The sequence below is a fragment of the Paralichthys olivaceus genome, chromosome 17, assembly GCF_024713975.1.
Source record: "Paralichthys olivaceus isolate ysfri-2021 chromosome 17, ASM2471397v2, whole genome shotgun sequence".
NCBI classification, from domain to species: Eukaryota; Metazoa; Chordata; class Actinopteri; order Pleuronectiformes; family Paralichthyidae; genus Paralichthys; species Paralichthys olivaceus.
The window spans coordinates 8,449,766-8,510,713 of NC_091109.1; the positions used below are offsets into that span (position 1 = coordinate 8,449,766).

Genomic DNA, 60,948 nt, shown 5'->3' on the forward strand with positions numbered 1-60,948 from the left:
TGCATGCATTGTTCCGTACGCATTAACATCTCCCCTCACATGCACACACACTGAACACTTTATACATAAGTGTTGATTATCACACCCACACACTGAATGACTGACTTCATGCATCCCATTCAAAGTGTATGATTAACTGTATTACGGCTGATCTGCAACGCAGGCCTCCTTAGCATGAGTAATTGATTTGCGAGAATTATGGCTGTACACTGTCTTTTGCCTTTTCATTAATCATACAGGCGCTGTTTGACTAAAACAATGTAGTGAATAATGATATTGATGAAGTCTCGTCTGCACGCAGTTGTCTGGGGAAATGGAAATATAAAGCTTAACAGAGCAGATGTCTCATAATGCCAGAATTAAGTGATTAGAATAATCGCCTTTGTGCAAATAATCTCAAACAGCAACATCCGCTCTGCCACAGCTGATTGTGCATTCTTATGATGCTGGGGGAAAAAACACAGGCACATGGCTGTTTTGTCATTGCTTCAGCTAATTTCCCATAATCCACTCTGCTAAGGCTCCATGGTCCTCATCTACCTATGCTGCATCGTGATGTGATGCACATTAGTCAATTAATAGTGTGTTAAATGACAGAGGTTCCAGTCAATTGAGTTTCTCTTGGGAGCAGGGTTGCCATTGTCCTACAATTCCAGACAGAGGGAGATGGAGACAAAAAGAGAGATGCAGGGGAAACCTTTGTTCCATTTAGATATCATTGCACATATATAATGTTTGTTATGTCCGAGATCATATCAGCTTATTTTTTATAATGAAGTAGTCATGTGGTTTACAGCGCTCTCTTCTCGTTTGCTATTTACATTCCAGTGCTACTCTAACCAACATTATTGACACCTATCCATTCATTTGCATGTAATATTTAATAAGTGAACACTGTGTCTAACAATGGCTATTTGAAGCACCCTCTTGGCCTCAGTGAAAAAGGTTGCGGCCTACATATCAAATGGAAATATTTAGTGCTGAGCGTTCACACTTGAGAAAGAGGGGGAAAATGGCCCCCATTATGTGGACCCTCAGCTGAAAGCCTCACCTCCTGACAAGGGTATTAAAATGAAATAAATCAGCCATTAAGAAGCAGGCGCTGGCAATTGTAACCTTATTAATGTGGCAGGCAGAGAGAGGTAGTCCCAACATGATGTGACAATGGAGCACCACAGCGCCCCTTTAATTGCATTTTGGCCAGGTTGTTTTTTAACACTTCCTCAGACTGGGAGAGGTTGACAGCTGTATGCTGGGGATAAGTCTATGTGGACACATTGTCATACACCTTCATGCACTTGTTAACACACGTGTATGAACCAACTAAGCATTACTGTGAGTTTTGTATCTTAAAACCTTTTAAACAAATAAGAAAATGTGCAGCCATGCCTCTTTTTTCCCTACATAATTCCATTAATCGTGATGGTCACTCCTTCAGTCAGCCATCACTGCCATTGTCCATGTGTTCTTGGCAACCAGGCCCCATCAATGTTGTATAGGTTCCTTTCCCCATTACCTTGGCTGTTAGAGACACCAGGTGATGGATCATGGCCCTGTCTGGACCTCATTTGGGTGATGTATCGCTAGTGTTTCCTGTGAAGTGTGTAGGTGATTATACTCAGGCACAAAGACAAACACAAACACTCATATGGAGCGAAAGACGACAAATTGGTCCCCAGCTATTTGAGGCTCCCACTTACGGTGTCCTTGATATGAGCGAATGTTGTGAACTATATCACCATCACATACAAGTTTGGTGGGATGACACACTGTTTTAAATGTGTATGTGTGAGCAGGGTGGAGGATAATATAGGCAAATCAAATTCTTAAAAATGCAAAATTCTAGAATCAAAATTAAACTTCCTTATGCAGTACGTGAATGTCCATTGAAAATTCTTAATATCTATTAAAAAAATGTTATAACACGACTCTCAGGTTCATTGCTGTTAATTGAGTTTTTCTCCTTGCTTGCCTCGACAGAATGTGCGGTAGCAAAACAAATGAAGGCGTCCAGGAGAGGTGTTAGTGCTTATTTGAAATTTCATCAGGAGTACTCCTTCACCTGTCACTGGTTATTGATATATTCATTAGACGCCCCTATTCTCTCTCTCTGGTATCAGTTTCTCTTGACAGTAGCACTGTTGACAACATCAGTCAATGAATCACTTTACAATTATGATTGTTGATGGCCCATGACACAAACTTGGAGGGTATGTCATTATATGAACATTAAAGTGATACACAGGGATGCTGGGGTGGAGGACAAGGGTGCTGCCGCCCTCCCCCCACCCCACTGATGCCTTCATTTAGAACAAGGGCCTGTCTTGTGTGGCTTTATCCCTCGCAACGATGTTAAGACGTCTCTTTTTTCACACTGAAGCACTTGATCAGACAATATTGCTCTGGTTGCATTGATTTGCATCTGGAGTTCATTTGGTGAACAAACACTTGGAGTAATTATATTCGTCAAAGACCATTTTTGTAGCTGTAACTAAGATGAGATGATTACCAGACGGCACCAACGTCACTGAACACTGACAACACGCATAATAAAAAAGACTAAAGTGTAGTTTAAAAAATCTAAACTTGTATTTTTGTGTCATTTGAACAATGAAAATCAGAATGTACTACACATTTCTCTGCATGATCTTATGATCCTGATGATTCTGCACATCAGCAGCAAAATAAGGTGCTGAAAACAGTGCTCGACTGGGTAAACGTATAAACACTGGTTATAAAAGATTGTATAACAAACAGTCAATGGGAAAGAACATGACGGCAACAAAACAGTTTGACATTTGGACCCAAATATGACGCCTGGGAAAGAAAAAGAGAGTGTGTATGTTTGTTGGGAGAGAAAATGTGACTACAAAATAACTGGGAGAAAAAAACAAGCCACACAGAAATTCAGGTAATCAAACATTATGTTCAAGTAACTTCACTCATAAAGCCAAATCAAGGCAACTTATAAAGGCAGAGGTACACAAGTATTAAGTCGTACCTCACAAGAAAATAATATTCCTGCATTGCTTTCAGCTACTGTTCTGCTTAAAAGAGACATTTTGCTCATATGCAGGTTCAACATTTTAATTTGGATATTGCTTAGTTCACATGCTTCAATTCCTTCCAGATATTGTCCATTGCTGCAGCACCTCTTTTCAGCCATAGTCTGAAACGCATGGATTTAGCTTCTGTCTCTATGACACAGTTAAGTACAACACAACAAGAGTCCTGGGATTTATTAAAGGGCTATAATGCAAGGTTCTTGATTGATTGTTGACAATAAAACCTCCAAGTTTTTGGTGAAACGTGTGTGAATGCAAGTTTTTGTAAAATCCCAAATCCCTCAAACCTCCCTCCTGAAATTGTTTACTGTAAATATCTCTTCAATCGCTCATTATTCCAGTGGACACATTTAAAATCTTTTTCTTTTTTTTTAAATCCTCTTGTGTGCACCAAGCTAAATACAAAAGAAAAGAAAAAAGGTATCCATGTCCACTTCTGGCATCTTTATCCACTTAGAAAAATATGGAAATTAGCTGCCAAAATCTGTTTCACACTTTCAATACAAGTACGTTTTACAAATGGTGGATTATCAAATCAGTATGAAAAATTGTGTTCATAAGGGAACTCTCCATGTACACATGTAAACATAATCAGTGCTGCTGTAATATTCACAGGATAAAAAGTTATGATCAACGTGATCTCCCAACGGGGTCTGTTTATTTTCTCTAAGCTATTGCCGCTAGTAAATGTGAGCCCCTTTGAGACCTCATCTCCTTTTCACATTGCTCTCCTTCTCAGTACTGCAACTGCACAAACACACAAATAGCAAAACACATGTGGCGGGCCTTGTTGCCATAGCAGGCTAATGGGTTGCGGTAGCGGCAGATTTGATTGCCCGCCCGGCGCTGAAGTGAAGAAGAGGAGACAGGACTAAATGAAACTCCATCCATCTTAATGAAACACAATTATTTTCCACTTATTAATCATTGAAAAATCAATATGTCTCTTCTCGTCCTAGTGTCAGCTGGATTTGTCATTTGGGGCTGAGCTGTTATGTATCATCCTCTGATGCCAGGACAGTCATGAGTTCAGTCACCTGTGTCCTTTAGGAGAGGAAGGGGGGAGAGGAGTGCTGGAGAAAAGGAGAGAAAGGGACATAGCAGGAGATGGTAAGAAAAGGACAGATATAGATATTGGCAGTGGGTGGAACAAGGGAGAGGAAAATAATTTGAGAGGGAAATTAAGCAGAAGAGAAAGAGAGCAGGAAAAAAAGAATAAATGAATGAAATGGAGAGAAGAAAGAGGGATGAAGGGCTGCTCGCTCTGTCTCTTGCCCACTCTCCGAGACAAATGGGAACTCATTAGTGGCTGTTGGTGACTGTGTTTTTTCAAAGATCAATTTACTAAACACATTGTTTAATGGCTCATGATTAAAGTCTACGGCTTCGTATTGAGTGGAAGGAAGAATGTAAGGGTGAAAAATTGAGCTTTTATGGTCGAGGATAATATCTTTTATTAAAATGCAATTGATTTAAAGATATTTTTTAATTTATTACCAACCTGCTGTTTGGTGTTTACTTGCCAGGATATTGCATAACTTGTATTATCCAAACTGTGTAGTTGAAATGCATGATCGACTATTTTCTGATATACTGAAAATGCTGTTAACATCTACCCTAATCCTGTCTCCTATACATCACATTTACAGTGGGGCCCACAAAGGTTTTCACTACAGGACCAAAATGTAAATGCTCCTAACATTTATTGGTAGATACATTTTGGATGGAAACGCAGCCCAGATTACATTCAACATATGAGGAAATAAATGTTGATTTAGTAATTAATGTATCTGCTGGTGACAAAATGTTGAAAGTCCAGGAATCAGAATAATGTTCAGAAACATGTTTCCCCACAAATGTCTACTCTTGCAATACAATATTAGTTTAGAATTGCTAAAGTTTTCATTAAGGACACTAATGTTGATGGTCTAAAGTTAAGTGACTTTAGGCACAAGGCACAACAGGTGTTTTTTATCAACATTTCCGAAATCTAACAAAAGAGTCAGATTGCAAACCCTTGTCTTCCCCGTCCCGCTGGTCCCTGTCCACGATGTCCAAAATACACCATTCACGATTTACATGAGGAAAACATTTACTGCAAATACACATTGCTAGTGTCTTCCAATCTGCCACATGCACTGGTGCAACAGCTTGCTGCTGTGCACTATCCCCTGATGCATAAGACTGTGACCCATGAGTGTAATGAGGTTTTAACAGATGAACACAGCACAGTTGACAAATACTTCAGATAAGGACCATGAAATCTGGCCTAAAATGGAGATTTGACAAGGACCGAGTCATCTAGACTAAACTTTACTCACCCTTCTCCCATTCCTGATTTCCTGTATGCAATATGCCCAATACTTAAGGGTTCGGTGAAAGCTTTCTAGTGCCCCTTGGCTATGAACATGGTATGCAGACACCTGATTATGTTTCACCTAGAGCTCCTTTAATAATTGAGAAAACAAATGGGATGATCTAAAGATTGAAATCAACTGTGGCAGTGCTGTAACCACAGGCTTTCCAATGGGTGTGCGGTCGGGTATCTTGTGCTCTGACACCGTAAGCAAGTAATTATTGCCAGATTTTAGGTAAGGTAAGGGAACATTCAATCAATTATAAGGTGTTAAAATGGGTTTTCAATGAATGGAATGGAAAACATAAGAGTTGGCTTCCCGGTCTGGGAACATTTTCCCATCACTGGGAACATGTATCGTATGTTCAAGTGCAGCTAGACAAATCCTTCTTACTGCAAGGCCAAAATAAGTACCTGAAATGTACCTATACATCTTAGAGACTACCAAATTGTCCTTGCAACACCTACAGCACACTTTGCCAGAATCTGATAGAAATGAAAACTTCCCCAGAAAAACATCTTTGCATGCATGACATATGCCATAGTCACCCTGTCCTGAATCAGCCTACGGTTAAATGCCAATTTATGCACAGGAATCTACAAGACATTTAAATCTATTCTTCACATCAGAATGAATCAAAAGCCACAATGTAATGCACGACTTTCACCAGTAACTTGAATTCACTCCCTACCAGTGGCACGAATAAGCCAATTATTGCCCTGTTCGATATATAACACCTGATTTTCGTTTGGATTCTGTCATTACAGCCATTAGAAGTCATGCCTACCAATAAAGTAACAATGGGTAGTAATAAACTGTGAGTTTGCTCAGTCTGCATTTGTCTGCAATTAGTCACAAAATATCACAATATATCACAAATATTACAAAATATAACAAATGTGTTTCTTGAATGTAAACAGCATGTAAAAAACATTTTTTTATATATTTTTAACTAAAATTTCAATATACCTGTCCAGAATTTCTCTTAAATTTCTCTTAATTTCTCTCAGAAATGTCTGCATTTAAAGAAGGATGTTAACATTTAAAATATACACCTTATTTACCAAGGACAAAATTGCCCCATCGCACTGCATCTGATATCTGAAGAAAATGGCTCAACAACAACTTATACTAGAAATACTTGTAATAATCACTTGTGCATGTAAATGTCTCAAGAAGGATCTCCATCAGTCATAAGTTTCTTTCGAAAACTCTAGAAAACATTAAAAAATGTGTGCATCTCTCTTGTTTTTCTCCTCAGCAGAGGAATGAAATCCATCAATCTGCCATTCATCAATTTTATCGCCCATTCTCTCCTCCTCGGCCACCCCAAAACCCCAAAAGGAAAGCTCTTGGTGCTGTTTTGAAAAATTGTCCTGAGAAAAAATGATTCCAAACAGCTCAACCCTTTGTTTTCCCTCTCAATAAAGCAAGCGACAAGGCCAGCACTTGATGTACGAGCATTGCGGGCGCCTGGGCGTGCAGCAGAGTGCATAAGCAAAGCCATGTTTCATGGCGAGTGTTCTTTTCCCTTCTTTACCTTTACCACACCACCAGGATGAGAATATAATGTTCTACAACACATAACTGCTTCAGGTCAATACTTGATTTGCTCCAGCATGGTGTAGAGGCTCTGCTTTGGTAGAGTTCTGGGGATACATTACATACGGACCAGAAACAGCACACAGAGGAGGTGGGTTGCAGGGGGCTCCTTCTCTGTGTCAGAGGGGTGTCAATTGGACAAAGTTCCCTGGAGTACCAGATATCATTTTCCATTGTGTGTGTATGCATGAGATTGTGATAGCTCTGTTCAGACAAATGTTCACATGCTGAATATGGGAACATCATTTAAAATATCAAAACACATATTGAGCCTCTAACAAATCCTACCAGACTTTTTATGTCTGCAGGTTCCCAAAGGCTCATCAAACAAGGACCTGAATCTAACTCCATCACAAATAGATACACGTCCGTCTGTATGTCACCTATGAGCGTCTCTGTAATTTCACTATATGGACTATTATTTGGACGCTGCCAGTGTGTCACCCGGGGACAACAATCTGTGAGTGTCAGCAAGCACCCAAATAATGGATGAGGGTGAGGCCAGTCGCTGAAGATCCTTAAATATTAATGTTGTTGAACTGCAGTCCATCTCAACCCTGACACAGCAGTGAAAGAAAATCACTTGCCCTTTCAATGAGATAAAACACACTGTAGACATCCACGTCCATGTGCCTCTATATATAGATAGATGAATGACATCGTCCCTTGTGATGACACCAATGCTGACTGACACCTTGCTTCTGAGGATTTACAGTTAAGTTAAAACAAAAAGCCTTGGGTAGATAGTGGCAGGATTGGGTACATACCATGGGCTTGCAATGTTTTGAGTCTAACTCATGACTTTTGTTGCTTGTCATCCCTTTCGTCTTCCATCTTTATCACTCAAACACTATCCAGTAAAACTGTCACAATTCCTGTCCCGGCTCTGTTTATTTTGGCCATGCCATTCTCCGTCCAATCACCAGAGGCCCTCAGTTTTTCCCACTGGTCCGTCTATCGTGACATTAACCTGCCCTGCGGTAACCCCCTACCTTCCCAATGCCTCTTTATCTTTATCTAGTATTTGCCAATTCCACCTGGTCCATGCCAAATCACAGAGTGTCTCTCATTCTACCACAGACTTGTGTCTTACCAGTTTTTGTACATGTTTGCCGAACCTGTCTGCCTGTAAACCTTGGTCAATATTATTTCTGATAAATGCTTTTTGCTGCTCCTGCTTGCCAAAGTGTCGTGTGTGTGCATTTGGGCCCTGCTTCTTGTGCTCCCTCCATGTTAAAAAAACCAAAACAATTCAAACAGTCAGGGTTTGTGATGTCACAAACCTAAAAAACCAGTCCTGGTGAGATGGAGAGCATGGGCCATATTAGCATTGTCATAGATCCCAGTCACAGTCATTTAAACCATTTTAGTCAAATTATTATCAAGACAGACCTTTCAAATATGTGATTTTGAGGAGTAAAGAAGAGTTTTGGGGGCGTACCAAGCTCCTTGAGTAGGAGTTTAACATCCAACTTTATCTATTTGTGACAAAGGTTCCATAAAAATGCCTACATTATAAATATATTATGCATTATAGTATTGAGTTCATATTTGCACTGAAGAATATGCCACTTAAATAATGATTTGCAGATATAACAATTGTGCACAAATCCTGTTTTGTCCATTATCACAATGTAATGTTTTTATAAGTACGGTCCAAGAAAAATAAATTATTATGCAAGGAAGCAAAATGTCTGATATTTGTCATTTTTTATGCAAAATTAATGAGCCTCCTCTGGAACAACTTTGCCTTCTGGAGGAAAGTATTAATTTGTGGTGTTGGCCTGTAAAGCTGCTTCCTTTTTTTTTCCTTTGGCTTTTTAACAGAGTTTGTCTCAGTGGCAGGCTTGAAGCTTCCTAAACCAAGTGCGGGAGTCTGTTTTTATTGTGGTACAAATCCAGAGCCCCTGGGTCCCCCTCACTGACCAGATGAAAGACCTTGCCCAGATGTTTACAGCCTGTGAAAGTGGCAGGGAGCTAGTGTCGGATGTTGGCGCTGCCGCCGACAAACAGAAAACAGGGCAGTAAAGCCCCACGCTGTTTATGCAGAGTATAGGAAACAGGAGGGAACAAAGTGTGTCAGAGGGATTTGATGGACTTGTAAGGTTTGAAGAACATGCCTTTATATGTGTAAAGGTGCATGAGTAGAACCGTGCTGGGATGTATTTCTGCATATTATAGACAACTATTATTAATGCAATGCAACATTATAAAATCCGAACGCAAACAACTTTGATGTAAGGATACAAGAAATCTACAGAGAGCGTCTGATCAACACAATGTGACCACAGACTCAGTGAAGTGCTCGATTGGCTCAGGTCACCGCTCCTGAAGGTATAAACTTGGTCCCAGTTTGCCAGATGGCACTCACAGTGGCATTGCCATACTGAGCACACTGACCTCTGCAACACTGTTGAGAATTAGTGTGTGTGTGTGTGTTTAAACATAAATGAGACTATGTTTGCATTTCTATGTGAAATGTAACACTGCAACATTTATCTAGTCATGCCAGTCTATCTAAAGCCCAGACCATCCGATGCCCTGTGTCAGAGCACTTTTATTTAACTCTCCTAAATAATCAAAAACTCTGAAATTCTAAGTGCAAGAAAACAGACTTTGGCTGCCAAGGTCAACTAACCCCAGTGCTGATTCTACAATGAGATTAATCTTTATTTATAAATGCTATATTGCATTTTAGCATTGAGAATGTTTCCTGGATTCATTCTAAAAAGCAAAAAATTGCAGGATGGGCAAGATCAACAGAGAAGCAAGAGAACAAAAGCAAGAAGAAACAGTCAAGGAAAATGTTCACCACAGTTTACAAAGTGCTTCTGATAACGAAAAGTGAACCGCAAGTAGAAAAGATACACAAATAAATTGCTTATTAGTCACCAGGAGAGCTTACAGTAATTAAAGCCACAAATAGTTTCTGCCCTTTTTTCATTTTCACACAAAGGTTTTTTTCAATTTCTATTTTTATAAAATAAGTGTTTAAATTTCATTCAGATTGTGCAGTTAACAGTCTGTGTTATACAGTATTACTTCTGCTGCTTTCCATTCTGCATTCACTTTAAAACCACACATTTTTGAGCAACAAAGCGACAGCAGAGAAATAATATAAAAAAAAGGATTTTGGTGCAATGAGGCTAAAACCCTCCTCATCTGCAGATAGAGGGTTTTAATGATGCTTTTATTTGTCGTTTCTAAGCAAATATTCAAAACAAGACAATAAATATATGCCCTTATTAACCTCATAGCTATTGACCTGGTCTTGTGCTTCAATATTTGTGCAAGTTTAGCCTCAGGGCCCCTGAGTTTAATTGTGAATTATGTAGATGTTGCCTCATTATTGCAATTATTTCTTGTGTACACTGGGATGCTAATAAACAAATGAGTAAATATTCTAAAGTAGGGTTTCTGTGACTTGAAACAAAGTAAAATGTGCACCTTGCCTCCTTTCCAACAAACCCCAATTAGAAGGCCTTTCTAAATGAATGTGCAGCGTGCTGGCGGAGCTGCGCCGTCTCGTGACTTAATCTGGATTGAGCAGAGCACCCTTTCATTAGGTTACACGCGGCTGCAATGTGTCTTGTCACTTTGCGGAGGGAGCAACCAATAAAATCTGTTGAACGGAATTAGATTGTCATTGATGCGCCAGTGAGATCGCGAGAACAACAGATCGATGGCCGAATCGCCCGTGTGATATGTAAAGATGCAGATGACGGACAAAATAAACGAAAAGAATTCAGAACATCTGTGGATCTGTGACTCTGGTTGCTTTTCTCTCGTACACACATATGTGAAAACACATGCGCGCACACACACAGACACACACACACACACACATACACACACAAACAGGTCTTCTCTCAAACTTTAGCTTGGAGCGATCTCACAACACTGAACAGCAGAGAGTCAGAGAGAAAGGGGAGGGAGACAGAAGCCAAACCAATTCCAATACAGCACTAATGGGCCACATCATGCCAATACAATAAATAATGGCCCTTTCAGCTCACTCAATAGTGAGTAAATGAAAATTTAACCTTTCATTAAATGTGGTCGTATTATTTCCCCAACTTGCTTCCCAGCTCTATTTCCCTGTGACAGATTTTTTTTTTCAATTGTGTACAAGAACAATGTGCAAATGTTATGAGGAAGAGCTGTACACCAGTACAAGTGGTGTATTTTAATATAACGCTCAGTTTTACTGCTGTCGTAGTACATAGGATGTGTATGGATCCGTCTGTTGGCTTGGTTATTGTCTGAAATTACAGACAGTGGAAGTGTTAATCAACAATGAAGACAGGTAGTTATGGACGTCACACAAGGGATTTAAAAATGTATTTTATCACAAAAGTTACAGCTACTTCCTCTTGCAGTGCAGTTTCAATATGCAACATACCCTCTCCTAAATTCCAGTTTATTTCTACAGGATGTGCAGAGGCATTCTGGGAGACAGAGAGGAGGCAATAGGTCTCCAGGCGCACACTGTCTGGTAGGAGCTGAACAGGCTCTGGGCCTGCTCTCCACTGTGGCCAACCTGCCCTCTTAATTAATTAGTGCTAGCAGGAAGTTCTGGCCCACAGGGGAGAGGAGGGCCCTCCAGAGGACTGGACAAGGTGATAATGTCCTAAAGGGGGACACCAAGTCCTGAATGCTTGGTTAGCATGCTTGGTACAGCAAGGGAACAGCTCACAAAAGTAGTTATCAGTGATTGATTTTTCCTGTTTTGCACATATGTATCATGCATCTGCTCAGTAGGCCTTAATAAATCTGTAAACTGTGTGTAAAAGCAGGACTTAGACACTGAGGACTGTGGGTTTTTCATCCTAAAAGCATATTTATGCTTCCTTTACCTACAAGAAGAGATTCAGATTTCAAATCATCTCACTGTTCCTGCCCATAATCTAAGCATTCTTTATTATTGGCATGGACACGATCAAGTACATCCATTAGTGGGCAGCATAGAGTTGAGAGTTTTTGACAACAACAAACACGTTGACGGACGATGAGGTTTTGATAATGTACACTGCCACCCACAATTTCTGGTGGTACTGCTATGAAAAGACCACTGAGTAAGAATAGAAAGCTATGTCCGTTTCTGTGCACATATCCAATGTGGAGCAAAAGTGAGCTCAAAGTCCCACTTTTGGTTAAAACCATACGTGAATAATCATATTGGGTCTTGCACTTCTTTGACATTTGAACATTGAACATCATGCAGGTTGAGGAAGAGGTTTTCAAACCGTGAGGCATCATCTGCGAAGTATTAAACAAAAATGTATTTGGTCAAAACTGAAGTCCTCCTCAGAATCATCATTATCCAGGATGTTCTATCAACTCCTCAAGAGTTTCTTCATGATCAAAGTAATCCACTTACTAAAGCACTCAAATTTGATATTAAGAAAATGTTGTGATTATGGTTAATAAGGAAAATATTTATAGCCAGGTTATATGACGATTAGCTCCAGTCTCCCTAACTCCCAGGGCTATTTGGCTAATAAGCTCCTCATGGAAGTATTTCAACACTTAAATCAAATACCAAAGTGGTGTAACTAGTGTATTCAAGGTTCTCAAGAAACTACAAAATATGTAGTTCTGTGGTCTCAAAGAATAAGCTTGCACATACACTGATATGACGCTGACCAGTTAAATCAGCTTAATGTCCCTGTTAACTCGTACAAGAGATTAGTAACTATAATATTTATCTCTGTGAAAACAACCTGATGTGTCTTCAGTTGATTCGCATGTAAAAAGTCAAACATTCACACAATTTAAGTTATTACTGGAACTATTTACACAAATTTTCACGACCTGTGTACTCTAATAGCAGATATGTGGCATTGCGATTCATTATTGCTTTGTTTGTGTGTATGTGCGTGCGCGCTTAAATGTGTGTATGTGCAAACTTCTGTCGGTTTCTCTCTGTGTCTCCAATAATAAGCATGTGCACCTTTTCCGCCCGCGGCCTTCATACACAATTTAGCCAGAAAGCCATAGCTGATCATGATTTAGCTTGTGACACGGCTCGCCCCGAGGCAGGGGGGGACTAATACAGATATCTGACTCCCAGAGCGCGATGCGGGGAAGGAGAGAGAGAAAGTGAGAGGCCTTTTATTGACTAAATGATAAAGAGGTTGGTAATGATAAATAACAGTCATTTTATTGTGGAATTCCCAGAAAAGACACATTCTACACAATATATAAAAAGAGAAATAATAGATGAGGAAGTTGCTTGCCGGGGTCTCGACGCACTCACTCCCTACAGAGCTGCCCATTGTTAAACTCCTATATTCTTCAGCCAGGGTGGAGGTCATAAATTGGGTTAGAGGACCTGCTGCTATGAATACTACACAAGACTGATGCAGAGTGGCAGCGTCATCGCTGTCCCTGGCACTAGGAGGGCCGAGGCAAGACAGCGGCAGTCTTGCCCATGGGCATCTCTCCCTCTCTCTGTCCATATCCCTATTCTGTGAATCTCTCTCCTCTTCCTTCCTTTCCGTTTCTTCCTCTCCCTTTCTGTCTCTCAGCATGGTCCTCGCACTGTTTTCCCAGCACATCAGGGTGGCAGGGGAGCTCCGTCTCTGCCGCCTCCAACTCTCCAGGTCCCAGCTAAGACAAGACAAGACAAGAATGGCTGACCCTCTGAGGACGCATAAAATCTTGTGTGGTGCGGCGTGAATGACATTAAACACAGGACGCAAGCACATTTGGTTGCGGGTGATGGTATTGATGGCATCTCAACAAATAAGCTAAAAGCCTTTAAATTCTCCGACAGATACCACTGTGGGGTGACCATCGATTTACCTTACATTTTGTTTCACTTCGACTTTTCATATCAGAGTGAATGCATATTAATATAGAAAAAATAAGCTAGCCAGTTGTCCACTGTCTGATCCAGCTCTGCTATATAGTGGGAAGTTTGCAGCTCTGTGGGTGTGAGCGACTGGTGGCAGCTTGTGTGTGTGTGTGTCTGTGCGTGTGTCTGTGCGTGTGTGTGTGTTTGCCTTAGGATACCTCTGCAGCTCTGCAGTTCTTGAATACTGAGTGGAAAGTGGCCCAGAAATGAGCAGTCAAATCCAATTAAATTACTCAAATTAAATTGTACAATGGTTATGGAATACCTGATCAAATTACTCACATTCAGGGGATTTCGACAGCAACCAATTAGTTCAAAGTATAAAGTTCACACGCTCAAATTAACACCAAGAGAGGACAGGGCCTTTATTTGAGGGAAATGATACATCATAATTACATCACGTTTGGAAAAATTACGAATTAGAGAGCATGCATTTAATAAGAAAAAGGAAATGGTTAATAGGTCCCGATAAAACAAATCTAGCCCCTGTCGACGGCACAATGTGGCTTTGGTTGGCTAAATTAAAGAGGAGGAGTTATTATTGTTTCAAAGGAGCTTAAGGGCCAATTGTTGCTCGGAGAAAACACACGCACCGTGAGCGTGGTGCTCCCCGTCAGAAACAACCGCAAAAACCAACACAAAAAGAGATAAATAAAAAGTGCCGGAGCACACTGTAGTTAACTCTCCTCTGGTAATTGAAATATGTTGAACAGACCGGTCCGACAGTTAACACGATTTCAGTTTGAAGTAGGTCTTTCTCATTAGATTGGCCAAAATAGACACTTTGTCATTTGCTCAATAGTGATGGAATTCTTTAGAAAAACTCCTGGCTTAATTGTGCGGGGGACTTCCTGACCTTTTTACATTTTAAATTTAGCTTCTCAAGGTGCCTTTCCAAGGTGAAACGTGTGAGTAATGAGATATAAAATCAGCCCGTTAATTGACTTTAAGCAAATTTAGTTCCACGAGACCAACGTATACATTTCCCTCTTTTAAAAGTGAACCATTTTAGCTAATAAAGTTATTAATCTTGCCCATACAGTAATTATCGCTGTAATTATGCTGTAATTGCACATACATCAAGGCCACCTCATATAGCGGGGAAGGCTCGAGCCAATTCAGATGGTTTTCTTTATATCATGTAAAGAGATTAGTCTTACTCACGGAAACTGGATTGAAAGAACTGACAAGAAATCAGCATTGTTAAATGTTGTATATAAAAAAATTTAAATCCTCATTTTTAGGATTAAATATTGGAGCCATAGCTATATTTAGCCATATCAGTTTCAACACAATAGACTTCAGAGTAAGTACACTCAGACCTGACCTTTCCACTGATGCAGCCAGCTTGACCCCAACACCCCAGCCTGTGCCTCATTCTGTTTTTCTTCCTCCACTGTCTTGCCGGATACGCTTGGACGGCACATAGAGCCACAGACGTACCATAAACTGCGTAACATGATAATGCTGCTTTAATTACCCCTTGGTCAGCCCACTTACAAACCTATTGCCGCAGCAGTCAATATCCCCAAAGATCCATTCATGCCTCGGCTGATGGTTAACTTGGGAGCCTTTGCTGAGTGCTTTAGCCTAATTGATATCCTTATTTAGCAATGAGCCAGTGGGAGTCGGAGGAGAGTTAAATGGAGCAGTTTACCAGGCAGCGAGCAAGCGAAACCCCATCCCTGACACCGCCGCCATGGCTTACCGTAGCCGGGACAGTGATTTATACTGGTTAATTTACCATTCCATATTGATTAATGACACTTTTTTTGTTTTCAATAATGACTGTGCTCACCATTTGTCTTTTTCTTTCTTTTTTCAAAGATTTATGACATTTGACTTCTCCCAGGCCACAAACACTGGGGTCAGAAAAGAGGTGGAGACTTCAGCTGCTAGGGGCAGTTAGACTTACACTTACTACACACACAGAGACACACAGTTATATATGCAAACATGATCTGATCGACAAGATCTCTCAACTGTCTATGATTTATTTGCACATAATACAATATTTGAGACGTGGCTCAAAAACGCTGTTAGCAGAGCTGCAGCATTTCATGCCGTTCTCTTTCGCCGGGGCTAAACGACAAGTACAACCCAATATATTGCCCATATGAGAACAATGCATATCTAACAGGTCAAACAAAGCTATCAGGAGCAACGGGAAAATCTGATTCTTCTTTTAAACTGGGTTTGTAGGTCTCTTCCTTGTGCCTGTCTCCCCAGATATGTCTCCCTTAACAGCTCAAAGTAATTAGCAACGACCACATGCCAAAGGTAGGGTAGCTACCGTACACAGAACAGCAGACGAGCAGAAACGTTCGAGACAATGAGATGCACTGTGGGGGCTTGTGGAGAGCTAGCAGGCAAGAGGACTCCCCCGGCTCCCCCTGCAAAGGTTGATTCACTGAGACGAGCTAGTCTGGGGATAAGGGAAACCCGCTGTACGTGATGAGAGCTTAATTATCAATTTTAGAGGCAATCCATTTTCTTTCCCAAACTCAAATTTGTCTCTTTTGCATTGGAAATAAGCATATTGAAATTCTAAAATATTAATTATCTACGTATATCTGTAATGACAACCCTCTTTTGACTGATGCCTAGAGGTCCTCCAGGGCGACCCATTAGTCACATTGTTGAACACAGAGCTCAGGCACAAAATGGCCTCCGATCTCGGACGAGCGCCGTCAGCCCATTCTTTATAGTGTCAGGATGAAGAAGAGCATAAAAACGCAGAGTCAATAAAGTCATAGAAAATGGTCTCTATCGAAACACGGTGTGGCCGATGACGGATTGAGTGTCCAGGTCCGGTTGTGATGCACTTGCAGCTTGGTGGGGTAAAAATGAGAGAAACGTTGCAGGGTTTTTCTGTGGTTGCTCATGTTTCTGAGGTTTAATTGTTGTTATCGCATTGTGTTTTGCTGTTCTACTCCAAAGACGACTGGTGTAATGATTATCTTTCATTTTTGGTGCGATACTTGACTGGAATGTTATTATTTTGTTTTGACTTGATTACAGTCAACTGTGTAGAAATAACATCCAGTGAGAAGGATGAAATATGGGCAAGTCCATACAGTCCTCCATCCATTATCTATAGTGCTTATCCTTTGGGGCCTGTGGGGGGGGTTGAAGAAAATCCCAGATAACATTGGATGAGGCCCATATACAGTCTTGCCATAGTTCAAACATACCAGTAACTTCAACTTTCCTTTGTCTGCAGCACTGTCCTTTTTTGAGCTATGTAGTCAATATCGACTCAAAGATGGCGAGATGAGAAAAAGGGAATGACTGAGATTAAAAATGAAAGAGGGTGCCACTTTTTGTCCAGATAGTTGTTTTAGCCCGCAGCACCTGACTACGACTCTTCAAAAACTGGAACAGTCGGGCAGTAGTATTTGATCAAACTCGAAAAATAAGAGCACTTTACGCTTCAGACAGATCTCCATAAGTTTAAAGGTCTTCCAAATGAATGTCTGCACTGAGGTAAAAGTTGTGCTATAGCCTGAGAACATAGAGGTTTTCATACATGGGCGGAGAAATACTCTCTTACCGCAATAAAAACGGGCATTTCTGCTGAGTCCAAACATGACAGGAATTTTACTGCTTTTAATGAGCTTGAGAGAAATTTAATTTCCACCTCAGAACGCTTGAAACCGGAGCTTTAATCTGTTTCAACGCTCCAGTCTGATGCCGTAAACTGATAACTGAGGACTTGTTATGACCTTTGCTGTTCCTTCACGCAGCGCTTGGACAGTATTAACCTCTCACACTAATGCATACAAACAGGCTGCACCTCCGATTTGACATTAACACACAGAAACATTCCTGACTTGAGTGAACCACCAACTAGACATGAATGTTTTTTGCACATGCAGAAGAGAGAGGGAGAGAGGTGCAGTTTTGGACAGACCAAGTTAAGATCAGTGCTCGGGGCTAGGCAGGTTGCTATGCACTGAAATGCTAATAAGCTTCCTGGCTCTCGGTGCAGGTCGTCTAGCCTGTGCCGACTCGTCTTGACACTTCACACACATGCTGTCTTCCACCAGTTTTAATCATTTTGATAGGCCTCCCTGGGATGCCATCCATTTAATTTGAAAGGGTTGAGCCACCCAAACATTTGCACCATCTTTAAATAGGGGGTCTGCCTCGACATGCCTGCATGCATTGTGACTCAACAAGGTGAAAAAGGCAGCAGAGTGGAACGCTGTTTGGGTTTAGGAGGATAATATAAGGCCAACGCGTGTTGTAACTCTTGGGAAAGATGAGTAAGTGATGTTGTAGCGGGTAAATAAAAGAGAAAATTTCCTACAATACACAAGCAGTCAACACAGGTGTGGACTTATAGAGAGTTCGAGAGAGAAATAAAATACATTTACATATTTATTTGTTTACAAACCATCACATTTGTTGAAACCTGAGATTTAACCTATTAAAGTCTTTAAAAACTAAGATCAAATATAACAATTTGAAGCAAAAACAATTCTGACATCTGCTGCAATCCAAGATGGAAGACATACAATATGGGTGAAATATAATAAAGGCCGCATAATGTACCGGTTAAGCGTCCAAATCAGTTTGTAAAATCATTCTTGTTTTTGAGAAACTGTCCATGGATGCGTATTCCCTGACCGAGTTTCACAACCACTGTCCTACTTTATATATCTTATAATTCTCTCTGAAAAATCTCTGAGCCCGCAGCCAACACAGTACGGTCCGAAATGAACCCTTGCCATGTTGTATGATTCATAGGGAAGAAATAACATATTTTATTGGAGTCTGGGAGATTTATTTACTGGCACTGTGCTGGATGTGTAAGGGACAAGAATCACCGAGGGATTTCACCATCCAATTTGCCAGTGTACTCTTCTATAAACATCAGTCAGGAGAAATGGGACAAATTCTACAGAAAAATAATCATAAACAAACCATTACATTGCATTTTGGTAATTGTCAGGAGACGCTCTTGAGGATGACTATCCACTTAGAGTCAAAGGCAGAAAAGCCCAAAAGGCAAGTGGGGATGTCTGTGTGTTAGATGATATTACCGTGACTCTCAAGATAAAGATATCATACATTATTGGTTTAGACTGGCAAAGAAAGAGGGAGGGAGAGACCAGCGCAAACAGATAGCGTGGGCGAGAGACAGACATGTAGGCAGACAAGGGAGAATGTAGAAATATATATTGCGTCTTAGCAAAGGAAGTATAGTTCTGAGTCTCTTGATGTCCTTGTGCGCGAGACAGCTGGAGTTCGCCATGAAAACCACATTCAGCAAGCCTTGTTTCCGACTGCCCCAGCTCTCTACTTGCACCCTGACCACCATAAACCATCGTTTCATTCATTAGTTCTGTGCATTTGCAAGACGCAAGATCATTCGTGCACGCTTTCATCAAAACAAAATAGAAAGACGGTTGCAATCATGGTCACGAACCAGCATGTAACCAAAAGCTGGAAAGGAGGCATTGACATAATTATTAATTAGTCGATATTACTGAATGGAAAAAGTCTGTCTTTGGTTTCCTCCCTAGAGCTTAATCGAACACAGCCAAGATGAAGCTAAGCTAAACAATACCAGGCAGTTAATCTCCACTACCATACAGTTCAGATGCTGATAATGTCCACGGGTCTTAAATAAGCGAGCGGGCCCATGTTTTTTAGATTTACTTGTTTGCTGTTGTTTGCAGTCTTTAAGTGGTCTTTTATTAAAGCCAGTCATCTTCCATAGAGCCCTAATGCATTTACCTATTCCGATGCTAATGATAGCCTAAGAACACATTATTCAGCATTAGTTTCATTTCCCTTTGAGCCCCAAATGGCGACAAACTGTCTTGTAACCATTAGTGCTTTAACTTGCGCAAGGCACGCCACCCGCAGTCCCTCTCACAATGTGGCGCAAAGGGGAAAAAAAGGGAAATATTGAGATGCATCAGGAGCAAACGGCTAATGAGAACAAAGTTTATGTGCAACAAAAGGCATCAGATTTATCACTTAAATATTTACAGGGAGGGAGCCTCATGAGGAAAGAGATGACGGCAAAAAACAAAGGTGTGAAAGTTTGAACCTGCAGCTTTTTGCTTGTACCTGACAAGAATGGAAGCTTCCATGATTGTTTGCATGTGCGTTTCAGAATTATCTTAAATAATATGAAGTAATGCAGGCGTGTGAGCATCAGTATGCTGCCTGTCTCGGTACATGATGTTCTCTTACGTGAATGTGCTTTTGTTCCTGCATATGTTGGGAAAGTTTATGTGGTGTGACTGTGTGTGAATGTGGGCGGACGAATCTCTGCTTACCTGCTGTTTGGGTGAAGCCAGACATTCAGAGTGAAACCAGCCATATTACTGTTCTTACCCTGCCATCTGCTGGCTCACATCATTCTAGACCCTGCATCCATCCCTCTGTCATATACCCCCTCTTTCTCTCTCTCTCGCTCACACTCACACACACACACATGCACCCACAGCTCTCTTTTCCCGTTTTTGTTTTCCTCCATCCCTCCCTCTGTTTTCCTTCCTCTGCTTTTTCTAAGTTTATCTTTGTCTCTTCTCTTCTCCCCTCATTTCATTACTCTTTACTCGGGAGCATCATCATGCCCTCCATGTACACTTCACAAAGCAGAGGGAGAGCAGAGGTGGAGGGAACTGAAGGGGAGCGGCAGACGATTGTTATCAAAAAATAAGCATGGTGTTTGAAAGGGATTTTAATTGAGGCATTCGTTATATTTGAAAAGGTGAAGTCCCGAGGGCACGGAGGAAGAGGAGTGGCGACCCTATTCATACCCTCAGACATTCATAAAGAATGGCATCTTTTGACTTTCCTCTTTAAAACCGTGCAACCTTAAATGGCCTAAATATAAAGGAGGGAAGGCAGATACGGTAATTCCCTGCACCTTGGGGGGTGCCACCAGAGTGCGGGACAGTAGGATATAGCTGAGGACTCCAATTAACAATGAGAGAGGGTCCAGCCACCCAAATAAGAGGGAAAAAGTCCTCTCTACAACCCCCCAGAGGGGACGTTGAACTCTCATCTTTTTTTCTACAACCCTCCTCAATCTGCCGACTTCATTTTTTAGCTTTTTCACCAGTTTTTCTTTTACACTCACTCACTGTCTTTGTCTCTCTCCCTCATTCTGTCTCTGTTGGGTAATTATATCATTAATAATGCCAGGGCCCGATGCTTGTTTCGCTAATAACAGTTGTCCAGTTTGTATTTCTCCAGCTTAACTTCGGAGGAAGTGGACAGAGTGCACATTTGTTGTTGTTTGGTAAGGTCAGCGCTTCATGAGCCCGACTTCCACTGCAGCAGACGTCCCCTGATGTTGTCTTTTACTATATTTTGACTGTCTGACCACTGAGTTAAACTTAGACTGTTAGTTTATTGTAAAGTTGAACAACGGCTTGCGGCAACACGCAGTATGTTTTTAGTTTTTTTTTCTGTGTGTTGTCTCTCCAAATTCATCCCGCTTGCAGATGTGTGCCCTTTCTGAGCGAGATGTTGCCCACATCTGCAGTTCCGCGCTGACAACACTGATCACCCTTTAGCAGAAAACTTCTTCATCCTGTCATCTGATGTCTTATGCAGTTTCACTGTGACTAAGTGATGAAGTCTAGCTGTATTATTAGGAAAATGTTTTATCCTTATGCTTTGGGAAATACCTGCAGGCGCAGAACTGTGTAAGCATCCTTGATGATTTATGCAGTGTAACTGTAACCAAGGCGGAATCCTTGATGATGAAGTTATAAAACTATGGAAGATGTTTGTCATCAGCCTTCATTTTTCAGTGTCAGAAAATCTACAGTATCATGGAGCATCTGTGAAAACTCATTAAAAAAAAGTTAAACTTAGTGACAGATAATTATTGATAACATAAGCTTCTTTGTTCTTTTGTCCGTTCTTGATGGGTAAATTAGGATATTAATCCTGCAGTAAGGAGAACGCAATGCCAGCTACATGAAACAGCTTGAATGCTCAATAATTGTTAGGTTTCAAAACGTTTTTCTGCTAGCTAACCTCTCGCTTGTGCGAAGGAACTGGTGCAATTAATGTGTGTGTGTGTGTGTGTGTGTGTGTGTGTGTGTGTGTGTGTGTGTGTGTGTGTGTGTGTGTGTGTGTGTGCTGTTGCCAGTAATCTCCTGCAAGATTGTTTAGCCTCAGAAATGCTACCTGACATTCCACGTCAGATGCGATGGGGCATGTTCGGCATTATGACTGAGGTCTGACTGGCTAAGTGGTGCAGCGTCAAACAGAAGGTGAATGAAATAATGACAGCCAGATTATAAGATCTGCAGAGGATAAGTATTGTGCACATGCATGTATGAAAAAGCAGGGCATACACCAGTGCACACGCTACTGACAAGTTTATGTGCACATGAACAAAGACGCACACAAATACTTTTGATCTTACAAAATCCTTGATAATAACAATGCTGATAATAATCACAGTTCAGCCATAATAACTCATAAAAAACCGCGTCAGTTATTCATTAAGCTGCATTCCAAATACAATACAACAGCAGTCACATTTAATTTAGGCTTTTACAGTGAGACATAAAAATCTGGCTGGATAAATCTGACATGCAGGTACTGCAGATGGGGATATGGTTTAAAAATGCATTTACAGTGCAGGTTCTTGGTTATAAATAAATGTGATTTAATTTGCTCACGCTTAACTGTGGTTTGTGTTACCTGAAAAAACATTCTGTGCATTTCAACTGGAAACAACTGTGCTGTAACCAAAACATCACACACTTCATGCATCTACAAAAAACACTGAAGTCAACATTTAATTTGGACTTTCACAATGAAACAAAAATCAAATGCTTGCTGGCTAAATCTGACATCCATTGGTAATGAAGAGGGGAACATAGTTTAAAAATGCATTTGCCATGTAAATAAGGTGCAGGCTATTGGTTATAAATAAATGTGATTAGTTGTATTTGATCACTGTTTAGTTTGGTTTGTGTCACCTGGATGCAGAACAAAATTCTGTACTGGAAACCACTGTGTAGTCGAGAACAAGCACACAGACACACACTTCATGCATTCCTTACTGAAAGTGTGTTTATCTGTCTGTCATCATGCATAAGCATAGATTTGTATCCTGCACAAACAGATATCTGCAAAAATGCATATACAAAAAAAAAAACAGTCACTACTGTGTGCGTGCAGAGATGTGGATGCACTCATCCAAACACAACAGCCCCTCAACAGTTCATTTGTCTCACAATTATGCAAATAAAGCAAACTGAGCAAACCTCAAACCCTCCAAAGCTGCAGCAGGACGACTGTACACTGTTACACAAGCCCCTCCTCTTTATTCTTATACTTAAGAGGTTTTTTTTTTTACTAATTTAAACAACAATTTGTTCATCGTGCTATAAATCAAATGAGATGTTTGTAATATTTTATACTTGTCTAACAAGTATGCCATAGCGGCTTGCATAGTGGCACTCATTTGCAGCAAAAGCACATTTCTAATATCTGAGAGCATGTTCTGAGCAAGTGACCAAGTTGAGGTGTGATCTGTTATTTAGACAGGTTGGATGCACTTCCTCACAGCCTGAAATTTCCCCTGGGGCTCTCTTCCATTTCTCACTGTCATGGATTTGAATCTTTCTACCACTGAACTCTTACAATTACTGAACATTCATCACCTGCCTTCCTTCTTTGCTACCTAGATACTGTATGGAGAGCAGAGATATGGGGCAGACTCGTGCAGACGGGGAATACCAAGTATTCGCTGCCGTTAACACAGTAATGAATTCTCACATCCTGGGATGGCAGGGATCTCTTTTTTTCTGGTTTTACCATCTTCATTTACATGTTTTTGCACCAGACTAAAGTTTCTGAGAGATTACATTCATTAAAAACATATACGAATACATTTGATAATACTGCATGCACATTGTTCATGGGCTAATGCAATACATTTGTTCTCACTCACTGATTCATGACTTCTCTCACTGAACTGTAAATCCTCTACAATAATGCAGAATGATCTTTGGCAGCATGTATATCTCTGCAGCTCTCAGCTCATGAATAACAGGCCTTTTCTGTGAGGTGACAGGATTTGCACCCCCGCGGCATTCCCAGTCATACCCTCCAGTCCCTCGTGTTACTCGCGCTCATTTGTAGGAGTCTCTTAACACTAACCCGGTAAGTATAAATATATTATAATCTCATCGCCCGTCCATATATACAGGTGTCACACTGCCTGGCAAGTTGATTTCCAGGAGGGCAGCAGTTTTTCCTGTGGCAGCGACCGAAGTCACAGGCATTATTATTATCAGACAAAATGTATTCATGATAGCAGAGGTCCGAGCATCCCCCGGGCGTTGTTATATAACGCCAGACCTCTTTATCAAATTTAACAGTTTATTGGAAACAACTTGTACACATGATTTAAGCATGGGGGCGATAAGGAAAGGCTCAGCATAGCCTCCAAACACACCTCCACACATACACATACATTATGAAGACTAAAAACAAATGCCACGCACTCACACTGACACTCAAACACACTTTCTTCCTTCTTTTCTAATACTATCACACATCTTCCTCTGCCTCCTGTGCAGCAGCTCTCCTCTCCCCTTCATATCTAATGCAAACATCCAATGGATGAGCCGGTGGTTTTTCTGAGGAGGTCTTATTTCTGAAGAGCAGCGCAATAGGAATAAATGTGACTTGACAAATGGACTTTGTGCCCAGCAGCCAGATTTAAGTGATAATAAACCGAAGACACCATTCCATTTCATTTATGTATACACACAAGTGGATGAGCAAGCAGGTGTGGTTTAGGAAAACGTAACTTTAATTTATCATTTTATTCAATTTTGAAATTTTCTGAGAATGAATTTTTTTTAAACAAAAATTAGTTATTATTTTCCATTTGACTTTTCAATTTCCATCTAAATTTATTCTTGTATCTTACGTTGCTTTTACATTTTTCTTAATGCCTTACATTGTTGTTTCTTATGTTTAATTTATATTTATAATTTGTGTATTTTAGGTAAGAACTTTAAACTGGCTTGTTCTAGAACGCATAAAAATCTACTTCCTTTACATATACACATAAAAAACCTGAATATCATGCATTACAACTCCAAGAAAAATATATGGATGAGTCATTTGTTCAATATTTACTATATTATTAGCTGGAATTTAATATGCAGTGTTTTTTTATTATGACATTTATTGATTTGTTGATTTTTCATATCATGTTCTGAGCTCATCACCATCGTCAACTGCATCACATGGCAGCAAATTTAGTTTTTCATTATTTATTGTAATAAATGTAGAGCCGTGATTAAAATATCCTTTCATTTGAATTGTCGGTATCTGCTGTTTGACTTTCCAGCAACCAACTAAATACAACACATCAACTCCACTGTCACAATATCCTACAATAACAAATCCTCCTCCTTCTGTAAGATCTCCTGTGGGGACGGTAAATAGAAACCATCAGTTGGCCGGCTAATGATTTAAAGGGACGGTCAGAGGTCGTGCGTTGGCTATTAATGATTCCTTTTAACAGAAAGCACACACGAGATCCTTCCAATCGGAGGGAGGCAAGAAGTCACCTGGGGCCTCCAGAAGAAGATGTGTCTGGTTAAGGTTAGGCTGAGGAAGAGCAGAGGCTGAGCAAGCTGCTCTGATGTCTGTGTGCACTTGTGTGTGTGTGTGTGAGAGCAAGGAACAGGTCAGTCAACTGCCTATCAAAGTATGTGAACACGTGCAGAGACATGTTTAAAAACTCTGTTTTCACAGTTCACAGGTTTGATCTATTTATATTCAACATTTCAATGCCTCTATTCTCAATGCACAGTGTAATAAAATTCTAATACATTTTTAAACAAACAATGTAATAAAACACACAGTATTAAAACAGATGAGTATGTGCACTACACAAATGTATTTCACATTATAATACTGCAAAGGTAGGATAATATTATAAAAATTCTCGACGGGACGTGTATATGTATCATATTTTTTACATAATATATTATATGCATTGTCTGAATTATTTTTATATAATTAAAAAAGAGGTATCTGAATGGATAATTATGAATACAGTTTATGCAGCATTTCATCTATTTATGTTTATTTAAATATACCTTTAAGTTCTGTCAAACCTACACCAAGATAAAAACAAGCAGAATCAGAAGATGTGTGTGGTATTTGAGGCTTAACATTTGCTGACTTCATCTGACACTTTTTGGAAGCACTCGCCGAGTATAAAACAGGAAATAACGAAATCTGTGGAGCTCCAGATTTACCAATCACCATAGCCTCTGGATAATACAGTTAACATTCTACCCTGTTCATATTGTTGGCATAAAATGCCACATTCAGAATACTGGTTAAAAATGTTGCCGGCGTGCCACAGCTTAAAGGTTTCTCACCATGTTCTGCATTTGCAGAGCTTTAAGTATAAACATTTTTTAATCCTTTCAGCCAGTTCTGCTCTCGACAGGAGCTTTCTGTGTGATGGAGGTTATCTGCACAACAAGGAATAAGCTTTAAGCATGACTGACCCGAGACCTCTGTGAAATGAAATCTTTGTCTGTACACTCGTCTGTTTTATTAACTATTTTAAATTCTTCCACTGCTTCGTTTCTATTGTATTCTATTCCTATTGTGGCTGACTGAGGCCTCCATCAGTCCTGTGGAAGTTAATTACGGGAGCCAAGCTGTTGAGGGGTTCAGGAGAAGCTTTTTTCGCCTGAATACTGGATATACACCAAGTCTGGCAACGCCACTGAGCATTGTCTGCTGTGATAAAATATGGACGGAAGTGCTGCTAGGCAAATCGTTTATCAGCCAGGTTTAGTATGCACATGTTAAAATGAAAGACTGTGCTATCTGCATAGGTTGTGTGAGCTTAGTTTAGTGTAGCCAACACCGTTTGTTGTGTATAAATGGCATGCTGGCTGTCGCCCCTGTGGGACGTGATCAATCACACATCGCCTGCTTTGCTCTCTCAGCTATGAGCAAATCTATTCACAATATTCACACCAATGTTTCAGCACCTTAACTGCATGCTTTGTACTTTCTGTGCCTTTGTTTGGCAACTCTGTTAGAATATTAAAAATCCTGATTTTCATCTCGCTTCTACCAAATTGGGACTCATCTCCAAACTCTTTGTGGCACACTCTGCGAGACCACTTAGCATCTTAGCGCTAAAGGTGTGTTATGATAGTTAAATCTAACATATTCCTTCAAACGTCAGCGAGCCATTATATGAGCCGTGAGCTGGCATGTTTGCTCTGTCACAAAGTGGCCTCTAAAATAACTCTGCTCACTCGCTTTAGTCTCCTCGCTCCCAATTTGCCCTAATGAGCCAGTTCAAGCTGTCAGCCGCCGAGAGAAAGGAGCTCTCACTACTGTCAGTCCGTGGTGAACAGAGGAGGACGGGGGGGATGAATGGATAGATGGAAGGAGTGGAGGAACAGAGCTAGGTTTAGGGAGGTGGAGAAAGGTCAGGCAAAGATTACACTGGCAGTCACCGGAGCTCCAGGCAGAAGAAAGAAGAGAAAAGCTGAGAAGGAGGAGAAATCCTGCTGCTGACGGCTGGTGTTAACAAGATAATCTTCCAATAAACTATTCCGATATTCTGCCTTTCTTAATAACCTGAAAAACAAAAAATCTCCAACAGACATCATACACCTATAGATTCTTGTAGAAATGTCAAGTATTTACAAATGTTCAAGAGGAAGGTGGGAAGGAGTTTTAAATCTACATATCACTTTAAATTCACTTTGACATATCTTAATGACTTAATCATTGACCGAAACAATGTCATTCTCATAAAAAGCAAAAATTCCCAGTGTTTTTGTCAAATTACTGGGGGGACCATTAGTACATGGCTATTAACAAGTAATCACAAGAGGTGTAATAATGAAGAATGCCCTTCATTTTTGCAGAGGGCAAGGTAGACACCGGTGTCCAGCCCTCGTCTTCAGAGGAAAATATGGAGGGAACTTAGGTGTTTGATGATGCGTTTAATTCACACAGGAATACATTAATATGATAGTCAGTGGAGCGGCAAAGCCCTCAAGTAAGGTTCTCTCATTAGTATGTTTCTCTATTTCTTTTTTTAATTATTCAACAAAAAAATGAGGAGCCACATGACAGATGTATTGGCTGTGTCAAGAAGGAATGATTCGAATTTTGCATAAAATCGTGTAATTATGAGGCCTCATTTGTGTATGTGAACAAAATGTTTGTCTCTAATGAGAATTGGCTGTGAAGTACGAGTCAACTCATGAGGTGTTTAATGTAATATTTATTCTTTTTTTTTTTTACTCAAGGATCTGCTCCGCTCAATATACAAAAATCCTCCTGAGCATAAACATACATAAACTGGTAATGTAATCCAGTGAGGTGGACTAGACACAGTCTCCCACACCCTTTGGTTTCTCCCACTTCAAAAGCATACCATTTCAAGTGTGCAATGCCCCATGTGGGCTGGATGCTTGTGCGAGTCATTCTCGGTTCATCCTGATGGGCTATTATCTCACTTTGCCATTGTCACAAGTGGTTGGTGAGGCTTTTATCACACTAATGAGGTAAACACCTGAACTCGCACACTGGAGTCTTGTCTCCTGGGTTCCTGTTCGGACAGAACACAGGAGCCGACTGCATGACGACAGGGAATTATTCATTTCACCGCTACTTTAAATAGTAAGAGTAAGAGCAAATGAGAACATTTTCTGTTTTGCTGGTTTTGAACAAGTTTCATAAATCAAAGGGTTGTGTCATTTTCCCACCATGCACAGAAGCCACGAGTTATGATGAAACAAAGCCGGGATTGTGATTGATATTTTTTTAAGACATTTGTCTTTCAACACTGATAAATACTGAGTTAAATTTATGTATCCTTCGTTCCCTTACTTCACCTTTTGGAGGAGAAATCTTTAAAGTTATAATCTTGAAAATGTTACCCTGATGGGTTCTTTCAAGGATTCGCGTTATTGTGTCTTCTAAACTTTCCTTCATGCAGTTGGGCTCCACTGCTTTGACTTTTTTTTAACACCAACCTACTGCAAAGGGCAGGCAACTCATCGCTGGCAATTAATCACGCCTAAATGCATACCCTCACAGAGTGATCATTTAAGGAATGATGATTAATGAAACTGTCAAATACCTCTCGTTAATGTGGAACGCTGAAAAAACACTCAGTTGCTGCTGCAATCACGCTTACACACTCAATGACTGCCTATAGAGCTTGTAAGTTACATCTATGCTTATTTTTTTGTTTTCGTGTGTCTGAAGGCAGCTGTAGCGTGGTGATGGAAGCGATTTCTGAGAACCGGCGCACATCAAAATACAGGTGCAAGGTCGAGAGGATAAGTGGCGCACCTTGTGGGCATGCGGGACAACGTATGAGATGGTTGTGTGTCAGTGATGGTTGAGTCAATTAATTTTTGAACTTGGCAAGAGATCAATCGTTCCAGTAAGGTGATCCCATTTCCAACTGGCGGCATATTGAGACAATAACCTATGACAGTATTAATCACTAGCACAACAGCAGGCTAATTCCCACATGTAATTAGTCTACATTTTAATTCATTGAAAACTAGCACTTTTTGTAACTTGCTTAATTATGTACTAACACTTAATTATAGCCGCGTCCCCCCCCCGGTTTGTTTCCAGTGCCACAGATGGAAAAACATATTTATTTTGGGGAGGAAGAGATAAAATAAAAACTCCACCTGGGAAAGGAGCGGGAGGTCTCCGCTGAGTTGGGCTGCGTCTGGTAGGAATTTACTGGATTAGCTCAGTCACAAAATGTGAGATGAACCACACTGTCAGTCACCCTCGGGGCAGAGCACGAGAGGAAGAGCTGTCAATCAAAGCGGGTCTTCAATAGTTCCATTCACATCGCTTCATGGAATCAGTCTCCCGCTGTCTGCTCTTTGACATTTAACGCACTGGGGCCACAAGGATGGAGAGGGGGAAAAACATCCTCAGATCCTCCCTCTCTTTTCCTTCTCTCCGTCTTTCTGTCCTCAGTCTTTCGCAGAGGCAGATAAGAGTGTTTAAAGTAATGACGCTGTTCATTTAGTGTGAGACAGTGCCATAGTTGTGGGTAATAATTCCACACTTAACGAAAAGTTGTGGCACCTCTTCAGTGCAGTGACTGTGCGCAATAAAAACGAAATAAATGGGACTAAGTCCTTGATAAATCGGTTATAATATTCTGTTGCAAGGTAGTAGCACCTCCTTTGGCCTCCTTCTTTTCTTGAGATGCCTTAAGAAATTGACATCAAGCTGCATCAATAAAATATAATGTATGAGCTACAACTCCAACAATAATTTCACTCCATCTACCACCAGAGTCAATGAAAAGGAAAGCAACATTTGAAAAACTGCGAATCTGCTGAACAGATAACACCTTCCTCTGCGGGATGAAAAATCCCACTGCAGTTTTGTTGTCGGGGGGGTTTTATGTGTTTTCTCTCTTTCCTTGTTTGTATTCCGGGGCGGCCGCCTGGCTCCGAGTGAGGTATACAGAGTCATTGCTCTTTTGGCTCCAGCCCTGACATCTCGTGCCCTCGAGTGCGGACTCCTTAGCCACGATCTGATCAGCATCTTTATAGTTTATCAGCCTTGGGGTTCAATTTTGGCTTGGATGCTTTTACAAATGAACGCAATCACTGGTGAGCCTTCGCATCCTGATTGCATTGAGAGAAGCGGGCGGAGGAAAGTTTAGTGGATTACCGTGCCACTTGAGGATGGAGCACAAACACATTGAGGCAGCCACAGAGGGGGTCGCCGGGGCCCTCCCCCCCTCCTCCAGCCTGGGCTATTGGCACTCGCTGCTTGTACTCCGTCTTATTTTACTAAAATAATATAATTGTCTCCCATCTTATTGCTTGTAAAGCCATCTTCTGTCTGCAGGCGATGTGTGTGATCAATGTACTATCTAACAGAATCAATTCTTCCAGGAATACCTTGTGTTTGTGAAATGATCCCAGGCAGCTGCAGCAAAACGACTAGGCAAGAAGTGGGGATCGTGCTAGAAGGATTAGTTTAGTGACTTGGACCCTCCAGTTCACACTGAATAGTATGTCCCTGCATCCATTTCTCATATTGTACAGTAGGAGTGTTTGTGTACCTGTACTTCTCTCTGAGGGAGGACCAGTGAGTTAAAGATCTTGGAGGATATGGTTGGGAAAGTGAGGACATTTTGACTGGTCCTTACAAATACAAAGCGTTGTTTGAACTTTTGGTTTAGGGATCAGGTTAGAAATAGGTTTAACTTGGAGGTAGGGTTAGGGTTGGGTTTTCTGCAGGTTTCAACAAGTTAACTTAAAGAGTTTTGAAGACTTTTTTTAGACCATATAGGAGGAAATTTAAGATCTACGTCAAGGACAACAGAAATGAGGGAATATCAGACTCTTATTTACAACAAAAGTAGTGGGTACACGCAGGTTTTTTAAATGCAGGTAGACCCTCACAAAAAGGTGTTTAAATCCTCTCCCATTGCCAGTAGAGGGGTTGGCCTGTTTGTTCTTCACTGCGTCATGATTGACAACACAAATGTTTGCCAAATCAGCGTGTTCACCCGGGCGCCTCGTTTCCATGTCTGCCGATCGAAGCCGGTTAAAATCTGTATCTACTGAAGACATATTTGACGCAGGAGTGAATGGCGATTGCATCCCTTCCCTTTGCTGACAAAAACCAGATGTGAGTGGGTGTGAGTGGATTCTTTGACAAGTGTAAAAGGGAGTTTTACGCTTCTCCTTCTCCTAAGTAGCCTAGTGGAGGAACAACCTCTTAACACTATGTTAACTTGCAAACTATAGGCAGACACACAGTTAACTGTAAGAAATAAATACAAGACGAAAATAAGGAAATTACCACAACTTCATTTACTGGCAGTAACATATATATTCTGTCAATATGTGTGAACAAACCCCAAAAATAAAAACTGCACGATTCATGGTGGCATTTAAGGTGTCTATCACAAACTGCGATGACTGATGTCTCACTGCCAATCCTGATTGATTTTTCCCAATGTGCACACATCCTCTAATTCTACAAATAAACAACTATTTCAAAAGTGAATTATGGGAGGCCTCTGGGGTGGACTGAGGTGAATAATATGCAAAAATACTATGGGGGGTATATGAAAACTGAGGAGTGGGATCAAGCCAAAGGAAACCATTTAGCAGGTCCGGTTGTAAGTGGTTGTGCAAGGTTGTGACAGTGTTTTATCATCGTGTTTTTTTATGGAGAGTCACAAAACATTTACACAAAACGCCTGAGAAAAGAGCGTGACTGACATTTTAAGCATATTGTTTTAATATGGTGTAAACTACTGGCTTGGCAAGTCTTTAGCAAAAGCAGTACCGGGCTTAATAAGCATAGGGATCTTTCCAAGAGGTACCATGACATATTGAATTACTTATACACATTGTGGGAAATAAATAAATTTTATGCAAAGTCTGGTATGCCTTTGCAATTGTCATTCAGCTGTTTAGTCCGGTGGTTTAATTCGATTTAGGGGGAAACAGCGATGCCAAATTGTGTCTTTTGATAACGTCGCTGAAATGATTGAGTTATGTGTTATTGCATTTGTGACTTGAGTTCTGTCTGCTGCTGCGCAGTTTCAGCCTCTACCTGAGAACAGCTGAACCAGCAAGAGAAGTCAGGTCCAAAATCCTTTCATTTCCTTTGTGAACCACGTCATGTTCTATATTAGGTGGATAAAGGATGTATGTGCCTTCATGTCTGTGCACCTTAGATCTGGCTGGAAATTTCACCCTCCCCTCTTTTTTTTTCTCCTTCTCCTTCCTCCGCTCTGTTTACTTTCCTACAGTCTCATCTTTTATGGGCCTTGTTTTGTCTCTTTTTCTCTCTTTCTCTCCCTCTCTCGTCTCGCTCTCCCTCCTGTCCTGCCAGACTCAGCTGTGCCGGGCCTCAGTCCATTCTTTTGGGTAGCACAGGAAGTGAAACTGTAACACAGAGTTCACTGGTAATTGGCCACGGTCACGCTAACCAAACAGGAAGAAATCTGCAACTGATTAGAACTCTTCCTCCTGCAATAATAGTACCCCCCCCCCCCCCAAGCTTCGACCCAGCCCCCACAAAATTAATTATATTTGGGGGTCTATTCCCACTATTGGTTTTCCTGTTTTCAAGCTACATTATGAAGGGACAAATCCCAAAACAACAAGGCCTAGCTAGAGTTTTTTTCAATTACAGGGGGGACAGGCTAAGTCATAAAGGGCTGCGGAAGCTCGGTCTGCATCCATCTGTCCATCCGGACAGGGAGCTACTGGCAGGTCAGATCAGTCAGCGAGACACAGACTGCTGAATAATATCTTGGTGACACACACACGCATAAAACACCCAATTAAAAAGGCGTACCTGTAAGTGTTTTAAAATAGTAACTCAATATTTGCACTGTGTCTTGGTGAAAGTTCATTTTAACCGCTGTTGTAAGATTTGTGAGTGGTGAAGCAAGACTGTAATGGCAGTAACAACATTTTATGTAAATATTTTAATGGTCCAGTATGTAAGATTTAGATGAAAGAGATCTATTGGCAGAAATTTAATGTAGAATAATTCTCATGATGTTTTCACTAGTTCGTTTCATCTAAATTGTATAAATTGTAGTTTTCTTTACAGAAAAGGTCCTTTATATTTAAATACTTTATATTTACATCGAGGCAACCCTCTCTACGGAGGCCGCCATGTTTTTTTACATTAGTCCAGACTGAACAAACTAAACATCTTTTGAGTTTTTATGACAACTGAAGCTACCACAGTTTCTTTTTCATGTTTGGAAGGAGAGGGTGAGATGAGGGGTGTTCGGCTGCAACGTGCAACTTCAACACTAGATATCACTAAATTCTACACACTATAACTTTAAAAAATAAAATTATATAATAATCTAAAATGATTATTTTATATAATCTTTCCATATATAAAACATATTTCAACATTTCCAATCACTCAAAAACATTTAAATCCCCAAAATATGTACATTTTAAAATATAGGTTGGAAAAAGTGTTTCTTCAGAAATGTCCGAAAACAATGAGTGTGTGTGTGTGTACACAGCCCACCTGAAATGGTTGTGATTTGCATTGTGGAGAATTGTATTGCTTGATGTGACACGTTCATTTCACTGATGCAGTTGTTAAGCACACAAGAACAGTGGGAAGCCGCGCAGTGCAAGTGAAATGTTAGAATACTGCGGCCTTCAGCGCCTTTTCAAAATAAAATGAAATACTTTTCATCTCATCTTCACGCAGAAAGAGACAGAAAGTCAGGGCTTGCTTTAAAAATAAACGAATGCTTAACAATGTTTTTGATGTCCTATATTTAAATTTGTACGCTTACTTACATTACTCCTACTTCCTCGGTCTTGGAACTAATCCGTTTGATATGGAAATGGGGCGCTGTGTTTCATGACAGTGTTGGGAAGAGAGAGAGACAGAATTTCCAGGTTCGCTTCGACTGGAAATGTGCTGAAAACAGATTTTCAGAATCCTTTGCGTTCATGGTGTTGGTTATAGGGGATTACGCAAACCACTTAAAGTGCAAACAATGAGCTGCTTTTATTCGACAAACAAAAAGTCCTTCATGCTGGACACATTCTCCACACTCCAGAGGTTAATCACATCAAGTCAATAATGTGGGGCACCATCAGCACACACGGCATTGTAGAAATGTATGAATCTAAAATTTGACAATAGAATAATAATTCGATTAAGAACTATGTATTTTTACACTTTTTGATTAAAATAAAATTTAAAACAAATAATTAAAATGATTGTTATCAACAGAATAGTTAAATTGTTGATAATTAAATTAAACTTGTGAAATAGTGACATGTTACATTTTTAATAATTTCTGAATTGTTTTTTGCGATACTTCCAAAATACTTTTAATTGCTTTCTTTTTTGCATTTTATACTGCACACAGTGACTAAATATAACTGAACTTCTACTTAGGAAAAACTGTTTGTATTTTTGTTAAACTAACGTCTTCGGCAGTGTTTCCTAAAGCTCAGTCACATAAATCACACATGTGGTATGAAGCTACTTTAGCAGCAAAATTCAAACCAGTTTTCCGAGCTTCCTGCTTTCTAACCGGGCAAATCCTTATCTGCAGCAAACTCTCCTTTTTTTTTTTTATCTTAAACAGCATTGACAATCATCACTTACCAATTCCCTTCTTTAGCTAAACAGACATTCCAGCGTGTGTTGTCTGTCACTGGGGTTGAAAATTGGGGAATGGGCTGGAAATTGGAACCATCGAGGATGCCGTCCTGGAAAAAAGAGGAAATCAAAGTTAAATGAGATCATGCATGCCAAGAGAATGTTTAACCAAAGGGCAAAAAGGAAGCTGGAGATAACAGAGAAGAGAAAACCGCTTAATGTTGTGTTACTGCAGTCTGTTTGGAGTCATGCGTGTGTGTGTGTTTGAAGGAAAGAGGGGGTGTGTTACTTGTCAATACACATTAAACTGTCATTTTATACATCTGTAAAAGTATAGGTGTGTAACATGTCTGTATTTTTAAGTAAATACACGACAAGCTTTGTGTGTTTGACGATTTATGAGATCAAGAATACAAGCATGTGCACAGACTCAATAAAAATGTGTTTTCTAAAAGCCACGCAGGAATGTGAACACGTTATATTTACCAATTTTTACTGTGTGAATGTGCCAGTGTGAAAATAGGCGACAACAAGAACTGCAAAAGTTCATCCCATAATACAGTGTAGAAAAAAATAATGTTTGAAGTGGAGCAGCACACAATTCACTTTGAGCCCGCGATTGTGCTGAGCTCCAGTGAGGCAGATTTCCCACGACAAGATCACTTCAAACGACTGGAATCCTGCCCCATCCACAGTGTTTGTGCTGAGATGACAGACAGACACATGCTTTTGTTTTAACAAAGGACATTAGAGCAGGGAGAGCAGTGAGAAGAATGAGGGTGTTAATCTTTACTCTTTTGTCTACACTGTTTTCATGAGACACTTCAGCCAGATATCACAGGGACGAAACTAAATGCAGGGTTCAGAGGTCAGGTGATATACAGTGATATATATAATATTTTTATTTACACTGTAAACCTGTGGCTGGGTACAAACTGCATAAAGTTCATATTTGACTTCCTCAGGGGCACAATCAGGAAGTGTTAGTGCCACCTGAGCGGGGGTAAAACAGGGATTACGAGAGAAAGTTATTTTATTACAAGAACAGAGTTGTAATATTACGAGTCATATATGAGAGAAAGTTGTACTATTAAAAAAAAAAATCAAAAAGTTTAATATGTTGAAAGAAAATTTAACAAGGTTTCAAAAATCAAGTCGTAATGTTACGAGAAAAAAACTCTTAATATTATGAGAGAAAACAATACAATCAGAATAAAGTGGATGGAGGGGAAAAAAATCACAATATTACAATAATTAATTAACCAAGAAAGTCATTACTCGAATTAGGAGGAATGTCTAAAAATAATATTTGTGTATTGATTAATATATTAGTAATATATTGCTGTTATCAAACGTTAAAAACATGTGATGATAAAATTCTGCTCTTCCCAACAGAAAATGTTTATGTAACACTGGCCTTTCAGCTGACGTGTAATCTTTGCAGTGATGGAATCAGTGAGACAGACGGGCCAGAATGGAGCATGTCTGAATTATGTTTATTCAATTTAACTCAGTATTTATCCTCCCAGGTTGTGCAGCTAGCGTATGCTGAGGCGTAAGCTAAGAAGGAGTGATCCTGAGAGAGCGACGACAGGCGCAAAGTTTCCAGTTCATGATGTGAAAGCTGGGGGGGGGGGGGCAACACATGTCAAGGTCAGAAGACGTGTTCTTCCAAGGAATGAAGGTAAAGAAAGACAGAGATCTCGTTCACATGCACCTCAGAGCAACATGTGTAAAAGATCTAAATTTGTGCTGGAAACGCTTCATACGATTACAGCATCTGTGGACTGATATTGTCCATAACCTTTATTTCTCTCCTGAAAAGAAATGTTTATAAAATCAGAGAAGCTATCAAGTTCCAAAAAAAAACATGAAGTTGTCAATTTAACACAGGGTGATGTCATGTGAACAGAATACCTGTGGGTGTTGGCCATCTTTTCACTGAATCATTTGGCACGGAGCTTTATTTCTTAATTCTCACAGCCATGAAACACTTCAGAAAGAATATCAAGCCACGAGCGATATTTTCTGCAAGCAGAAACTAGTTCAAAGACATTTGTCAAACACCCGCCACACCACCCCCACCACCCCGACCCCACCCCCACGCCCCAAATCCTCAACTTACTGTCCTGGCATCCAGTCAATTTCCAATTTGCAATGACTTTTACATGATTTTTTTTTTTTTTTACTTGACTTTGTAGCAGCACTGAAGCCCCCGGGGGCTAGTGGGTCATATAATTACTATGTGCAGAGAACGATAAGCATGTTTTAAAGTGACAATTATCTTTAACTGTGGTGTATGTTTGCAATGCGAGTATGAAATCACAAAAATCTCACTTAGGAGACTTTTGCATTTTTAAAACAATAAACAAATCATACTGACTTTGTATGATTCTCAGTGACTCATTTCATTTCAGTTGTACCTGATGGTTGAGGTAATGAACCTCACAACTTTTACAATACGAATGGCTTAACTTCAGGTGCACATTATATACATATAACTTATCTATTCGGTATGTTCATAAGTCATAAGTATTGTTTACATATCATACGTTAGGTCAAGACAAATGAAAAAAATATGTAAAATATGTCAAGTATTACATGATTACATAACTAACATTTGATTATGTCTACACAATGACAGCATTAAAGTAATGAAACCAGATTAAGAAATGAAAATTGCGGCTCATTAAGGGTTTCTCAGACAAATGTCCCTCTCTGTTGGGAAATAAGAAAGTTCTACACAAAAAGCCTTCATCAGAAAAGCCTTTAATTCTTCGCAATATTGACATCACTTCGAATAAAACTAGACACAAAAGATGTGTCTAGTTTTAGCTGTGAAAGTTGCTGCAATCTGCAAAGCACTCAACTCCATTCTAAGTTAGCGGGGGTAGAAAATGTGAGCAATGGATTGAGCTTGGATTTTTTCTTTAGTTTGAACTTGTTCCAACAATTTCCACCACAGCGCTCATCAGGTCATTTGAATCAGCCACAGTATTGTGGTTGATAGTGGTAGTGATGGCTTAGCTCATGTTTTGAGATGTTTAAGAGAAATGGGGGTGACAGTTTTCCGTCTCAATTTCTTTAGTGTAAGGTTAATTGTATCAAAGCTGGATTTTTAAGTATCACAAAAGTATACAGATAAGATTAATCTTTTAATCCAATGTATTCCAAAGTAAGTGCTTCAGTCACGACGACATCTTAGAGTAATCTGATCCAAAACTGCAAAGGAGTGATCTGGGGAAAGAATGTGTTATCGGCCTGACTAAGACTTTCGCAGCTCACCTGCTTGTGTGTAAAGCTTAGTAATTTCCTCAATAGAAACTTTGCACAAACACAGATCTAATATCCCAGTGGTGTGTAGTGTGTGTGTGTATGATGTGTGTCGTGTATGGTGTGTTTGAGGAGGGATCACTTGTGGGGAAAAGGGCTGATAGCAAACATTCACCCTTAAATGTAATTTTTGATCACACAGCACAGATAAGAAATCCAGTTGCCATTGTTACCAGAGAAAATATTATGATAAACGGTCTTTAGAAAAGTTTTTTTCTTCATTATTCGTGGCACTAACAATCTAATGTCTTCTGATGGTAATGGTGCATGCATCTGGCCGCCTCACTGACAAACGCACGGTTACTTATTATGGAAAACAGTGCTATGATGAATGTGTTGGAGTAAGTCACAGTTAATCTAAAGTGGATTACATGTTGTTTTGGATATACCTTCCTGATGCGCCCGGCGCTGATGTACTATCGGGAGCAGAATTGCTTTAGTTTCAAAAATTCAGTGCAGAAAAGCGAGCAGGGGAGAGGCTTTAAAATACTGTCTGTGAGAAATGCAAAATTTATGAATGCCCCCGAACATCTCAGCTTGATTTATGTGAAATAATAATATACTATTTAATGCTTAAACATAGCTCAGAGCGATCCCTGGCTATCAAGATGTACAATAGAGTAATGGGGCTGGAAGACAAATCACCTTGTGGACTTGTGATGCTTATTTAAAGGTGCTCAGGCAGATATATTAAACTATATGTAATTGTACACTAACTCTGTGCTGTAGGCAGAGGCTGCAAACACAGGAGGAGGCTGGTCATAATGCAGATGGAGTGGTGTAATCAATTTGACTCAAGTATCAGCATCCAAGGCCGAGAGGTGGAGGAGAACTATATTGTCATCTTATTTAGGATTGGGCCTTTATTCCTACGTCCTACTTATTCTTAGGAAAGTGTTAAACTTACTTACATAAATAAGTTTAAAAAATCTATAAGGCCACTGAAGAAAAGCTGCCAAATATGCCTGAAGTAACAATAAATAGTTAATGAAGTGGAAATAATATGATACAAACTGGTCGTTGGTTCTCAGCAGCTGCAGTCGACCTCGTGCGTGTGTTTATCGTACGTTTCAGCAGCAGGTGTGTCAGCTTTGAGGACCAGGTTGAAACAGAACTAGTGGTCACGCCAAATAGTGATTTATAATTCTCTGATTGCCTCGTTTAATTAAAGTAAATGGCAGAGCTGAAGCTAAGCCAAACTATCCCGATCTGATGGATCGGGCCCCGTTTTTTCCCACCAAAGCAGATAGGGTAAATAAACAAGGTAATTACAATGGTAAATGAAGCATCTGTGAGAGAGCAATGTGGGTTGTGTGCGGCTCACCCAGGATGTACCGACGAAGTGAACAACAGGCGTTCCCTCAACTTTCTCCTATCATCTTCACTCTGCCTCTAACAGGCGGCCGTGCCAAGAAAAACACAGTCCTGTATAGACACCTACTAGGTGCACGCACTCTGAGTCACATATTCAGTGACACACCAACCGCAAATTCTCCTCCCACCACCATCCCGGTGCATTCATGTACAATTATAGCTACGGTGATCCACAGGTGTTGAATTCTTCTGGCAAGCCATAAAACATCATATGCATGATTTGTGCAGTCAGCCAGGCCTGTAATTTCATTCTCCCTTTTCTTTCATTTTCCCTTCCTGGGCCACACAATTCATTTCCCTGCTTTATGAGAGTGCAGACACCCAGAGAGACTTTTAGGAGGATTACATGCCCCGCGTGCCATGGGGGGTCTGAGGAGCCAACACGCCAACCTAAAGAGCCTTGTCGAACCTGGGTGAAAAGCTACTTGAATGAGATTTTGAATATTTCAACTGCTCGAGTTATGCTTAATTTATCCTCCTCGACACTTACAAAGACCTTCAAGTGAAACTATCGACCGCCACGAGCTGCGTCAGGTGCTTCTAAAATGTATTTTTTCTATTAAATTTTTTTTGGCCTACTTCTGCAGGCCTCCGTCGAAAGGGGAGCCACTGATTTAAGATCAGGAAACATCCCCTCACAGTCCTGCGAGTGTCTGGCAAAATAAATCAAGCGTACCTCACATGGCTCGTGTATTTAAGGCGATATTCATATACACAGTTGGGCCTGATGTCACAGCACGTGGGTTGGTCTCTTGGCAGAGAGCGGTGATGTCCTCCAGGGGAAACTAAACAAACTCTGTCTGCCTCTTTCACAGTGTTGCCTAAACGTGATCACACACACACACACACACACACACTTCCTGATTTATATTTTAACACATACACACCTTCAGTATAAACACAGAGAGGAAAACTATTAATTGAGTTAAAACATATTAAGTCATATTCCGATCCAAGATACACATAGGTGTATTTCTAGAGACAGATTGACCATAAACATGATATTAATACATATGTACATAACTCGTGGATTTAAGAGTCTATGTAAATACGTGTATAAGGACACATGAATGTGACAAGCTCAATAGGATGAAAGATCTCCCCAAGCTTAAATCAACAAGTAAATAATAAGCAAACATAAACTGCAGCATTAGTCCTGGTGAGTGATTGACATTTCATATCTGTGACAATACTCTGAAATAATTAAAAACAGAAATCTTGAAAAGGTAATAGCTTCTCAAATCCATTAAGTAGTTAAAGGTTATGAGGAAAAAAAAAACAGGATTATTGCTCACAGCAAAACTCCTAATTAAATGACACTACGTAATTTGTTTCTCAATCCCTTTCTCTTCATAAACACAGCGCAGGTTAAATGAATGGGCAATGAAACATGTGTGTCATTTACCGTCACTGAGGAGACTAGAAACAATCTTTTTTTTTTTCTTCTCCTCCCCGTATTTTCTGTCTATAAGTATTAGAGCAAAAGCACGAATGGTAGATTGGATAAGGAGACGCACAGTTCCTGTTAAATTGTTTGTTTAATTACTTTTTCTTTCCATTTCTTCAAGGCACAATTGCAAAGAGGGATGCTTCCCCCTCCTGGCTGCTCGCAAGAAAGCCACAGACTCCCTGTGTCTGCCCTCAGTGCCACATAGTCAGTCCAGTGTGTGTGAGTGCGTGTGTGTGTGTGTGTGTGTGTGTGTGTGTGTGTGTAGGCATTTCACACACACAGGGGTACAGAGGGGACAGCTCTAATTATTAAAAAGCTCAAATTCATCACAAGAGTTGCATTTGGATGCAAAATCATAATTTCTCATAATTTACATTTCCTAAACTGCTGTGAAAACAGGTCACTGGCTCCGAAATTATTATCCGTGACACATAATGCAGCAATTCACCGAATTCTAACCATTGAATTTTCATCATAATTCATAAATCTCTTTACCTATAGAAACACTGTATATTGGGAGGGGAAATAGAACATGAAGGCAACAAATGGTTACACATACTATAATTTGATGAATGTTTTCATCACAAACTGGCAACGTCAGGATGTCTGATCAACCGAAAAACTCAATGGTATTAAGTTTAAACTATAGAAGACCATAAAGGAAAACTAATTTGCTGGAGCAATCGAAATGTTGTTGTTTTCTCTTAAAAATGATCGAAAACACTTATTTTGTTAAATCAATTAAATAACTAACGATTTCAGCTCCAATAAAACCTGGGATTTAATCCTCTTTCAATTTGTAACGTAACAGAGGAAATGGACTGTCGTGCATTTTTAATGCAAAAATCTGTGTAAAAACTTTACTTTTCAAGCTGTTGGTTTGAGCTCTTGGTTAATGTTTACTAATTAGAAATGGATTCTCCTCTGAACATAAAGTCATATCCTGTCTCCTAAATCGCTGTCTGGATTATGTCCAAACATATGATTGGAATGAATGAAGCATGATACTTATTTCAGATGGTTGAGTCAGATGGCTGCTTTACAAAGCATATAACTGGTTTGGTTAAGGTGAAGGGATTTAAATGTTGATACAAACATTGTGTCTGAAGTCACTGTGAACATCCTCTGATTCAAACCAGACTGATATTGAATCACTTTAACAAAGTGCTGCAAGTCCTCAACAGAAGCATAAAAATGTAATAATGTTGCCATCACTACAATTTAATATTGTTCTGCAATAGATGATTTCACCAATTGACTTGAACTTTATGACTTTAATGAATTTTAGGAGCTTACACTCATCCTCGGCCACGATGCTCCTCCCCAGTCCAGACTGTTCTCGTTTGTGCTTCCCTACAAGCTACCAAATGCTCCAAAAGCAGGGGCATCCCTCTCAGTCTTCAAGAACCTGCATCGACGAGTACGCAAATCTACGTGTCGATCCAATACCACATCTTTAAAGTACATACATTTAAACCAAATAAAACTGCCATTTTCTTTTTTCCGGAAATCAATTCCTCTTCTTTGCTGCTCCGAAACAGCAGTTGCACTGTACCGCCACTGGCAAGTACAGTTTTTAGAGCAGCAAAGAAGAATTGATTTCCTGTAGTGTTGTCTTAGCCAGAGCTTGCTACAATGTCAGCAATTTTTCATTCTAGAAAGTCCTGGCGATATGTACCATATGCAAGACTTTGTGATGGGTGCCTTTTAGAACACTATAGGCCATACAACCATGATAATAATCATTACTTCCATACCAGGTTAGGGGCATACAACTATTAAAATGTTCTACAAGTCAGTGCTCTGTATCGGCCGATATGCAAAGTGCCGGTATCATAATTTGAATCAGGAAGGGAAAATGGTAGGGAACCATCTCTAGTGGTAAACAAATATGTCACCTGTGACAGTATATACAAATATAACTTCATTACATTTAGAGAAAACATAACCTGGTCTCAGTCACGTTTCCCACATTTACTGTTGCAGTTTAGTTGTTCAGATGCATAACGTCTAGGAGACAGCATTGTAAATGGAGAACCTAATGTGTTCGACCCGCCGTGCACCTCTTGCCCTCTGACGACAGAAAACAGATGAAGGGAATTTCTAATGTCCACAGCCAGCGTGAACCAGTCGGGCTGCTCTGCTCTCTGGTCATAGTGGAGAGGATTGAGGATTGAGGTGGGGGTGCGGGTGGAGGTGGGGTTTGGGGGGGGGGGAAAGAGAGCAAGCCTAGCAGATCAAAGAAAATAACATTGGGGAGGATATGAGTGCTTTGAGAAGTAATATAGCCGAGATAGCATCTGTTTTCCGTACCATTGCAGGAGGCTTGAGACTATCCCAGGGAAAAGACAACGCAGAGCGGAGTTCACTTTAGCCGTGTGTAAGACCAAACACAAATGGGTTATTAAGGAGTACTCAGTGTAATAACTGGCTGACATTAAAGTGTCTCTTTTTGAGATTATCCACAGCTGGGGATAGGCGCCTTATTTTCATACTGATGGTGGACAAATAATATCAAAGGATCATCGTTCTTCACATTATTTATGACGGTGTTTGTGATCGTACATGTGGATCTGTATTTTCTTTTTAGGAAAAAAGACAGAGTAAAAAAACTGAAATGCCAACTCAACAATGAAACTCAGAGTTGTACATTTAGTTTGGTCTTTTAATGATTAAAATAAGACTGTGGTTATTTATTACTCTGCCAGCAAAATTTGAAATAAAAATTTGTTTTAAACATACAATATGTAACTTCAGCCACTCGGGACCTCTCAATCAAAACAATCGCAAAAGATCTAGTTTAATGATGTCATGAAGTCGCATGGGATCATGGGAGTTGTTGTCTTCACCACCATCACCAATAAAAATCTACCTGAGGCGACTCAGCGAAATGATGTTCACAGACGATGTAACTTGTTAAAGTTTAATTCACTTCAAAGCAATAAATAATCGTAATCAATTACGAGGAAAAAGTGGAAGGAAAAAACAGAAGACTGGCTAGGAGTGTGTTTTTCCTTCATCATACATCGTTTTCCCCTGAAGATATAGAGAGACAGGTAAAGCCACAGGTAGAGCAGATGTGACACAATTAAAAGGTGACCCAAATGAAATGTCCCATCACCTTACATAAAATTGGGGATTTGTCTGGGTTTAAACATTGTTGGAAACATTTTGGACAATAAAGAAGAGAACAAATCTATAACAAAGGTCTTGTCCTTTTTAGATATTTTAATCAAGAATACTTTCATTCATTTATATCCTTAATGAAGAGGGTAAATAATTCCTTTCATCACACCTGACAGCACCTTATTGACATTTATACATTTATCATCACCCTTTTTAAAGAAAAATCATATTGTTTGCTTATATGTTTTACTTGTATATTTATGAAAAGATTTATGATATGCATTAAGTTTATAAATAATTACAGTAATTTCAAAAGAGATTTTAAAATCTGAGACACAAACTCTGCAGGACACTGAAGTCGATTGTAATTTCGAGGTTTCATATACTATGTATATCATAGGTCATGCTCCCATATGAGCCTCCTGAAGATTGAATAATGTCCTTCCTGATGCGTGCTGCAAGAGGCCATATTGGATCCAGATTTCTCTTGTTCTAAAGTCATTTTGTTCCCCCCTTCATTCCTCCCTCTCCCTCTCTTTTTTATTCCTCTCTCTCTCTCAGCCCCTCTCCCTCCGCCCGGCTTTATTTATTGCGGGTCCAGTGGTGTGGTACAAAGCCATTACCCGCGCATATGTACCTTTTTGAATAATCAATAAATAATTATTTTATTATTTAATAGGATCGTATGGGGAGAGGAAATGGGTTTTATTACATAAATCCATCACACGTGATGAATGGCTACACTTGTAAAGTTGGAAGGGGGAGAAGAGAGAGCGGCTGGACAGGCCTGCACCTGCGCTCGACTCCTGTGCATTGCTGAGCACTTTCTCCATTCAGGGTTGTAAATATGACATTTTTTGTCTCTTTGGGACTGTCAATTGGAGTGCATGGGGAATGGGGAGAGGGGACTGTAAATTCACAGAGATTAATTAACCTTTTACATTTGCGATTCAGCCCTGAATCTTTTTTCTGTATGTGGTGACCCCTGTGAGCAGAGGGGTGAGGGACCTGGCCACAGACGGCCCAGGGAGCGCATACGTCTCATTCCCAATGAGTTATTAACAGAATTTTTTGAATAGATGGAAAAATTGTAGCCTGGCCATTTAGTGTCATAAAAGCCGGGTTGGTGAGGCAGCAGGGGCCTCCCAGGGACAGGAGGCAATACCATTACAATCAAATCTGAGATGGAAGAGGGATTGAGCTGTCCATTCTGAATTTTTATATTGTCGGAGGGCCAGGGAGGAAATAATGCCATCCTGGAGTGTATTAACCTCTGGCTGGGGACAGAGGACAGGGAGAAAGAGAGAGAGGGAGAAAGAGGAAGAAGGCAGGCAGAGGGAGGAATTTAAGATTGGATGGTGGGGAGAAAGGAAAGCTCGGAGAAGGAGGAGGGGGCGAAAAGAGTTTCATGCTTTATATACCGGGGAAGCCAAAGAGGGAGAAGCAGGAATATGAGATGGCTGAGTGACATAGGCAGTACAGAGAAAGTAGGGTAAGGAATAATGTAATAAAAGGAGGAAAGAAGTGAAGGAAATGGAGGGGTGGAAAGCTCATATGGACATGAAAGCAGACCAGAAGGATGAAGAGAGAAAATAGGGAAAGTGTAAGAAGAAGAAATTCTACATGGAATGCAGGAATAGTCGATGATAGAAAGCAATTACATGAGCAAAACCCCTCCATGCCCTGCACTGTACATGCTACTTACAATATTGAAATGATACCAAAACAAGATAACGACAATGCTGTTTTTTCAATCAATGTTTCATTTCTTCATTATTGGCTATCATGTCTTACACTACCTGTGGCCTCACACCAAGAATTGCCGTAGTGGTAGAAGTAATTTGAAACTTTAATTTAAGTAAAAACGGTATGTGACGGGCATATAGAAAATTAAAAATGCACAATAGTCATAAAAACAGCTAAAACGCCTGGTGCCAGGGGCTTGTGAGAGATGAATATGTAGTTTGCCAGTGACAAAAGTGAAGTATTTGACAAGTTCACGTTAAAAAAACTACTGCTTAGAGACGATTGTAAAACGATATTAATTGTTGATTGGAGAAATTATGACTTCAGGAACTCATGTACCTACATTTTCACAATTTGAGATTGCATTCACATAAATCATTTGCAGTAGTGGAAAAAGAACTTGGAAACTTTACTTGCGTAGAAGAAATACCACAGTGTAAATATACAAATGATTAAAATAAAATAGACAAAAAGCACAGAAGTATTAGCAGCAAAAAAGCCATTGTATTTATTATCATTTTTTTTATCCGTTTCGAAAAAAAAATTCTGATTATTCTGACGGCACACGAACACACAAATGGCCCTCAGGTCTCCTTAAGAAGAGACAAAATATAATTTATTGATTCTGCTGTGGTGAAATTCAAGAGAGAATAAAAAAAAATTTGAAAAACTTTTAAAAGTAAAAATCTATTCAGATAAAATACAGTGTATATATATATATATGTGTGTATACATATATATATATATATATATATATATATATATATATATATGTATACACACACCCACACCTTTAACTGCCAACAGATGTATTATTTTTTTTAAACATACTTGAGTAAAGTGCATTGGCAAGGATGTATATTGTATTTGTGCATTAGCATAAGGACAAATTGAAATTGAAGTTATATATACACACATACTTATATTTATACACACATATATATGTGAATATACACACACACACTTACAGGGTACTTGATGAGTTGCAAATTTAAGGCAAACAGTAGGAACCCGTTTTTTAAAAAGCAAACAATTCGAAATAATAGAGAAGCAATTCAAAGATCACACAGCAACAGAACAGATACAGAAATAAGATAAAATGTTACAGATGAGAAAAGAGCAAAAACAACTTAGAATATTATCAAATGGCAAAATAGACAGTAGGATCAAATATATAATTTGCACAGGTATACGAGCATACACTGTGATATGAATATAAAAATGGTATAAGTATACATACAAATATAAGTGGGTCAGTTCCACACTAAGAGGCGCACGTGTAGAGCAGCAGCATGTGATTGATGAACTTGCGTTTGTGTGGTGATGCGCACACGTGATGGTGTCAACTCACCGTGTGAACTCAAGATGGAGGACAACACGCAGCCTGCGCCCTTTAGCTCCAACTAGCATCTCCTCCATGACTTGAACTGTCTCACACCATCTTCTCCTCATCGCACCTCACCAGCGCGTCCGCGAGCGTCCATTGACCTGCAGTGTGTGGCCCGCTGGACCAATAGCATCACGGGTCAGAGGTCACAGCGGAGCGGAAGTTGTTGGCTGTTTGTGCGACTGCAGCGGGTGCCGGGGCAGTTGCTAGCAAGCTAACCGAGGCTAACACCCCCCCACCCTCTCTCCCTGAGTGTGTGTGTGTGTCTGTGATTTTTACCGTGTGTCAAGGCGAAGACAAAACATGACGAGGTTTGGAAAACATGAAAGATGAAGCCGGAGGGTCCAGGAAACTTAATGTCGCCTCTGAAGAAGAGGATAAGCTAACGTCCATAAACCCGGAAGTGTTGTTGAAGGTAGCTAGCTCTCTATCTCAGCGTTATTGTTGTGAGAAATCAAAGGCAGCGATGAAACAAGTCGATATCAGTAATCCTAACATTCACCTGATATCGATTACTGGCATCGCCGCTTGTTTAAGGGGTTTATTCATGCTACCATGGCTATGAAAGCTGAGTTAGCTGCTCCATGTAGCTTAGCTAACGTCATGCTCCTTGTAAAAACATGCTCCTCGTGTTAAATGTTCACACCGGTAATAAAAAGCTTCAAATCGGTGGATGTTCCGTTGGATGTGATGCAGCGGCAACTAATGCTGTCGATCACTCACTCAGGTTTGCTCACGTTAGTATTGAGCACTGGAGCTAATGACACGACATGCTTGCAACACACTCCTTGAACACACAGTGCAGCAGACACTGAGCTGATAGAGAAGAGCTGCTGGAGTTTAGAATGAAAATCAATGATTTCCAGGTATCCATGGAAAACATGAGATCTGCTCTGGCACGTGTGTCATGATGCAGTTGCATGCACAGGGTTTGTGCATCTCTGAAGTTTCCAATGTCACTGCACCAAAGAAACTGTCTACCAGATATGTTCACTAGTGTCTGTGTGTTAGGCAGCAGGATTATACTTTAAAGTACTGAATTGATTTGGTCAGCCTCCATCAAATGCTCTCTGTAACAATCTGGACAAAACTTAACATGCAAACCCACACTGCTGCCAATAATAAGTTGTTCCACACACAGCCTCTATTGACCAATTCTTAAGCCATCTTCCACATAGTTTGTGGCATAACTCACTCAGCCACCACATAATGCTATCAGGACACAGGTAAATGTCAATAAGGTGCAACAGTGTCTGCTTTAACAAAAACCTGGAGCCCAGCTTTTAACCTTCAGTCAGTGTTTCATGTTAATTTTTTTGTATAGCCCATATTTCCACAAATCACAGTTTGTTTCATTGTACTTAACAAGGTGAGACATCTTCTGTCCTTGTCAACAACAAAGGAGTTAGTTCATCAAACCCAAGTAATATTTGGGTGTTTTATATGTTTGATTTTAAAAAAGATCAGACATGATTGTTTGTTTTGATTGTTTGACTTTTTCCGACACTGTCATGATGGATACATTTTGAACCCTTTGAGTAAATGCTACAACCTTATTTTGTTCCATCAGCCTATTATTCGTAGGTTTGTAGAATCACATTAGTTATGCTAATCACCATAAACCTGTCTGTCAGCATTACTACTCTACAAGAATGACAAAGCTGCTCTTTTAGCCTGTTTGCCCTGTTGCTACTTGAGATCCAAGCTGGAAAAGATGATGTCTTAGATGAGCATTGTAAAATTATCTCTATGTTCCCACAGGTCCCAGCAGCTTTGAACACAATGAGTGCCAAATATGGCCTAGTGAGCTACAACAGCTCACGGAAGCACATTTCAATTTCCATCCCGTCGTCAACAGAAGTGATGTCACCCCACATAAAGTCTGTGGAGGAGCTGAGGGTTCTGGGAATCAACCTGAGCAGCTTCAGCACTCCTACACAGTTTTTCATTTGTGTGGCTGGAGTTTTCCTCTTTTACCTCATCTATGGATACCTGCAGGTAACAAATAACAACCCAAACACAACACTAACTTAGAGATCTAATAGAGCAAGTGTCCATGCACATAAACACACAAACAAACGTGTGATAATGAATCAGTTAAAGCTTGTTAAAGTGAAGGGACATTGCTGTTGTGAAGGTTGTGTGTGTGTTTTTGCGTGGACAGATACAAAATAATGTGTTGTAAAGTTGGAATATGTACTCAAAACACACATATACCCTTTTACATATATTCAGTTATACATTTGCCAAGCAAGTAAATTGTCTTACTTGTGGAGATTAGGTCTTAGGTTTTAACACCACAATTCTTTATTCGTAAAGGCGTAAACCTTCCCAAGATGAAAGATAGAAGGATACAATGACCTGCTTTAACATTCTTTATTTGTCCCTCCCTCCAGGAGCTGATATTTTCTGTGGAAGGATTCAAACCTTTTGGTTGGTACCTCACTCTGATCCAGTTCGGCTTCTACTCCATGTTTGGATTAGTGGAGCTTCAGCTCACACAGGACAAACGCAGGAGGTACTGCTCACAAAATAACCTGTTGTTTTACTTATTCACCTTGATGACTGTCTCTCCTATGTAATGTTATTTTTCCTGTCGGTGCAGCTGCGGCTCAGGATTTAGTCTTCAGGTCTGCATTTTGAGGGGTCGTATTCAGTCTGTGGATTATTTCTGCAAGATCAATTATAAACAAAATCTAACAAAACCTGCCTACTTAATACTACCAGAAGATTTATTCTGCCTTCATTATAAATGCTAGTGCTAGCAGCCACAAACAAACAAACGATTCATTGTGCATTTCATAGTCCAAACAAATAATGTTTTCTGGTTTCTGCTATTCTAAAATGAGTCATTCTATTATGATCAAAGAGTAATATAAAACTGATCCAATCTTTGCAACTGTAACGCTAAAATTACGACCACTTAGCAACGCTGCACCTCTGTTGTCTTTGCTACAGCTAAACATGAAAACTTTCTCAACTACTTCATATTTTCCCTGATATTTCAGGATACCAGGGAAGACCTATATGATGATAGCATTTCTAACAGTGGGAACCATGGGCCTGTCCAATACTTCCCTGGGCTACTTAAACTACCCCACCCAGGTCATCTTCAAGTGCTGCAAACTCATCCCTGTCATGATTGGAGGAGTGTTCATTCAAGGTAAGAGGATTCTACGTCATACTCTGAACTTACATGCACTTCCTCATACATGTATGTACTTGTGCTAGTACTTCATGTTCCTAGTTCATGATCTTTCTTCTAACAATAATGGCTTCAAATATTGCAGCTGTCTCTTTTATCCTCTGTCTTCATCATTATGAAAGTCTTTGGTCTCATATCGGTGTGATTTTGGCTGTTTGAGTATATTAGTTTGGTTTGTTATTTGTGTTAACTCTGTGTTTGTGTTGTGTACTAGCTTAAGTCTGTAAAATCGGAGTCAATAGAGGTGATGATGTGTAAGTCCAACCTTTCTACTTGGATTATCCCATAGAACAAGATGTATTTATATTCAATCAGATTTTAAACAAACAAAAGTGTTTTTCTGTGGAACTAAAGTTTTTAGATTCAGGTGATTATACACTAATGAAAACATAATTATGAATGTCATAATCAGTTTCTGTTTATATATCACTCTAAATCATTTCCACTGGATCTTTAAGCTCATCTTTTTATGCTCAAAGAGGGGGCGACTTTATATGTATATTTTCATTAAATCGACTTTATAGTGAATAACAGAAACTTAAGGTTGCATCATTAATTAATATGCTGATGATTTTTTGTGACTGCTAATTGAATTGACCAGAGAGTTGACAGAGTTGAATTTTGGAGAAGGCTAATCTTACACCTCATTTCAGCCAATGCACATGGTTTCTTTGAAGCGATGACCACCTTTCAACTTTCGGTACCTTCTTTTTATGCATGACTGTTGTTTTCGTCTGTCAGAGGCCGGTTGGCTGTACTCTCTGTTTCTCCCTGCTCTTGGTTCTGCCTGTCCTTTCATCCTCACGCTTGCCTTCTCAAGGTTCTGTGTCCTCAACGTCAGACATGTTTTCAGCATTTTTTTTTTTTTTTGCCTTTTTCCGTTTCTTTCAAGATGGTTAGATGTGAAGTCCGTGGTCCCTCAAGGGCTCAAGTGGAAAACAGAATTTGTTCACTTAGAATGCAAAGAGGAAAGAAAGTTGGGAGAGATGGATGGATGGAGGTACGGGTGTAGGTTTGCATCTGATGTGAGGCCCTTCAAAGGCAAGTCAGGGAATCAAAGTCGACCACAGCCAACCTGATGCTGCGTCCCCGTTTCAACCTCAAGGCATCCATCAGTCAGCTTTTTTTGTTTTTTCGAAGACTCCTTCATCCTGTTGTTTTTTTTCCCTCACTTTTTTCACACAGCTTTTGAGTGGATTGTTTTGCGCACAATCACAGAAACTTTAAGTTGTGGGAAAGTGCCCATTTGAAAAACTTTTGTCGGCTACATTTTTACCTGAATCGACTTGTAGAAGTAAAATATAATAGGCTCAAGTTCGGGTCAATAAGATTTTGAGCTTGTAAAATTATGCCTACAAATAATTCCTGTTGTAAATTAACCATAGCAAACCTTCAAAATAAATCAGCATTAGAATCAAGTTTCACAAGTGTAGAAAAAATTTGTAATTTTAGATCTGATGACCAAATGATTAGAGTGAATACCACACAGACGCATACTCCATTTACTGCATGTCATTCTCCTTCTCTTCCTCATTTCCTGTCTATTTTCACTGAAACTATCAAGATAATAACAACAAGGGCAAAATAAACATATACGTAAAACAGTTGTATTCGTTAAGAATTGTGCATGTGTAGAGAATATTAGTATTTGTGAAAAAAATAGACTGTAAAATTTCCAGCCACTGGAGCTACAGGTATGAATTCTGAACCTGTTTTTACACTGAATCTGATTTTTACATAGCCCCTTTTCAGTTTACTAATACAAATCTTTTCTACACATATAGATTTTTTTACACAGGCTGTTTAACAACTAGAAAATCTTGGATTTATTCCTTAACATTACTTACTCAATTTATTTTAAACCCATAGAGATGTTAAATCTCTCTCTATGAAATGTCTTAGTTTGGTTTGGTTTGAAATGTCAAAGTTTTGGGGAGTTTCACAAGTGCTATACATTTCTGGTTAATGTTTTCACAGTTTCCTTTTGTAAAGTAAAATTTTGATTTGCGAGATTTGGGGAATTTGGGTTTTCTGATTTCACAGTTGTCATATAAAAGATATTGTCTGTGTTCCAGGTAAACGCTATAATCTGGCTGATGTGTCTGCTGCTTTGTGCATGAGTCTGGGACTCATCTGGTTTACACTAGCTGACAGCAAAGTGGCCCCAAACTTCAACGTCACAGGTAACATCTCCCAGATCCAACAGGAGATTACAGTGGATTCACAAAAATGCTGTAATACTATAACAACTGTCTCACAACTAAGTACCTAATCATCCTGCTGTATTCTCAGGGTTACATTGCAGAAATGTGGCAGGGCTGTTGCAACACATCTAAGACATAACTGTGCAGCTAAACACTGAGAATAAGAAACTGCAGGCACTTGCCTGTCAATACAAAGCAATTGTTCTCTTGTGGAGATAACATATTGATAAAAGTAATACTATACAGTTAGGTTTAATATGTGTCTTTTATACATCATTTATTTGTATTGAAAACATTCACCTCAGATAACCTATTTTATTCCTTTGTTAATTTCCACGTCCTAAAGATGTCTTTGTGTTTGTGTGCTTGTGTTTTGAACAGGTGTTCTCCTCATCTCCCTGGCACTGTGTGCAGACGCTGCCATAGGAAACGTGCAGGAGAAAGCCATGAAACTCCATAACGGCTCCAACTCTGAAATGGTACCCTGTACATAAAGTATACATTTAGTAGATGTATGCACACAAAGATTAGAGATTAGAGAAATTGGAGCTCTGCTTGACTGTCATGAAAACTGTTTTAAACCTGTGTGATGTCACTCACTGAACACATGGTATTGTGTTGACAGGTGCTGTATTCGTACTCCATCGGTTTTGTCTACATACTGACAGGCCTGCTCTGTGTGGGTGGGCTGGGCACAGCGGTGGCATTCTGCTCAGAGGTGAATATAGCCTATGATAAAATGAATATGTACCCCTGGTACTTTGTGTAGCTGCAGACAGACTGTGTTATCACAGATGTCATTTATTTGTTTGTTTCTTTCAGTTGCAAAATATACATTTTTTAAATTAATTAAAATTTTATTTTGTACAATATGATTATAATAGAACAAAATGTGTTACTTTACCTGTGTGGTTACTTTTTACATTAGGTTATATATTCTTCTGCATCAGCTGGGTTCATTGTACTTTATTTACTTTTATTTTCCTCCCTCCCAGCATCCTGTGAAGACGTATGGTTACGCATTCTTCTTCTCTCTTACGGGTTATTTTGGCATCTCTTTCGTGCTGGCCTTGATCAAGCTGTTTGGTGCCCTGGTTGCAGTGACAGGTCAGAGGAACAACGTGTCAAACGTTCTCTTTTCTTTTCTTCCCCTCTTTTTTGCCAAGGGGAAAAAAGTCATCACAAATCAGTGCCATCGTTAAAATAAGTAACTGGTGTAGACAGATTAAAGTGCTAAAATTCACAATATAGTTTTGAGAGCCCCACAACATTTACATTGAGAAAAACTGGTTTATTTTACAGAAAACGGTTCATGTGCCTACACAAAATCAACTATTTACATATTCTTGAATTAAAAATAGATGGATAAAGAAATGGATCCTTTACAGCAGGATGAGGAAAATCATTTCTCACAAAACTGCAAAATTAAACTTAGCTTCAGAACATGAAAATAAGCCGAATGTATATTTGCAGCACATTCATTGGTGATTAAAATGAATATTTGTGGATCAGACGGACTCTGCTATGTTTGGTTGATTAAATTGTATTAAATAAACTGAATTTCTATCTATTTAACGTTTTAGTAATTTGATCAGAGGGTGCACTTAACTTATCTCATAATTACCTCTGTTGAGCTTTTGTTTCATATTTGTAATGTAGTAGATGCATTATTAACTGGCATTGACGGTACCGCCAATGTTTTACTCCTTTGCAGTGACCACCGGGAGAAAGGCCATGACTATCGTGCTTTCCTTCATGTTCTTCACAAAACCTTTCACTTTTCAGTAAGTACCGACACCTTTTGACTTAAATCTGTTTTCTCCTTGTTAAAAGTGAGTCTTCAGTGTGACTGCTGACCTCTTCTTGGACAAATAAAACTTTGTTTGGCATCCCTGCCCCTGGTTTTTATGTCCTTAGTCCATTTAGAGACCTTGACTACTTCGCTGCTCTTTCTTCTTGTCCTTCACCATCTTGCTCACCATCTAAAATCCTCTGCTCTGGCAAAGGGGTCATTTTTTACTGTACCTCTCCCGCTCCATTTCTCCATCATGACTTTAAACATGCATATTCACAAGATACAAAAAACTTTTGTTTGTCTTAATGGCCACCTTCATTCTCCCTCTAGCTTGTTTTTGGCCTCCAGTGAACTCTCAGTCCCTTTCATGACTACAGTTTACATTTCAACCAACAGATTTATTTTCAGTTCATGTATTATCAACAAATTATTGCTTTGGCGAAACACTAAATTTAGTATGTTTACCTCTGCCACTGCACAACCAAAATGGAAAAGAGAAAGCACTTTTATTTTCTCCAATAGCTAATGGTAGCTTTCCCCAGGTTGCTGAAATGCCGCAAATGTAATTTACCAACGTATTTGCTTAAAACCAAAAGAATGCCATGCTTATCTCCACATCAGGAATCAGTTCAATCCTAAAATACAACAATTATTATTTCAAATGTCTATTTACCCAAATTTTGAATGCAGTTAAACCCACTTACAGTGATTGACTCCTCTCTCTTTGCCAGAAGAGGAATTTGCCTTTTTTTTCTCGCATCCAATCAGTGCACTGGACACCAAGGTGTCAGAAACCTTGCTGTCTTGCCAGTGTTGCATCTTGGGCAATACAAAAAATCCCCCGCTGTTGCACATTGTACCCAAAATGTAAAAAAAACAATTAGGACACAGACGCTCATGGCTGTTTATGTGCCAACTGCCAGAAGTTTGATGCGCATCATAACGTGCCTTAAAAGGTGCAGTGTCAGTGTCTAGACTGCCAAAATAGAGAGGAGGAAGAACAAATTACCACGTTTACTTCAGTGACGTGTTTCCATCTCTGCAGATTGGAGCCAGACTCAATAAAAACCTGTCTACTACATAGTCATTTGACCTGGAAGTGAACGCAAATGCTATACATTCCCACTGCAGAGAAAAGCCAGATGTTAGTGGGTGGGTTTTTTGACCAGTGGAAAAGGGGCTTAAAAAAAAGGTAGACTTCTTAGACCATTTGAGATTTGGATGAGTTGAGTTAATCAACTGAGGGAGTTTGACAGAATCACAGAAAGATTTAAAAACATCAGATACTGGCTAAACCAATCCCAGTTAAGATCACTATCTAAATTTTTCATGAGTATTAGACTAAAAAAAGATGCTTTAAAGGCTCCTATCCATCATTTTAAATAGGTCGAGGCCTATAAGACACAGACTATACAGAGTCTCTTTGAAATTTCTACGTTCACTGCCAAAATCTCTGTTGCTTGCTTGCTTGCAAATCGTTTCAGACACAGCTACCCTGACATGATATTTTGGTTTCACATAACAAGCAATACCACCATCTTCCTTCAGTCTATCAGCACGAGAAACATGTCGATGTTCCTTTAAGATATCTGTAAAATATTTTTTGACAGACTACAATAAACATTTTCACATAGAGACATTACATTTCAGAATTTGATTCACTGATATCTAATCATCAATAGTAGTTATTCCTTTTTCACTTGTAAGAACATTACAGAAATCTAGAATGTCCACTGGTTGAAAGAGGATCGAGTGTAAATGCATTGTCCTATTTCCAATACAAACAATTGGAATTTCTGATATGTACGATATATCGGCAAACCATGTGGATCTGTTACCCTGATTTGCATATACTTTTCAGATATGTCATCCAAATTTGCATGTATTTTTTAACATGTCAAAATGTAATTTTTAATTTCAGGATATGTCACCCTAATTTGCATCTACTTTTTGAACGCGTTTCCTAATTTGCATATTCTTTTCTCCACGTCAACATGCTATTTTAACATGTCGTGATTTTCAATGCCTGCACTATAACTTGCACTTTCTTATGTTCAATTTATCTGTAGCAAAACATCTTACAATTTCATTTTTTATTCATAATTTGGATATTTTATGTGTCACCTTAAATAGCACATTATTTAATTTGGTTATTTAATATGTCTATAATTATAGTTTGAGTAGAGGTAGTTTTGTTTTATATTTCAAATTCATAAGATATAAGGTAGATAAGATATCTTAAATTTTACCTCTCGAATAAAATAACTATCAGTAATTACTGTTGCATTTTAAATATCTGAAATGTCATTTTAGATATCTGAAAATACATTCCCACTATTTAAGAATTACAAGGCAACATTTTAATAATTAAAGAGTCAGAGTTGAATCTTTTAATTAGATGGTCCAGGACAGAAATAACTTCATACTCTTCATCAAATGAAAAACAAAATAAAGCATTCACTATGAATGCTAATGTATTCAAACACTTGTTAGTAAAGACACACAACACTAACATTAATGTGGACTGACATGCTGCCATCTTGGATTGTCACAGGCATCAGTTTTATAGTGAAAACATCCGTCTCTGTACAGCTCGTTAAACAAAAAGGCTATGATGAGAATATGGGTTAAATCAAAAGATGCAAACATTGTGTTTTCACGCTGTCATAGAAGTAGCCATGTTGTAATTGAGTCTTTGCAACAGCAGTACTGTCAGGAAGTCTTGGACATGCCGGGGAGGAAAACTTAAAAAAGGAGTTGTGACTTTCCACATTAAAGTGAAATCCAGCACAAACCTAAATCAACATCAACTCTCTTCACAAGGTGCTGGGCGACCACAAACCACCACAGCAGCTGCATTTCTTCTTGCTACAGATCATAAGTCAATATTATTGGACCGATGGAACACAATTTTATATTCCCTCATGTTCCTTTTTGATTTTTGCAGTGGAGAGCAGGAACACATCTGTTTTAAAATGTCTTGTAGGTGTTTAACTGGGTTAAAATCATTTTTATAGCCATCAAACCAGACAATGACCCTTTCGAGGCCCATACAGAAGCTTCTGCATTTAACTTACTTGGCTCTTTGTATTTGTATATTTTCCTGTAGATGAGTGAAACTGTTTCAAGAATCTGTGTTCCTTCACTAATGTAGCCATGCATGTGCACATGCACAAGAACAGGAACCAACTTTTAAAAACATTGGCACATAGCACAACTCTTGGTCAACAAAAGGGAACCTTTAAAAACCATCCATGAGCATCCTGTTGAAACCTACTTCATACTGCATGTACAATTATTACATTACCATTGTCCCATCCCTCTGAAATATCTAATCTATCCATCATTCCCTCCTCAGGTACATCTGGGGTGGCCTTCTAGTGCTCTTCGGCATCTTTCTGAATGTTTACAGTAAAAACAAAGACAAAATGAAGCTGCCCTCCATCAAGGACCTCAGGAGCTGGCTGCTCGCTGGAAAGAAAGTCAGATTTCTCTCACAAAATGTATAGGAGGCACCCACAGGCATCATGGAAGTCATGCACAGGCAGACGATACATCTGTTCAGATGTAGAGTTGCCCTCCCCTGTATCAGGGGATTTGTTGAACCCTGTGCCTGAGCCTCATCACCACCAACACTGAGCCACGGATGGGTACACAGGGTTTGACAACCAATCAGCCTCACAAAAGGTTGACTTGATTAAATTAAGATGGGTGATGGAGTTTCTGTATCCTGACTGTGTGTAAGTACACCACTGGTGTAGAACTGACTGAGACTACTATCTGCAGCAAACTGAAGGAACTGTAACTGTTTTTTAAAAGGGGATCAATGGCTGACAGGCTCTTACAAAGCGAAGCCTCAGAGCCTCATGGAAAACATTCCTAATGTCACATAGGACAACACCAAGAACTTGAAGACTCTCAAAAGGGAAGCCTGCGCCTTAGCTAACCAAAACGCACAGTTTTGCACTGGAAATGACTTGTGCACTTAAACCTTGGAGAAAACAGAACGTGATGAAGGAAAGAATCTGGAGAGACATGTTAATGTGTCATGTCTGAAATGAATGTTTGATCCTCATCCTCCTCATAGACAATACACAGACAAAGACATATCTGTCTCTGCACATGCCAGAAAGATGACAAAAAATTGATTAAGATAATATTTGTCTTGATAAAAGTGGTGATTTTCAGAGTCGATTTGTGATTTTTAGATGACTGTAACCGAATCAAGAAAAATATGTGTTATGTGTCATATGGGGATGTTTTGGGGAATGTGGTCACCTTCGCTCAACTGTACATCAACATCATCAACTACTGTTATATGTTAATGACATTTTTGGGTGAAATACTACGGCTCCTTTTACAATAAAAGAAACTGAGATATTCATTCTGCATTTTCTGTCTCTGTGTGTGAGTGTGGATGTTAATTTGAATCTATTTACGTCTTCCTTATGGGGACAAAAAGTGTACATCATTAAACTTCAAGGTGAAGACATGTCTAAGGTTTGGGTCTCTCCCACTCTCTTACACACACTCCCTCTCTCTCTTTCTCTCCAACCCTTATTCTTTCCCCTCGCACCACTTGGGAGAAGAGTTGAAATGTTGCCAAACTCTGTGTGTTTATCCATTTAGAGGCCTCGGGCATGTTTGATTAGGAGTCCAGGAAAAAAACAACGATAGCACCACTAGACAGAAAATAAACACAAGTCCTCACTCTTCCAGGAATGTTCTATGCATTTGGATCTAACCAGTATCATGAATGTGCGTGTGTCATTCACATGAATGCTTGGCTGCATTGTCTCTAAATGTTGATGAAGCTCACGCCTGCTTCCTTAGCAAAAAATGTACCCACCATAAGTAGACCACCATAAGTTACATTGCTGTGAAACAATGTTATCTGTCCCTGTAGAAGCCACAAGTTCAAATGAGACCAACTACGTTTTAAGAAAAACTCTTAATTCGCAGTATGAAGGAGAAATAGTGCACCACCCACAATCCTCAGGTGCATTTGTGATTGGTTGAGCTTGCTGTTGCCATGGACATGTTTACCACACTTGAAAAAATCATGTGAGCTACGATCAGATTGTTAATTAACACTAGTTTACTACATTATATGAAATGTTATATGGCTGCAAGACACAGCGACAATATATTGCAACACTACATTAACAACATGGTTAAATTTAAGAAGAAACAGGCTGGAGGTTGTCAAAAATAATTTGCAAATGTTTATGGGATGTGTAGTTCCTTCAAAAATGATGTACCTTTGCCTTTTTCCCTGTTTTCCAAATTTTTCTGCTCAGAATCAAATGTTTTAGATTCATATCATAGCTTGTGGATCTGGTTCCAGGTTTAAAACTCTTGATAAGCAATGGGAAATTTACTTCAGATCCAGAATCATTATAAAATTTGATATGTGACATTCTGTAGTTTCCAATGTTGGTGTAATTAATATATGTTTTAATGGTAAATGTGTTAGCAAAGAGTCGTACAATATATAGTGTACCATCTTTACATTAAATATGAATGATCGTTCTGAGGTGCAAGGTTGCAAAGAGATGAAAACTGCTGCTTATTGACCTTGGACTTCTGGAGTCTTCCCTGCTGAAGTGCCCTGGAGCAAGAACCCAGTGCTTTTGTTCCATCTGCTGACCATGCAATTTGATGCTCAATGGACATATGCAGGTAAGAAGGGAGATTTCACCACATACTGTTGGAGTTTTATTACATCAACTTTCTCCAATACAGGAAAACCTGATCATGGGAATGTTTACGTGGCCTGTGAATACGCTGGGAATGTTTGAGAAGTCTTTTGTCCTTGATGATCTCACTGTGTCAGTGCCATAGCACGGTGTGAAATGACAGAGACGTGCCAGCTTAGCGGGAGGCGGCTGTGTGTGGCGCTCTCTGTGATCCTAATAGAGGCCCAGATATTACTGTCTCTCTTCTAGGCAGGAAACCTAATGCTGGGCCAATTAGTAATTTGGTATTTCATAAAATCTGGCAGCTTGTGTGCGATGACAAACTGACATAGATCTGCTTTCCTTCAGGGAACCTTTGGCAGTACAGCAGCACACACACACACACACACACACACACACACACACACTGGCGACTGCTAAGTTTTTCTTGCACAGATTGGAAGCGTGTAACTCAATAGAAAACAGAAAAAAAGCTTTGGATGCTTCTCGTTTGGCTGCAGATTCACTTTTCACACAAGCACAAAATGGGAGAGGGATTTGATTCAACAAGATTTTATTATTAATAATAT

At 39.6% G+C, this 60,948-nt stretch overlaps 1 protein-coding gene and 1 long non-coding RNA gene across 2 annotated transcripts; one reads left to right on the plus strand and one right to left on the minus strand.

Annotated features, from left to right (window-relative positions):
• Nucleotides 1-13,165: 13,165 nt before the first annotated feature.
• On the minus strand, nt 13,166-47,578 carry LOC109629447 (uncharacterized). Its single transcript, XR_002202702.2, has 3 exons — nt 47,441-47,578; nt 35,067-35,170; nt 13,166-13,636 (listed from the first exon to the last, which is right to left on the minus strand). It is a non-coding gene; the product is annotated as an uncharacterized lncRNA (long non-coding RNA).
• On the plus strand, nt 47,444-59,064 carry slc35b3 (solute carrier family 35 member B3). The gene is made up of 10 exons (XM_020087162.2): nt 47,444-47,891; nt 49,238-49,474; nt 49,873-49,994; nt 50,485-50,639; nt 52,757-52,864; nt 53,267-53,364; nt 53,511-53,603; nt 53,881-53,992; nt 54,600-54,669; nt 58,039-59,064. Exons 1-10 carry the CDS (start codon nt 47,799-47,801, stop codon nt 58,187-58,189), a joined length of 1,239 nt encoding a protein of 412 aa, XP_019942721.2. The 5' UTR covers nt 47,444-47,798; the 3' UTR covers nt 58,190-59,064.
• Nucleotides 59,065-60,948: the final 1,884 nt, after the last annotated feature.

Coding starts and splice junctions, on each gene's coding strand:
- slc35b3 (XM_020087162.2), top strand. CDS start 47,799: ATGAAAGATGAAGCCGGAGGGTCCAGGAAACTTAATGTCGCCTCTGAA. Junction 47,892..49,237: donor ACCCGGAAGTGTTGTTGAAG/GTAGCTAGCTCT, acceptor ATGTTCCCACAG/GTCCCAGCAGCTTTGAACAC. Junction 54,670..58,038: donor ACAAAACCTTTCACTTTTCA/GTAAGTACCGAC, acceptor TTCCCTCCTCAG/GTACATCTGGGGTGGCCTTC.